This window comes from Zootoca vivipara, chromosome 2, assembly GCF_963506605.1.
Source record: "Zootoca vivipara chromosome 2, rZooViv1.1, whole genome shotgun sequence".
NCBI lineage: Eukaryota > Metazoa > Chordata > Lepidosauria > Squamata > Lacertidae > Zootoca > Zootoca vivipara.
In genome coordinates, this window is record NC_083277.1 from 62,190,423 (window position 1) to 62,262,511 (window position 72,089).

Sequence of the window (72,089 nt, forward strand, 5' to 3'; positions counted from 1 at the left end):
GTGGAGACAGAGACAAGGACAGGCAGAGCCAAGTAATTCTAGTTGTATTTCTATCCTCTTCTCTTCTGCATAACACCATAAGAATAGCCTGCTGGAGGGCCTTTGGGCACTTCCCTCACTGCGAGAAGTGAAGTTACAGGGAACCAGGCAGAGGGCCTTCTCGGTAGTGGCACCCTTCCTGTGGAATGCCTTCCCATCAGATGTCAAGGAGATAAAGAACCACAATACTTTTAGAATACATCTGAAGGCAGCCCTGCATTGGGAAGTTTTTAAAGTTTGCCGTTTTATTATGCTTTTATATTTTTCTGGAAGCCACCCAAAGAGGCTGAGGAATCAGAATTCAAGCACAAGAACGCCCACTCCTCCTGTGGTTTCCAGCAACTGGTATTCAGAAGCAAGTTCTACAATGGTAACCCTGAAGTGGAGGATGAAGAAGCTGACAGCCAATGCCAATCCCTGTACTGCTTGCAGATCAGAAGACAGACAGGTGGTGAGTGGCTGAGATAGGTGGGCAGTGTTTCATTTACCCTAGGGTACCAGATATTTGATTTGTGCAAAACAGCTGAAGCAAACTGTGAAGACAATAAGTGTAACAGAAAGAGGAGCCTGGTAATGCCTAGCAAGCTGAGTTCTCTTATAAAAATTCACCTGTGTTTTAGTGTGCATTTCTCCTGATAAACACGATTTTGTATGCTGTTCTGTCTAACGTATACATTTTAGGTAAAGCAATTCTCTCTAATGTTATTTTTCAGTAATATATACATTCATGTGCACACTTCACTCATGTGTGTGTGTATTGCACATTTCATGGCTGGAGAACTGTTTTGCAAAATTCAGGAAGTGCAAAATTCGCAGGATTTCCTTTTTTTGATTCATGTATTGTTTCAAAAAGTGCATGTCATCTACATTCCCCATTGAATATGAATGGGGAAAAAATGCATCCTCCATCCCTGTCATTTTATAGAAATGCCCACTTTCAAAATGGTCCAGCTGGTGGATTTCTTTTCCTTGCAGCCATTTTATTTTAGTTCAACCTCAGTAACAAATGGCCATTGGAAGAATGTTTAAATTAAAGATTGAGTTTAAATTAACTTATATGAGAGATCTGTTCTTGTAAGAGAGGTGACAACTGTATGTGGGTGCTCATACAATAATGTTCTTAATATCCCAGCTTTGTGAGCCTTGCCTGGATGAAAATCTAGGGAGTCAAGAAGACTGGAAGTGCTCGTTTAATGCCCTCCCCCTTGAAAAAGAAAGGTCCCACAAGACCTCTTAGGAAGGGAGAATGCAATTATTTATTGTCAGACAGGTTCCATTCTGGACCTGTCAGCCTTGACGAACGTTGCTTTCGCAAGTGTAATAAACTCTTGCCGGGTTGGACGTTGGCTGATTTGGTCCCTTGGGTTTTAGGAGGGAACGTTGTGATTGCTTCCTCCGCCTCCTCCCAATCTTAATTTCCTCCAATCACATCAAGCCCTCCCCCCCCCCGCCTTTTCCAATTTCCAACTCCCTTGGTAAGAAGGTCATCGTGTTCTGCCATAGCCGCAGGCTTGCGGGGCACACCCTAGCCTGATTGATATGGGGAGACTTGACGCAGGCAAGTGCTAAACCTTAAAAAGAACACCCGTTGGCTTTCCGATCACATCCCAAACTCACTGTCAGGCTGCAAAGGCACCAGGATTTATAGCATTAAAATGAAGCAGCAGCCACGCATCCATAAAGGAGAACAAAACGGGTGCAAGGGGGAGGGAGCCATTTCAGAACCAGTTTGGGAAATGAAAAAAAAAAGGTCTTAATGTTCAGTTTTGGATCCCTCACTTTATTTCTGGAAGGAGAAGGGCATAAAATGATAAATGTAATTTGGTCTAGCTTCCGTGGTGCTTTCTGTAAAGGTTTGGCTGGCTACATTAGCTGGAGTCGTGACGCTTGCTGAGGATCTTGGCGCAGTGAGGGTGGCAGCCTTTTATCGGCATTCTCAGCATCTCTGTGAAAAGGGATGAAGGCTTCCCCTTCAGGAGAAAAGCTCTCCAGAGAGGGGGGACATTAGGATTGCAATCATTTGAAGCACAAGTCAGGGAGTCTCTTGCAATTCAATCATTGGCAACCTTTCCGATCCTCATGCGGTTTGGGGGTGAGTTTATTGGCCACTCATTTCTGCTGCAGGAAACATTATTCCCAGCAGTACAGAATACAGAGATAAGTATCCCCCCCACCACCACCCGTTTCCATTCATTGGTGTCCTGTGATCCTTTGGAAGAAGGTGTGGGGAATAAGTCTAATGGTTATCCAGAGTGCACAGGTATTGATATGACTTATTTTAGGGTGTGACTATTTCCCACAAGTGTGCAGTTCAAACCCCTAGTGGGTAGCAGTGGGGCTGAACAGATTGGTGGAGCCACCCCCATATCCAGAGTCACACCACCAGAAGGCAGAAGGTTGTGGAGACAAAAAAAGTAAGTGCTTCACCAGCCAAGCTTGGGCCCAATGCAATGACATGTCAATTTAACTGGACCTGGTTAGGGTTCAGAGCATCCGTGGATTACCCAGCTCTGCTCTCTCTCTGCCCTGTTTAGAGGGTATGTGCTACCTAGCAGGGACGCAGGTGACACTGTGGTCTAAACCACGGAGCCTCTTGGGCTTGCTGATTGGAAGGTTGGTGGTTCGAATCCCTGTGACGGAGTGAGCTCCCATTGCTCTCTCCCAGCTCCTGCCAACCTAGCAGTTTGAAAGCACAACAGTGCAAGTAGATAAATAGGTACCACTGTGGCGGGAAGGTAAATGGCGTTTCCATGTGCTCTGGTTTCCGTCACGGTGTCCCGTTGCTCCAGAAGCAGTTTAGTCATGCTGGCCACATGAGCCGGAAAGCTGTCTGTGGACAAACGCCGGCTCCGTCAGCCTGAAAGCGAGATGAGCGCCGCAACCCCAGAGTCTCCATTGACTGGACTTAACCATCCAGGGGTCCTTTTATCTAGCACTGGTAGGAATACTGTTAATGGTCACTTCTGCCCACCTGAAGTTTAAGCAGGTGGATTTGGAAGTTCCACACCAGTGGAGCCACCCCGCCAGTGGATTCTGGCAGAACTTGGTGGGGTGACACTTCTGTCTCATCTACACTTCCTCCATTCTGACAGAAGGAGGGGCAAAGCGAAGAAAAGTTGGATTGCTCTCAGTTATGTCTGGTGTCTGGTGGGAGAGCAGAGGAAGAGCCAACTAATTCTATTTTTGTTTTTTTTCTAAATTTATTAGTCATTATTTCTTGCCCAAGGCAACTCAAAGCAACTTCCAAGCGAACAAACAAACACAACCCACATAGACACATTAAAACCAAGAAGAACACACATCACATTAACTAGTTTTAACAATGGTATTCAAGTCCCATTTGTTGCTTCTCATGACATGGTTTTACTGCATTGAGTTTTGTTTTGTTTAATCATGAAAATCCAGCATTGTGTAAAACTCTTAGCACACAATTCTTAGCACACAAGCCGATTGCCCTTCTGAAAAGTTTCCTGGAGGGCCATGTGCCTGTGGGGAGAGGGGAGGGCCGGAGGCAAAAGTGGATGGAGCAATGGGGTGTATTTCTAACCATTGGTCAGTGGTTTAGTTTCTGCATGTGCTCATTTCCCTCTCCTCATTGTCATTCTATCCACCATCCAGGCAGGCAAGCAGCACTACCAGAGTTCAAGGGCACATGCCAGCATTGAAGGAGGATGTGACTCAAGGTCAATGAAAGGCAAGTCCTGGGGAATGGGTGTTGCCTCCAATGGTTGTGAGACAACTTGGACATTAATAATTTTTCCCCCAAAGGTGGGTTAAAAAGGTAAAGGGACCCTTGACTATTAGGTCCAGTCGTGACCGACTCTGGGGTTGCGCGCTCATCTCGCATTATTGGCCGAGGGAGCCGGCGTATACCTTCCAGGTCATGTGGCCAGCATGACAAATCCGCTTCTGGCAAACCAGAGCAGCACATGGAAACGCCGTTTACCTTCCCGCTGTAGCGGTTCCTATTTATCTACTTGGATTTTGACGTGCTTTCGAACTGCTAGGTTGGCAGGAGCTGAGACCAAGCAACGGGAGCTCACCCCGCCACAGGGATTAGAACCGCTGACCTTCTGATCAGCAAGCCCTAGGCTCAGTGGTTTAACCCACAGCACCACCTGGGTTAACACCCTACAAAAAAATCTCTCAAATATATAGGCGCTTAATACTCCTTCACCTTCTGTGTTGAATCTCCTGCACCAATTAACACTTGATCCGAGAATGTGAGACTTGGCAATTGGTCAGGAAACTACATCAGGTATAAGCTTTCTTGGCACATTGGGTTTTGCTGTTGAAGCAACTCGACAGCATTGATAGACTCATAAACAGCCTGGATGTGTGGGGGATGGGGGAACTCGCATATTAGAAAGAGAGAAAAGATCATAAAAGAGATAGGAGGAGAGGAAACTTACATTCAAAGAACAAGCAACGGATTTGGCATGGTAGCTGGACAGACTGCAGGAAGGAAAATGCAGGAGCTGGGTGGCCAGCCTCCAGGAAACCATCAAAATATCATGATGGACTTGCTGAATGTCCTGATGCAAATGGCTACAAATGAGTATGCAAATACCTTTCTTAAACAAAAACTGATGAAATGAGAGCCAATTGAAGCCCCCAAGGCCTGATGAGAATAATTAGAGCAGCATTTGACATAAGCCCTGACAACAAAACAGTAACACAAAAGCCTAGTTTGTTGAACATGTGCTTGAGACATAGGAATTAATTGTCCAAGCCATTGTTGATACACTCCAATATGCTAGCGGTTCCATACGTTTGCTTAAATTGTATATGTATGTCATATTATTGTTTTTAGATGCATCCTGTCTACTGCATGACTTGGTGTGTTTTTCTGTAATATTTGGCTATACAGACTGTTCATTCTGGGCACTCCCATTCACTGTTGGCTGGTTGCATTGATTGACTATGTGCAGAAGAATCCCAAACGTATTTCTTTAAAATACAGTCTTTATTCCATTGTGCTCCCAATCTATTCATTCGAGGCCTAAAATCTTCCTCTGTAATAAGATTTGAAAGGTGGAATCTATTCAGTCATATACTTGAGAAGATGACTGGCAGTGGCCTTTGCATGTACCACACAAACTAGAGCAGGACAAACTAGGGTTTGAGATACTGCTGTTGTTGGCACCCATCTGTTTCAAGAGACAATGGAGTGCACCTTTGAGGGTGACGTCAAACCACTGCATCCGCCGCACCCAAGTGACCTCCCCAGGGCAAAAGCCTGGGCAATGTGTACAATGTGTTGCTCAGACAAGACGACACCACTCCTGGCCTTGCTAATCTGGTCCAAATGAAAGGAGAGCAATATGTTTGGCACCAGCTAGAAGTAAGGAAAGGGGAGACTGGCTGATAGACACCCCTGCCTCACAGCAAGCTCTGAATACATGACCTCGACTCTTTCTGCAAGATTCTATTCCTCTGTTCAGATTTTGAATTATTGGGAAGGAGGGTCTCCATCTTCATTGTTTTATTCATTGTCTTTGAACCCATGGCCCTCCAGAAGTTGTTGGACTACAACTCTCATCAGTCTCAGTCAGCACAGTGAAAAGTCAGGGGTTATGATAAAACAAAGTCGGGAGACCCTTCTCCCCAATTGTCATTGTGTTCCTCACAGAACCCTAGATTTCTGTGAATGAAACAACAGTTCCCAGGAATCCGAGGGAATCTGAATCTCCCTGTTGTAGTCAACGGAGGAAGCTTGTTTTCCTTGGAAGGGTATTTGTTTATAAAGGACTTCCCAAATCCCCTTCCTGGCCCAGAGCCCAACTTGTGCCATTGAGGCGGGCTGCAATAGCAATGGCAGAGGCAAGAGCTTTACAGAAGGTGATGCCAAGTAACTGTAGACAACCATGTGGTCACATTGTATACCATTCCAGCTGGAGGCAAGCACACTGGGCCCCAGGACAGTCCTGCCTCCATCTGTTCTGTCAAGAGGAAAGCTGTGCTGTGCAGTTACAGCCCAACTGTAGGCATATGAATAAAATTTCATTAAGGAATAATCAAGATGGTTAACAAGTGAATACCTTGTTTATTGTATGGCAAGTGATATTACATAGACACTAACGAACCCACAAGGAGTTGTAGTACAGCATGAAATGCAGTTTGCTTTGTACAGCCCCTGCATGGAGTGATTCAGGGTAGCTTCCTTATGTTGTGTGTCATATGTACAACAGGTCCATAACAACCCTATGTTCAAAGCTGGGTTCCAATTTCAGATTTAGATACTGTCCAAAAGCACCTCTCTTAACTGAGTGAGTAGGTCGTGGAATGTCAGATAATATTCTCGGGGTTGCATCCAGTGTTATGCAAATGTACCTGCACTTACACAGCAGGACTCATGTGGATTCCTTCCCTTGCATCCTGCAGCCTCGCATGAACCCCAAATCTTACAGTGCATAGGTTCCCCAACCCATCCAGAGAAGATTTTGAGGTTGTGCAGGGGGGCTCTAAGTGGGAGGGGAGGAATGGGAAGTCCTACTGGACTCTCCTTCCTTGGAGGTTTCTAAGCAGAGGTTGGATGGCCATGTGCCATGGATGCCTTTGCTGAGATTCCTGCATTGCAGGGGGTTGCACTAGATGACCCTTGGGGTCCCTTCCAACTCTATGATTCTAGGAGTGGACGTCTTCTCTGCTCATGCAATGGCAGAGTTGGATGCAATCCACAGTGTGTGAAAGCAGTGGTTAGGATGTTGGGTTAGAACCAGGGAGATCAGGCTTCAGATCTCTACTCAGTCACAAAAGTCACTGGGAAAAGCCGGGCCATTTACAAGTCTGCCTCACAGGGTTGTTGTACAGTCCTATGAGACAGGTTAGGCAGAGAACATGTAGTCTATCCTGAGCTCTTTGGAGAAATAGTGGGAGAAAAAATTAATTTGACCTGAGAGTTGCACTCTCCTCTCTCTCTAGGAGAAGGAGGCGTGGTCCCAGCCCCAGAGTCCCAGCACTGGTGCAGCTCACCTCCCTGCAGGGCACCTGTCATGGGGATGCCTGGTTCCACCCTTTCACACCCCCAGAATAATGCGCCTAGGGCCACTGCGCCCACAGCCCTGGTCACGCTATGCTAGTGCCTCAAATGAGATTGGATCCAGTAGGGTCAGTGGCCTCCCCCAATTATTATTAACTTTCTTCTTGAAAGTCTGTTTAGTATTCCTACATTTCTCTCCTACCCAGCTGTAATAGAGGAAGATGTTACAGACACAGATCCAGCTTGGAGGCCTCATCATTGGTGCAGGCACCCCCAAACTTTGGCTCTCCAGATGTTTTGGACTATAATTCCCATCTTCCCCAATCACTGGTCCTGTTAGCTAGGGATCATGGGAGTTGTAGGCCAAAACATCTGGAGGGCCGCAGTTTGGGGGTGCCTGGTGCAGAGGGTATCACAGAGGCACCTCAGAAGCACTCCTTAAGCATGTGGAATCAAGCTTTTGACTGAAGCTCCATCGTCTGTTGAATGATATTCCTTCTCGCTTCCATCAGCTGTGCTCATCCCAGCCCGCAGGCATGCTCTTGGCCTGTTACTAATTTGAGTTTGTGTCTTTGGTTCGCTACACTCATTTGTTGCAAGGGGGTGGGGAAGAGAGATTATAGAAAACAAAGGGCAGCAAAATTTCCTTTCTTGGCTCAGCAGAGGAAGTGGAGGTGAGGTGGAGAGAGAGTGGGATTAGGTCCTTGTTCAACACTGAATGGACAAATGGTTGCTTATGGCTTTATAATTTCTGGTTGGGTGGCTTTGCTCAAGAGAATCCTTGCCTGGTCCTTTCCCATAGACCTTACATAAAGGAATGGAAATTTGCAGGCCACCATATCAAAAGCGATGTGTGATGATCAGCTTCAGAATTGGGAGGGGTGTCAGGCACACTCAGGAGGCCCCAATAATGCAGAAGAGGTAGGATGCCCAAACATAGACTACTCTGGACTTTTTGGATTCCTCATACAAAATGAGATCATCAGTGGAGTAATGGACCTTTTACAGGACTTGAACCCCCTGGCGAATGTGTGTCCTTTGGAGAGAGCCATAGGCCTGACAGTTTTCTATTTTTTATTTTTATGATAGGGAACTGCCTTATATACCATGTCAGGCTACTAGTTCAGTATTGTCTACACTCACTGGCAGTGGTCCTTCAAGCCCCCAGTCAGGGATTTCTCCAGGAGAGGTACCTGGGGTGGGGCAGAGCTATGGAGCTGCCGTCCAGACCTTAAGTCACTTCTGCTTAGCTGGACGAAACTGGGCAAAGTTGGGACCACATGGTAGCACTAGTGGGAATGCTGGATTGGTGGTGGTGGTTCTGCCACTGCACCCACATAGCCACAACTTTACCCCAAACCCATCCATGTAAGCAGAAGTGACGTGCTGGTGTTGGAAGATGGCTCTCTCTCATCACAAACATCACTGCTGGGTCTTTCCCAGCCCTGCTGGAGATAAAAGGGATTGAATGAAAAGCATGAAAAGCAGACTCTACACCACTGAGCTACAGCTTTTACAATATCTCTTAAGAGGAAGGCACATTTGGCAAACCCTCACCAGGATCAACTCCTGCCCCGAAACCTATGTCCCCACTGTGGGAGGCCTACACAGTCACATATGGACTCACCGTTAAACCGTGTTATGGAAGACAATTCCATAAACTGTGTTTATGGAAGACAATCTTACTCTGCAATGAGAGGAGGAGGAGGAGGAGAAGAAGAAGAAGACAATCTCTCTCTCTCTCTCTCTCTCTCTCTCTCTCTCTCTCTCTCTCACACACACACACACACACACACACACACACACACACAGATACCCAGACAAGGAGCAAAGCCAGGAGATTTACCAAGATCCTAGTTTGCCCTTATGCACGGTCCTGGTGGCTGCTTTCAGCTTGGTGGGTCACTATTTGTCCAGGTCTGCCTTATATAGGCATAAGTAGGAATTGGAATGAAGAATAAGGATGGTCTGCTACTTTAGGTAACATAATAGCAACAAAGAAATGGAAGCATTGTTTGTGTGGGAACTATACCCTTTTTTTGGAGACCAGTGAGGTTCTTTCTGCATTGCTATTTTCACAGAACACATCACCAGATGGTGCTGTTACATAGTAGCATTTGCAGTCCTTTCTTATATACTTTCAGATGTCATCAACATAAGTTAGGGATACCTTTCCTAAATGCATAGCTGCCCATTTTGCTGTATCTGAAACCCCTAGCCCTTTGGTCAACATTGAGGTTTTTTGCCTTCACTGGCCCAGGATTGCTTGTTTTACGATGGAGCTACTGTTCGTGGAGTACCAAGCATGAGGAGATGCTAACCTTGGTGGTAGATTTTTTTAAAAAAATAATTGCTCAAATTTGTTTGTGTGGCACCACATCTCAGTACTGCAATCTGTTAGTGGTTTAATCAAACAAGGCCCTGAAGACAGTTATGCAGCTGTTAGCAAACATTTTCGGCAAAGTTATGCTATGTATCAGGGACCCTGAAATTGTATTCACTCCGTCATGCCATCTGGGTGGGCAGGCACTACAGTAAATTAAGTTCTTATGAAAGCTTTGTATTAGCTTCTTAAAAGAGGGAGGTGAGGAGGTTGGGTTGGATATTTAGATTTTGCCAAGTCCCAATTCTGATATGAAAATGGGAGTGTCCATGGCTTCAAAAGATCTGATCTGCAAAGGTGAGCATTATATATTTTAAAGTTTTCTTCATTCTTTTGATATTTCAGAAGGCTTTTTTTAGTTCATACATTCTTAAACTTGTTTAAACCACTATTTAAACAATTTGTATTCTAAACATATTCTCTTTTCTTCCACATCGTCTTCATTTCCACCCTGAGATGCATATTGAGGAACAAAACCTTTATTTTTTTAAAAAAAATCACATTTAAATGTTTCATTCAAATCCATCTATAGTTCCATGAGGAAAATCACAAATCTGTAAGGATGTTAATACAGTCTTAAAACTATAAAAACCCATGATGCAGGGTGAATGCGAGTGAATCACACTTCCATGAAAACATAGAAGCCTTTAGTTAAAGTGAAGAACTGATTATCTTGAATGCATCTTTGCACAACCAAAATTGCCTTTGGCACCTGTATATCTAGTATCTACAGCTCAAGATTGAAAAATGGAACTGCAAAATGGTATTTCTCCAGTAGTATGTTGTTGTTGTTTTTGAGACTATGTGAAAGTCACTGCATCAGTTGCACAACCAATACGGAGCAAATTCAGAATCTACATTAGAGCACAGATGAGAAAGTAATTCTCCCCACACCCAATTCCAAATAAAGATGTAGCCTCTGAAGCACAGGGGCAAAACCTGTATCATGGATTCAGAAGTAACTGTAGCTCTCAGTCACCAAAGCCTTGTGCAGTGAGGGATATGAACCTATTGACCTCACTGTCTCCTTTAGGTCACCATCACTAGCTTCATTGCCTTCTATGTATTGGGGTTGGAACCTCTATAGTAGCCTTCTATGCTCCTTCTGTCATTTTTGCTCCTTCTGTAATTTGGAACCCTGGAAGATCAGGATACTAAATTGCATGGGAAGCCTACATGAGTACAGCAAGCTCATACCCTCATCATTCAATAGAAGAAATGAAAAGAGGGTTAATGATTATCTCAGCTTGAATCTTAGTTGTCCCTTAAAAGGGAAACACAAACACAGTCTTTATCAACCTTCTGTCATTATGGTATCTATACCTGGAAATGGAGTGAGCTTTGAGGACTTGTTTGTCACTCCATGCATTCAGGTTTCCCGAGTGGTGGATCTTCACTACCACTTTCAGAAGACTTGGAACTCGGTTGCTAAGCTACCATGCTGGGTGTTGGAGGCAACACATGGTTTCTGGGCTTGCGGGTTCAGATTGATGAATCCCTAGGAAATACAAAGTTCCGTTGTAAGAGTCATTGGTAAATGAGTTGGGAACTGCGGAGTGACTTAAAGTATCTTCCAGCCGAGATAATGTTGGGTGGCAGAAGTGTGGAAGGACTGCTTCAGGAGGATGGGAAGATGGCAGGGAAGTGTAATGAGTCTTCACTGTGTAAGATGTTGGGCAACGGCCCGTGCCTGCACCACTAGTTTTCAGGAAAGGCATCTGTTGAGCTAAATAAAATAGAGGTGAAAAGGAAAGAAATTCTAGGGCTAACTGACAAATTTAAAATTAACAAATCAGCATGTGCACATGGCATGCACCCAAGAGCTTTTTAAAAACTCAAATATTTTCCTTCACAGTGAGCCAATTGGTAAGAGCCTTTTTGGGCACATCTAGACTTCATTTTTCACTGTGCTTTCCAGGCATAGGTCTACACTTTAAAGCTCCATGTCCAAGTGCTTGCTTGCTTGCTTTTTGGTCTCTGTGCTTTCCCCCAGAAAACCCGTGTTTTACCATCGAATTAGAGCAAATAGAAATCTGCAGAAAAACCTGATTGCTGTTTGCTCCAATTCAGTGGGAGAACTTTTTTTGTGAGATGTTTAATGCAGTCAAACCAACAATTCATGGTTTGACTGCATAGGCGTATGAAGGGAGTCAGGCTAATGGTTTCCTGTAAACTTGCTAGAGAGAGCACTGGATCCTGACTCTGTCCAGTTCAGTTCAGTTCAGTCCAGTCACATGACCTGGCAACCCAGCAGGGTGATGTAGGTCAAAGTCTCTTTTAAAGGTAAGTTTTCCCTCTGACAGTAGCCTTTCTCCTGAAAGGGGTTTACATCTGACATTTTTTCTTAAGCCTACATAAATGACATTGGCTTCCCATATTTAGTATTGCTTCCTAAGCCTGGTTCTAAAATTACCTGGCTGCACCACCGAAAAGAGCAAGTTTTGCCGAGGACGAGTCAGCCAGACTTCTGTAAAGGAGCTCCTGACTTTTACAGAAGCTGTGCTTCTGAGGTAAAATTGATCAGCATAAACTGAGGACAAGTGAATCAAAATACTTCTCTACACAATGCATAAAAAGCAGCATACAAAATTTGCACACCAAGGTGTAGAGATGGCAAATAGCTTGGGAGTGTGTGTGTGTCAAACAAACTCATAGAGAATAGGTCTGTTCATGGATATTTTCCCATGGTAGCCTAGTGGAATCCCAGCGGACCTCTGAATCCCAGTGCCTGGGTAGTGTGGGGTAGGGGCAAAAAGAGATGTTCATACCTTGCCCGTGGACTTTCCAGGAATATTTGGGTGGCTATTGTGGAAAAGAGGCTGCTGAACTGGATGGGCCATTGCTCTGTTCTGATCCAACTTGGCTCATCTAATGAAGAAGACATTAGCAGCTATGTATCATTAAAATATATCTGCACAATAATAATAAAAAACCTATTACGGACAAGCCAGCTAGTAAGCATGTGATAATAAAGCACTGAAAAATCAAGTGATATATATATGTGTGTGTCAACCAACCACCAGTGTTTCGGCAACACTTTGGAGAAATGTATTACAAGCTGGGGATGCAGAATTGGGGAGCAGCCCAGTCACAGGAGCTATTGAGAATTCCACATGAAATATATAAAGTGTCAAGTACCTGTACAACATTTTCCAGCATTGGTCCTCCCTCAAGGCATTGCTCCCACACTCTCACATTTCACCAGTCCCCAAATCGGAATTCACAAACACCTACAGATCATGAAAGTGTCTTTGCTCCTTTGATTGATTTTGTGCAGAGGTGAGGAAATAGGTTGCGCCGTGACCATACGGAACAGTTCCGGCAGGCAAATATCATGGTTGCCTGCTTTGCGCTATCTGTAAAAATACATGATGTGCTTTGTTTAACAGCACTCGGGAGAGTCTGCGGCTCCCTCGTGGCTGTGCTGCTTCCAGAACGATCTTCCCTTCTGCGCAACCCCATCGGTCGCCATCACCTCGGAACTCAATAAATAAAAATGCAAAGGAGAAGAATAAAAATAGTAATCGATATTAAAGACTGGGGTGGGTGGGGTCAAGTGCCATTGGTTGGTGGGGATGGGGGAGAGGGGGAGAGGGGAAGAAGGGAGCAAAACACACCATGCAGTCTCAGACCTCATCTTCCTCTGTCGGCGCAAATGACTGACAACTCGCAGACAGAAGCCAAGGTGCTGGAACAAGGGGTGACACTCGTCCGTCTCCCCCCCTGTCCCCAATCTTTTGTCATTGGATTTCTTTCTCCTGGAGAAGGAAAGAAAGGGAGAAGCGTGCCTCTCCAAATGCTGCGACTGAAATGGTTGATATGAAACCAAACACGCCGCAGCGTGGCACTCAATCTGCAACCGACAGCCAGCGGCTGGCCAAGCGTGACGCCATGGCTCGTTTTTCACTCTGACACTACCGCAAGCTCCACGAGCCTTCTTGACTTGCAAGGTGATTGGAATATTGAATACAATACTGCAGTGGAAAAGCCCGGTGCCTACCATGACAACAACAACCACCGCCTCCCTCTTTCACCCCCCCCTTTGATGCACAAAAATAAAGGCAACAAGAAAAGGCTTTTTTGTTTATTTGTTCACATCCAAGGGCCAAACGCCTTGAGAGAAGACCCCGCTTTCATTGTTTCCCCAGTTCTCCCAAATGCTGAGCCGCCCCCCTCCCCTCCATGTCCTTCTCAGTGTGGATGCTTTTGCTATGGAAATGTAACCCTGGTCATACATTGTGTCAATGGCAATGCTGTCAGACCACTGCAGTTCACCCTTCACCCACCCATTACAATGCTAATAAAGCTCCTGGAGAGAGCAGTAACTTATCATTTGCCCTCATGTCACAGCCTGGGAAGGGTGTGCATGTGAAAATCAAGCTCTCCAGAGGGACCCAGTTTCCCCTTTGTCAAACCCTACATTCCCTCCGGACGAGAGGCATGGATATGAGCTGAGATGACGCTGTAAAATGCGTTTTGCAAAAGCAGACGCGGACTCGGAAAGAAATCCACACAGCTTGGCACTGGATCATTAAAAATTGCTAGGATAGAATCTGAGAATGTAATTTGGTTAATAACCACTAATTACATTGCAAGCATACACCTTCCCTCGACAGATGTTAGAGTGCTTTTTGCTTGTACCAGGGAAGCTTGGCTGTGGCGTAACAGCTGCCGTACCTCACCACGGCACTCTGATGAGCACCATCTCTGAGAGTTATGTTCTCAACCTGATTCTGTGACCCTCTTCAGTACCTCTTCATCATGGCACTTTCCCATTCTTCTTTCTTCTAGACTAAGTTCTGGCCGGCATGATAATCTGCATCGCTGCCTGCATTGTACCTGCAGTGAAGTGGTGACTCATCAGAAATGCCTTCCAAAGAACCAGATCTGTCCCTATCAAAACTCTAGAAGAAGCACTGGTACAGCATGACTTGTGTCTATCACCAATTGCCACCTGAGGCACATCAAACCTTTTCCTAAATGAAACTTCTGCTATCATCAAATGCTCTGTCAGGGGGACAGAAGGGCAAGGATACATCCAAACAAATGGTCTCAAGACGGTTTACACCAGGGATGGGCAGCTGGTAGTCTGGGATCTACCAGTAGACCTCTGGTTGATTTTCGGTAAGTAGATCAGCCAAAATTTCTGACTCCCAAATGTTGATCAATAGTTGCAACAAAGCAACTACTTCCTCACCTGAATCAGGCTGCTGAAATGAAGAAGTTAGCCAGGAGTTTTGTGTGAAAACAGTGTAGGCACTGCTCAGTTCAGGTACTGAACACAATGTGTTCACTGTCACATTCTTATTTAATTCTAATTTATCTCTTTTGTACCTAGTTTTGGTTGGTAGACCTTGGAGTTTTAGTTTTCAGAAATTTTTTTTAAAAAAAATGAGGTTGATGCAACAAGCCTGAAGACTGCCTGCTCCTGGTTTAAACAACAAGCTCTCTGAGTGATTAAAGTGTTTGTGGACTGGACCATTTCAGTCTGACTGTAGGTGGAGAGGAGGTTTGCATATTTGAAACTTCCTCATGTGGGGCAAGGAGGATACCTGCTAGGCCTGTGACTCAATTAAAGAAATCGTAAGTGAGAGACTGTCTTTGTTGATGAACAGATTAAATTTCTGTCTGCATCATGCCAAGAATTATGCAAATTTTAGATTAATAACATGGAAGTAATCTAATACAGGTTAAATAATACCATTTTAAATGAGGCCCACATTCATTTGTGGCAGTCTGCTTGGTTTGTGTCTCTGTTCCCCCCCTCTCCACCAGGCTGCAGACATTTTGTGGACAACCCAACTCTCCTAAAACAGACCAAAGTTGGTGACCAAAGGAGGAGTGTGTGAGAATAGAGATAATGCATGGCAACAAACTGTGAGTCAGCATCAATGACAGACTAATTACATCTGCAGTGTACAGTGTGTGTGTGTGTGTGTGTGTGTGTGTGGAGTGAAAGAATGAATCAGTCACAGGCACTTTTGAAGGAGAAGTGTGCTTTAGAAGAAGTGCAACGGAGGTCCTTGCCTTGTCTGGGATGATCTTGCGTATGCCTGGAGATAATAGGCTCAAAGAAGGAGGAGGGAACCTTTTGGCACAAGGAAATGCCACTGCGAGCACATGTGAATCTGTGGGCACTGTGTTGAAGACCCCTGGAGCAACATACCAGCCTTTATTATCAAGAAGGACCTTGTGAGAAGTAGCCCCATAGCCCCAATTATTCATTATTATCGAAACCTAGTTCATAAAAATTGTTCAGATACCCCACTTCATGTGTCTGTAGGCAAAGCTAAGTTCTGCATTAGCCCTGGGGCTGATTTTACACCTCTGTGTCTGCTAATGGTCACTGCAAACTAGTATTGCTCAAAACAAGGGTAGTGTCAATGTGGAACCCAAGGAAGCTTTTGGTCCCTGTCCATGGTGCTGAATAAAACCTCAATTCTACGTTCTAGTTCCTTAAATCCTTTGTCAGATGATAGCAGTTCCATCTCACTCCAGCAGGGAGCAGTGACACCCATATGCATACACAGAGTCTCTCCTCAGGTTTTCCACCTGTAGAAATACACATTTTATGTGAATGTCATTTATAGACCCCTGTATTTCCAACTCTACAATTCTGCGATTCTACTACATAAGGTTTGAGTTGTGCATGGTATGCAGATGAGTGGCATTTGTTGAAAAATAGGGACAATGTTGGTGAACTGCAGTCAAAGGAAGTGATGGAATGGTGAACCAAATGGGGGTGGCCCCTGGAGCAGACCAAAATCTGTATAGTGGTATATCCAACACTAGTGAGTGCTGTTGTGCTCCTGCACCTCTTGCACACTTCCCAGAGGGATCTAGTTGATCACTGTGAGAACAGGATGCTGACCTAGATGGGGCATTGGCCTGATCCAGCAGGGCTTGCCTTATGTCCTTATCCAATACTACGTATGAGTATTTTAACCAGGAAAGATTTCAGATATGAAATGCAAATGATTTGGCATATAAAATGACATATAAATTATTTACTGGGATCCACCATTCCTATATTTCTGAAATACCAAATATATTCCTCCAATTATTTTTTTCTTCCTATTGCTGGAATGATTATAATATGTATAATTTCCGGGAGCAGTTCTCCTTAGACATGGCAATGCTCATGCATGCATTTTTTTCTTCACAGCATCCGCATGTTGTCATCCTCATTAAAACACCTCCCTCGTTTAATCCAAATGGACCATTTCCTTTTGCTAATTAATTGATTTTTCTGTGGCAATGATAAAATCCAGATGTCATGGAGAAATTACATGGGGCAGCATTTTGCCGGGTGGGGCTGCACAAAACTTACAGGCGAGTTCAGTCCTGACTTTGCCTGGGACTGACAACTGCCTGGTGTTCTTAATGCAGGATAGAAAGTGAGAAAGAGCCTTTAAGGTTGTGTGCCCATTTGAGGGCCAAACCTACAAGCTGAATTAACCACACATAACTGAAACAGCAGGAGGAGAGAGTATTCTTGCTCTGGGGCTCTTGAGGGTTTCCTTCAGGCATCTTGGTGGCCACTGTGAGAACAGGATGGTGGTCTTGTTGGACCACTGGCCTGATCCAAACGACTCATCTTATATTCTTCACTTCGCCACCTTCACTTTGAAGAAAAAGCATCCCTGCATGGCTCCAATCTAACACCAATGGCCACACTTTCAATCAGGGTCCCACAATGGTTTCTTGCCTCCTTCCAGGTGCTTTGACTTTAAATATGCCATTTATTACAAAGAGAGCAGTTGGGGGAAATAAACGTTTGTGTGTTTGCGCGCACACATGCGTGTGTGCTTGATGGGAAACCAATGCGGAGCCATGACGCAGAGTAGAAGTGTAGTGATGTTGTGCACTGGTCTTTGGTAGCCAAGCAAATAAATTGGTTTCAATGGACGAAATAAAATAATATTTTAAGGTGGCTATTAGAAAGGAAAGGTTTTACAAAATACAGCAAATACAAGAATGGGGAGGTACAGGGAAGCAATTTTGCTTCCTGCAGCAACAACCTTTATTTTATAATCTTGCAAAAACATTAGTGGAGATAGATAAACTGTCCACATATTATCTCATTTTTTTTCTGGAAAATGAATATAAAATTGGTAGAGCTTTTAAACACCTTGATAAAAGGATCTTCCATTTGGACTCATCTGGAATATCCTATAAGAACCCATTTATTATATTGACATGCTCTCCATCTCCTTTTAAAGGCACTTTTGCCAGTGATGGCCAAGTCCAAGAAGAACATTTTCATTTTTGTATTCACAAAAGTTGTTTCTTCTTTACCCAGGAGAGCTCTTTGCTACCTTTGGTACACTGAAATATGTCATCATTAGCCTCAATGTGTTATTTTGTAAAAAGAAAAATACTGTGCATTTGCAAACATTAATTGAAATTATTTCAGATTAATCTTAATTGTTTCCACACCTAACCTGTTTTCTGCAACTTCCATCCTTGCTTTTCCAGGTTTTCAAATTTTAGTTGGTCTGGTTCTGGTTAGTCTGGCATTGTTTTTATGCTACCATCACAAGAGGGAGTGATTATGGAAGACAAACCACACAAAAAGGTGGAAAACTGTAGAAGAACATTATGCAAGGCAGACATTTATTTTTTTGTTTAGCTAGCTAATCTCCAAACTCTTCATCCGAAAAGGAAGTCTTCTGATAAATTTTGACCCAGCTCTGGAGTGAACCTTTTACAAGGCTCAGACCTTTGGCAAGAGTGCTCCTGGATAATATCACATCACACTAATTCTATAGATTAAGGGATTTTGTAATACCTTTAATTCTGCTTCCCAATAACTGCAAACAAGTAATGCCTTAGCAGCACTATAGACCCCCCAGGGGAAGCAAGACCTTTCCCCAAGCACACAAAGGTTTAGAGCATTCCAGCAGCACATTCCAAACGAGCCTTTCCAAATTAATACTGGACGATTATTTAGGATAATGAATGCAAGATTCACATAACCAACCTATTTCAGGGCAGAGGGGAGAAGAAATGGGCATAATCCTTAAGTCTTCTTCCATAATGAAAATGAGGCCTGAGTACAACACCAAGCACATATCTATATCTATATCTATATCTATATCTATATCTATATCTATATCTATATCTATCTATCTATCTATATGTAAACTGGGCATGTGGGTTATTATCCACTTTTCTCTGAAACCGCATGACCGATTGAGTTCAAATTTGGACACAACGTCCCAAGCAAATGTCCGAAGGCTCTTATAAAGTTTGCTAAGACCTGTGCCACGTAAAACCCCCAAAACCCAATGTTTCAAAACACACCACTGAGACGAAAATGCATGCTGGGGAAAGCCCTCTAGCGGTGGCTACACTGGTACTGCACCTATAAAAACATCCCTCTCAACAGCACCTCGGCTGCAGTTTACATACTAGGCCGAAGCCTTTACAAACTAGGCTGAATGGAGATACTGACTTGCCTGGGTGGGGGTGGGGGGGGGGACAGGATAGGTCAGGACACAGTGGGGCCAGTCACAGGGATGACCCAGGAGGTGTGGGAAAGAGGGGGCGTGATCCGTCATGGGTCGGGACAGGGTGGGGGGAATCACAGGGATAAGCCGGGGGTGGGGGGAGGAGGGGATGGGATATGTCATGGATCAGCACGGGGTGGGGGCAGTCACAGGGATTAGCCACAGCAATGCGTGGCAGGGCCAGCTAGTCACATATAAAAATACCAAGCTGTGTGGGACTCATTCCACAGCAGTGCTCTCCCACATATTGTCTATTGTTATAGGAATTCTAAGGTCTTATATATATAAATCACCTGTTAATAAATTTACAAGGCAAACACATACATAAGTATATAAACCACGTTTCTGAAATAGTACAGGAGAGCAATCCTGAAACCATTTTGACTCTCCCAAATTGACCTCAAATATTTCTCTGCAAGGAGGAAGGAAATGGGAAATCCTCCCCATTGTCTTTTGCTTACCTAACGTAAGGACATATGTGTGTATGAATAGGGTGAGCCTGTGACCTGGGTTCAGGAATTAAAGCATTTATCATCACAAAAGAATGGCCAGGCTGCCTAGGTAGAGCAATGATTGACCATTGTCAGGTTTGCTGGAAGTCAAGATTTCTGTGGTAGACTGGCCCCCTGTGATGTATTTCTGCTACGGACCGCCTCCTTTTTGTGATGCATGTATGATGTTTTGGGGGGTGGTCTTGAGCATTGCCTACAGGGTAGGCAATTTCAAAAGTCTATATAAGAGCTTACGTAACATTGTTCTGGGTTCTTCTCCTCCCTCCCTGCGTGGGGTGAGTAGGGGATCCTGTTGCAACAGTTTAATAAAAGATCATGCTTACTAGCTGCTTTGCTTCTCAATATTCTCTGCTTGGCCTCTGTTGTTTTCTCCTGCAGATAGAGAACCCACTTAAGGACGCTATACAGGCTCTTGGGTACCCCACAAGGGAAAGGGAGCAGTTTTTCTTTTTATAACACTATTGATACAAGTTACACTTCAAGTTACAAAGAAAGGAGATTCCAACTAAACATCAGGAAAAACTTTCTGACAGTAAGAGTTGTTTGACAAAGGAGTGGTCTCCCACAGGAGGTGGTGGACTCTGCTTCCTTGGAGGTTTCTAAGCAGAGGTGGATGGCCATCTGTCATGAACGATTTAGCTGAGATTCCTGCATTGCATGGGGTCAGACTAGATGACCCTTAGGGTTCCTTCCAACTCTATAATTCTATGATTCAATGATTCTAACTGTATCCACTGACATTCATCTGTTGTTATCTTGCCTTCCCCCCCCCCCCAATATCATAGCAGCCAGGTCTCCCGTATTCCCCAGGAAACCCCCGTTTTTCCAGCTGTCCCCAGCCGGAAAAACAGATTTTTTTTATCCCCCGGTTTATTCTGGTGTGGCAGCCATTTTGGAACTGGGCGGAGCATGCTCAGAAGCGACTTTTGATGCTGCTTTGCCCAGTTCCAAAATGGCTGCATCGTGACTTCTGGTGCAGTGGCCATTTTGGAACAGGGCAGAACAGCATCAAAAGTAGCTTCTGAGCATGCTCCGCCCAGTTCCAAAATGGCGGCAGCGCTACTTCCGGCCCAGTCCCTTATTTCTCAGGCCAGAACTTGGCAGCTATGCCCCATTTGGGTTCTGACACTGTTGAAATGCAGACTGGAGGTGCCTTGGGACAGGGACACTGGTGGAGGAATAGGAGTGCGGGGGGAGTGCACTTCCCCCAGCAGCGCGATCCCAGTGGGGTGCTATCACGGCTGCCCCCCCCACCCGCGCTGGACAGGGACCCATGCTTTTGGCTTTCAGCCCCATGTATAATGATGGTGCTGTATCCCCCCCCTCCCTCATTTACATTCGATACATTCTATACTTTATTGTCTAAGACACAGAACATCATAGTTGTTTTCATTTCGGTTTTTTTACCACTGTGCTTCACAACAAAAGCCAGGGTGAGGTGACCTGACAAATGCTGGCAAGAAATTAAGGCTACTGTCATTGAGGAAAATGGGCTCAGTAGACCATTGATCTCCCATTCCGTTTTCCTGATTGCTCTTTATCTGATGCCATTCTCCACGAACGGCTCCTTCCTGGCTTAAGGGTCATGGAACATTATGTGCCAAACGCAGGCTGGCTTGACACAAGACAAGTTGCCCACTCAGCTTGCCTACCTGGAAAACTAATTAGTTCCTGGGTACTAATTAATGACTGCAAAGTAGATTCTAGATGCAATACAAATAAATCATCAGAATGAATCTCAGAGTGAGTGAAACGGGGAGGGGGGCAGAATGCATCTCTGGCTTCCTTCCATTTTTTTTTGTAAATAAGAAGAGATCACAAAATAAAGCAGACAGAAACCCCAGCTCTTCTCCACTCGCCTGGCTCACCGTCTGGAGACCAAGCTGTGCTGCCTCCTCTTGGAGCAGTCTGATTCATGAGAGCTGATCGTCTTTGGTTGCCTCATCGCTGTGACATCGTGAGGCTGCTGTGGTCCCTGTGCACATGGCTTCATTGCCTCGCCGCCTCACAGTGCCATGTAATATGACTGAGGCATGTGATTTCCAAGCACATATAGCATCAGCCTTGACCTTGAAAAGACGTAGAGGCTAAATGCTTCTGAATGCCGCTGACTGAAAGGATGAAGAGAGAATGAACAAATCAACGGGAAATTAAGCAGGCATTTAATGCAGGGTGCTCTCTTTGGCCTGCATTACATTCCCCAAAGGAGCACACACACACACACAGAGAGAGAGAGAGAGAGAGAGAGAGAGAGAGAGAGAGAGAGAGACAGACAGACAGACAGACAGACAGACAGACAGACAGACAGACACGCAGACAGACAGACACGCAGACACACACAAATAAAGCAAAACAAAATTTAAAAAATCCTTCCAGTAGCACCTTAGAAACCAACTAAGTTTGTCATAGGTATGAGCTTTCGTGTGCATGAGTTGGTCTCTAAGGTGCTACTGGAAGGATTTTTTTATTTTGTTTTGACTGCATCAGACCAACACGGCTACCTACCTGTAACAAATAAAGCAGTTAAATAAATAAATGTACAATCCTACAGATGAGGGGTGTGTGAAACTTTTTTCCATCCCAATGGCCACAATCACTTCCAGGCAACTTCCCAAGTGCCACATGCCAGAGTCAAAAATGAGACCGAACAAGACATTTATATTTTACCTTTGTACACTAGACTAGTTTCTACACACACTCACAACCCCCTCTCTACACTCCAACCAAACAAAAGGCAATATCAGGGTTCATGAAAACAGGCCAGCCAGACCAAAATCCCTGGAGAGTGAAGCAGGGTCACTGAGGAGTGTGGGCTGGAGAGAGTTCTAAGGGCCAGACAGAGAGGACTGGAGGGCCACTCTTGGCCCCAGGTCTGAGGTTTCCCACCCCTGCTATGGATGTCTAGTGTAAACATATCTACTCAGAAGCAAGTTCTGCTAAGTTCAATGGGGCTTCCTCTCAGGTAAGTGAGTATAGGGATGCAGCCTTGCATAGCCAGGTTTCCTTGCATTAAATGTTGACGTTAGGGCATAATCCTCTCCTAATTGCTGCTTCTATTTTTGATGCAGGGAAACCCAGCTATTTCCATCACATGCATGCTGTTAATTATTCACCACGCTGAACATGCATTTCTCCACTCAAATAGGCTCCTTTTCTACCTGGTTCAATCAGCAAAGTGTGACTCTGCTCTAATACTGCTGCTACTGGGTTATGGCTGTGAAATGCTTGACATTTTTGACAACGAAATCATGACAACTGATTTCTGAAATGGGATTCTAGACAGCTGTAAAAATGGGAAGCCGAATATGGAAGCCTGGATATTTTTACAGAATGTCTTAAACAACAGTTCTAAAGTCATTGGTCTTACACAGGATCTAGGCCATATCCACACTCTTATACCAGTTAAACAGCTGTGGAAATTCCTGGGAACTGTAGTTTGTTAAGGATGCTGGACCTTAAAAGCTATACTTCTCAGTATCCTTAACAAACTACAGTTCCCAGGAATCTCCACAGCTGTTTAAGTGGCATAAGAGCACTTTAAATGAATGGTGTGGATGTGACCATAGTCATTTCAGAGAGGAGCCACACAGCCTGATGACAAAAGACCAAGCACTACTCTGCAACACAATTTCATCTGTCCATTTGGGAAACACAAGACAACCATTTATCAGGTGATTCCTTACTATGCTGTGCAATCATACAACCACTTTAGAAGATGGCAGTTTCTAGCATCCACTGACAGCCTCGTTCATGTTTTAATTACTCAGAGCAGCACTGCAATAGCCTGGTGGAGGACCAGCTCAGCTTTTCCCCTTCTACCATGCAGTCTGAACTATGCCCTACCCACAATGGTGGATATTCTTCAATATGACAAGCTGTTCCTCATAGAAAACAAGATCCCAAATATCTCACATGGATGACAAATCACAGGTTTGCCACTTCGGTCAACTGAAATTGATTATAAGCCCTCCATTGATATGCAGCAGTCCTCAGCACTGTTGGCCTTGCATCCTTGCATGACTTGCATGAGAACCAGTGTGGTATAGTGGTTAGAGTGTTGGACTAAGACCTGGGAGACTAGGGTTCGAATCCCCTGTCTGCCATAAAGGTGCTGATCTTTAAAGCTCTAAACGGCCTCAGCCCAGTATACCTGAAGGAGTGTCTCTACCCGCCCCCATTGTTCTAAGGGCCAGACAGAGAGGACTAGAGGGCCACCCCTGAGGTCCAGCTCTGAGGGCCTTCTGGCAGTTCCCTCACTGCGAGAAGTGAGGTTACTGGGAACCAGGCAGAGGGCCTTCTCGGTAGTGGAATGCCTTCCCATCAGATGTCAAGGAAATAAACAACTGTCTGACTTTTAGAAGACATCTGAAGGCAGCCCTGTTTAGGGAAGATTTTAATGTGTGATGTTTTATCATGTTTTTAATATTCTATTGGGAGCTGCTCAGAGTAGTGTTATTATTTATAAATTATTTATAATAATTTAAAAACATTATTATTATTATTATTATTATTATTATTATTATGGGGTGGCATAGAACCAGTCACTGCCTCCCAACCTAACCTACCTCACTAGGTTGTTGTGAGGATAACATGGGGAAGAGGAAGCCTATGTATCACCACCTTAAGCTCCTTGGAAGAAAGGTGGGATATAAATAAAATAAAGAAATAATATATAAAAATCCTCTTGATGTGGGGAACACTAAAAGCATATTTGTGCAAAGGGAAGAAATGCCACACGTTTCTAGGAAGGGTTACTATTATTATTTTAGTGAGCTTTTGCAACTTGATATTTATTCAGAAAATTTTAAAGATGTGACTAGATCATCACAAATGAGGTACGGTTGAATAGCATACTCACTTTGACCCACTGAAATAGCATCCTACACTGTCCATAAATCGTGTTAGCCCTGCTAGGCATCTCCTTGCTCATTTCCAGAAGTTTAATCAGTTTACCAAGGCCAACTCCTGATTGGCTGGTTTGACCTCATCCAGGCTACTTGTGGCTGCTGGTCCACATTCTCTGTCACTCATGTGGACCATAAAAAAATGTCCTAGGCATATTAGCCACCCAGTTAACAGGATGCTCCATTCTGAACATTCATGGACAAGGCTGTACATTATAGACAATATTACTGCACTTGTATACCTTGGGAAAGTTCATTCTTGCTGTGAAAAGCAACTAGCACAGACTTCAGCCCTGCCAAAAATGATATATGCATCATGAAATCTCAACATGAACTCCCTGAAACCTGGACAATATATACTGAAACTTTCCAAACAGCTCCGAAACTACAGCATCTCATATTATTTCTATGGATGATTTATAGTTTGGCTTTGAGAGTAGCTAGAAAATGATGGGGGTGGAGGTTGTGTTTGTAGAGAATTCTTTGGGGCAACCAAAGGAATTAAGCGACCCTGCAGCTTTTGCTCTCATTCCATCACTCCCAAATAACCCTGCTTTGTGTTACTGCACAAAGAGAGACATGTTATGCAAATTGATGATGATGATGATGATGATGATGACTTGTATAGTAATTACCACATTTAGAATCCTGCAAAAACATTATTATGCTGGGCTGTCCTAGCCCACACATTTGCTTGCAAACCGAGCAACGTTACAAAAATTACCGGTAATAATAAAACAATAAATGGGGGTCGGGGTGGGGAAAGCAGACAGGGCCAGTCAGGCCACAAACATTTTGCTTCCTGAGATGAAGGTCAAGATGGTGCCCATATTCTATGTACAGGAGCCAACGTCACATCTAGTTTAGGCCTCATCTGCTCTATACACTTAAACCACCATGATAAACAACAGTCATGGCTTCTCCTAAAGAACCTTGAGAATTGCAGTTTTGTTAAGAGTGCTAAAGTGGTAACCGCTATTCCCTTCAAAGAGCCCTTATCTACCGCTCTCCCCCTTTTCCTCCCCAATGTCTCAACAATTGAAACTGATCTGTAAAAATGTTATGAGAGACATTGTACACATCTTTGTAAACTGAGAAAACCGTTAATAAAAATATTTTTTAAAAAAGAGCTATAATGCTAGAATGGTTTAAGAACCAGTCCCTCTCCCTAGGGAAGAAATCTGGGAATTGTATCTCTTTGAGGTTCCTAGAGGTCTCCCAAAAACTCTCATCATCCTTAGCAAACTACAGTTCCCATGATACTTTGGAGGAAATAATAATGGTTAAGGGAGCACTACAGTGCTTTAAATGTACAGTGCAGGTGTGTCCTGAAACTTATTTGAATCACCTCAAGGCAACAAGCCAACTTAGGAGGTGCAGGGCAGAAATGCTGTTTCTACCTCCCCAGCATCTGCTGCCTGAGACAGCTGCCTCACTCAGGCTGGTGGATAGTTTGGACCAGAGGCAGGGACAAGAAACCTGGCTCCCCTCTCCATCAACCAAAGAGTCAGGCATGCCTTTTGGGGACAAGCCATTTTACAGAGTTGAAATAACCAATTCAGACCAAAACTATCTGAAATCTTCAAGGCAGGTAAGGTCTCTGGCAGTGAGGAATAGGTTCACCAACCCATTCCACTCTTAATCAGTGTAATGAAGCAACTCTTCAGGAATTATGTATTTCTAAACCTGTTTTGGCTCCCACTGACTCAGTCCACAGCAACCTTCATTAAGAAGGTTTATATAGATGGGCGAAGCAGCATTTCCCGTTTCTCACGAGGGAAGAAAACAGTAACTTGTGATTTATGCCAGTGTTGTGGTGTGTCGGTTCTGTTCTTTCCCAAACTGCATAATTAAAAAACAGTGTTTTCAGTCTTGAAGAATACTTACAATAAACAGTTTTGGTGGATACTAAATGACTCAGCTCCAGAGCTTAATCAACTGCAGAAGATGTGTATTGCTGCATATGCTTGAATGCTGCGAACATTATCTTTTATACGCTCACTTTTAACTGAGAAGAAATAAAATCAAAACAAGAACAAGTTAATGTCCTTCTTGGCTCGGCTAGAAGAAATTAAGGCAAGAGAGGGGAGATTGGTTTTAATGCAACAGCAACAGTTGCAGGGCTTGCATCTATTCTAGATTTTGGAAAGTTGCCTTTTCACTATGCACTCAATATGGTGGATTGAACCTTCCCAAACTGCATTGACTTTGTTAACCAAATACTGCATGATGGTTCCTAAGATCAAGGAGCAAGTTTATATCTGTGTTTGGCTATAATTGGATGCTATTTTGAGTCAAGGTGGCAGACTGAACCTTTCAAAACTGCACTAGTTTTAAGCTGGCATCAATGGTTAATATTGATTCAGCCGACTACCTCAATTCAGAATTTTGAAAACTGCACTGATTTTCTCTCTCTTTGGATTCCTGAGCAATGCCAAGTATGAGGCTAGTAGTATCAAATAAAACATTATTTAATGCTAGTGAGTTTCCCATCAACTGTGTGTGGCAACGTGGCCATATATATCTTCTCCTTTGGTTGTATCAACCTAAGTAGACTCATTGAGATTGAGGGAAACAATTAATTCCAGATAGGTCTACCTTGAGTGGAACCTAGTTGCATAACAGCCCTTCAACCCCCCAGCTTCTCCCTGGGATCCTCTGCCCTTACTTCTCCAAATGCTGCAGTCTCACGCAGTCATATTTCCAGGGGACTTACCACCTGCTGTTCACTGCTTTCTTTCTCCTTAACCCTTGGTTGCTAGGCATGCAAATAAGTCTGAGATGAAAACCAGAATTGGTGTAGCAGCCGCAGCTATCATCTCTAAGGGTTCACGAAAACAGAAGAAAGCCATTATAATTCTCCTGTGCAGGTTACAATGGGAAACATCAAAATGCAACATAGGAGACAGGCAATAGGGCAGTGGTGCAAACATGGACCACATCTGCACTATTATATACCTAACAACTTTCAGGACCTTTAACAAACTGAAGCTCCCATGGTTCTTTGGGGGAAGTTATGACTGCTTAAAGTGGTATGATACGGCTTTAAACCTATGGCATGGTTGTACTGTACAAGGTCTTTGATACTAGAGTGGGATGCGGCAGAACAGTCTCAACCCCCAGAGTTCAACTTGTTACATGTAATGCCATCTAGTGCTAAGTTTCCTGGAATGAATGAAGCGAGATTCATCTCCAGCTACTTCCAAACAAAAACGAAATAGAATCTAGTGTTCTTTGTCATTGAATAGAAATTTATCTTCTGAAAGAAGCTTCTGCACAAGCATGAATGAATGAAGAAGTGTAACAGTTTTATGACCTCATCTAACAGATGCACAAGAAATGATTGAAAATGAATGTGGTGTATTTGGGAAGTTCATTAGCATCGCTATGGAAAATTTACAACCAGAAAATCAGAGTGCAAATGTAGCTTAATCAAACCCAGGTACTCTGAAAAGTTCAATCTAATGAAATGGTCACAATAGTAAAATGTTTTATTATTTTTTTACTATGTTTCTATGTAAGCAAGAGAAGAGTTTCAACCACTCTAAAAACTCTAAACATTTCAGTTCCTGGGGAAAACTCTATTCTCTTGTAACTTATCTGTATGTATGAGCAGGGCCAGCTCTAGGTAAGGTCCCGGTGGCGCGGTGCGCCAGGGCGCTGGGCCGGGAGGCGGGGCGCTGTGCAGCGAAGCTGTGTGGAAGCTGCGCGGGGCGCTGCGAGGGCAGGTGCGCCGGAGCGATCTCCGCGCCTCAGTGCCAGGGTGCCCAACCTGCTCCAGACTGCCCTGTGTATGAGTGCATAATAATAATAATAATAATAATAATAATAATAATAATAATAATAATACATTTATGCCCCACCCATCTGGCTGGGCGGCTCCCAATATTAATTTAAAAAGTGATAAATCATCAAACATTAAATTGTAATTGGAAATCCCTCTAAATAGGTTTAAAAAGAGGCAAAGTGCTACCTGCTCCTTTCCTATTTGTTCTCAGGTCAATGGTCCCAAACCAGAGAAAGTTTGTCACTTAGGCTTCATGGTATGATCTGAGGGCATAGAAGGCAGCTATTTAGTTGAAGATGAGCAGGTCTGGCTCTGGTCAGTGTCTGGTGGGAGACCACCATGTCAACCACCTTGAGTTCCATGATGGAAAAAGCTGTGAGATATGTAATGAATAAATTCATTGATGAGTAACTATGCCATGACAAATGTGTGCAGGCTGCTTGTGTACAACTAAACCCACCTGTGTCCCTCATTCTAGTAAATCATCTCTAAATGAGGATAAGTTTGCATTCCTCTTTAAAATTTCACACCACCATTTCCCTCCTGATAAGTTTTTCACATCCTTATCTACAACTTCACTTTCCAATTCTTTATGTCTCTTCCCCTTGCATGGAATAAAAGATGTAAATCCTTCACTTTGGAACTTATCTCGCCTTTTTGAAATATTGCACGCCCAAAGTAAACACTGGGTAATAAATTCCGATTGGAACCAGAGAATGAAATGTATGATAATAATACAGGAAACCAATTTCATCAAGATTTCTCCAGGGAAATGGGGAACTAACAATGTCTATAGATCAGTATAGAATATCAGAAGGGGACGACAGAGGACGAGATGGTTGGACAGTGTTCTTGAAGCTATGAACATGAGTTTGACCAAGCTGCGGGAGGCAGTGGAAGACAGGAGTGCCTGGCGTGTTATGGTCCATGGGGTCACGAAGAGTCGGACCTGACTAAATGACCAAACAACAACATAGATCAGTATAGCCAATATACTGGCCTCCAAGCAAAAACTTTTAGCCTTGCTTCTGTCCTCCTCCTCCTCCTCCTCCTCCTCCTCCTCCTCCTCCTCCTCCTCCTCCTCCTCCTCCTCCATCTTCATCTTCTTCTCCTTTCACATTACCTTCCCTTGCTATTCATAAAGTCCATAGCCTTCACTTGCCATTGATTGCCTTGCCTGCCTCTAACACCTCAACCTTCCTGCATGCTGTCAGACTCAGTGGCCATTTGTGTACATGTGACTACCAACAGAAATGCTCAGAGCAGCGGCGGAGCAATCCCATTAGGTGCCTGGGGCAGCGCGCAATCCCTGCACCCAGGGACAGGGCCAACCGGGGCAGGACACTCTAGGGCCTCCAAGGAATCTGCTTGTTTCCTCCCACTCAGCCACCCTACAGCTGAGGGGGAGGCGGAGGGCGGACCATTTGGGGCAGCGCAGAGCCAGCAGGCGCCCAAGCCACCGCATCACTCCCAGGAGAGACACGTGGCTCGGGCACACTGCTGGCCCCGCAGTGAGTGCTGCCCGGCATTTTGTCACCCCCCACAGTGGTGACACCCAAGATGGCCTGCCCCACTGGCACCCCTCTTCCTCCGCCCCTGGCTCAGAGCTCCAATGCAGCCAAGGGCACCCACATTTCCACAAAGGAAATTACCAGAAGCTGTTTGATACTTGTTCCTGCATCCTTCACTGAGTTGAACTGAGACTCCCAAGACCACAGCTACCCACACATATACTGTACCTCAAGGTTTCTTTTTTGCATATAGAATACAAAAGACCTGAATATTCCTTGACCACTCAACAATGTTCTTGGATTTATCTATATCTACTAGAGTTGGATCATTAGACAAATTATTGAGGGTTGGACTAATTCATGTATTATGTGCCCATTAATGGCTACCTCTAGGATCAGAAGTAGTGTATTTCTGATTACCAGAAATCACCACCTTCTTCAAATTACATCTGTGTCTACTGAAGTCAATGAAATATACATACATATATTCATAGAAAGACTCAGGTAGGTAGCCCTGTTGGTCTGATGCAGTGTGTGTGTGTGTGTATATATATATATATATATATATATATATATATATATATATATATATATATATATATAATAAATTGTCCAGTAGCACCTTAGAGACCAACTAAGTTTGCTCTTGGTATAAGCTTTTGTGTGTATCTGAAGAAGTGTGCATGCACACGAAAGCTTATACCAAGAACAAATTTAGTTGGTCTCTAAGGTGCTACTGGACAATTTCTTAATTTATTTATATATTTCATAGAAAGACTGTGAGCTATCTGGAGCTCTGAAAATTTCTGTGAATTCTTGAATACTTGCTGGATATTTGATAAGCATATTTAACATGGTGACAATTTATTTCAATATTTCATTTCTGATGCCATTTCTTGGTTGACCTGCAATGGTACGTTATATCTAATAATTGTCATTTTATAGTATTAGTACAGTGGATGCTCGGGTTTTAAACGTGATCCATGTGGGAGGCACATTCACAACCCGCAGTGTTTGCAACCTGCATCTGCACGTCTGCGCACACACGGATCGCAATTCGGTGCTTCTGCGCATGGCATGCGCAAAGCGCAATTTAGCACTTCTGTGCATGCTCACGTGCCAAAACCCGGAAGTAACCCGTTCCAATACTTCTGGGTTTGGCGTGGAGTACAACCCAAAAAGACGCAATCTGAAGCGGCTGTATACCGAGGTATGACTGTATTTGATACTTGCTAATAACTGTTATGGGATGCGGGTGGCGCTGTGGGTTAAACCACTGAGACTAGGGCTTGCCGATCAGAAGGGCAGTGGTTCAAATCCCTGCGACGGGGTGAGCTCCCGTTGCTCGGTCCCAGCTCCTGCCAACCTAGCAGTTCGAAAGCACCTCAAAGTGCAAGTAGATAAATAGGTACCGCTCCAAGCGGGAAGGTAAACGGCGTTTCCATGTGCTGCTCTGGTTCGCCAGAAGCGGCTTTGTCATGCTGGCCACATGACCTGGAAGCTGTACGCCGGCTCCCTCGGCCAATAATGCAAGATGAGTACCGCAACCCCAGAGTCGGTCACGACTGGACCTAATGGTCAGGGGTCCCTTTACCTTTAATAACTGTTATGCAGTGGTGTATGTTACAGGACAACAGCTAAAAGTTCGAATACAAATGAGGCTTAATGTAAGCCTGGATTTGATAGATAATTTTCAATGGATCTAACATTTGACAAGGTTATACTTATGAGGTTTCATCTGTCTGTCAGGCTAGAAGCAAAAACAACTGAGATGTGCCAACATATCAAACACACTTGAAATTAGAGGTAAGCCTTTTCACATTCAAATTTTCACTTGTAGAACCAGAAATATTAGCAAATATTTGCAGATGTTCCTTTCATCTCTAGAGCTGCTGCTATTAGGCCAGCATACAGAATATTAAACCTAACTAGCCTTTTCTCAGTGAACTTATGAAAAATACATTGCTGGGAGTTGCGGGAGGTGGAGGATAGTAAAGCAGTGCAGTAATTTGAGAATAAATAGTTTTGAAAAGAAACACACCAAAACAATTCTCAAACTGTCTCCCTGCTATGTTTACTCAGCACAGGCGCTGAATACTAGACAAGATTTCCCAAGGCATTGAAAGAGAAGAAAAGAGCAGGCTCCTTGTGGATTTGGGTGGTGGATATTCACCAAAAGAAGTCAATAAGTTGAAAATGCTGGGTGGGGGCATATTGTAAAAGAAGAGCGCTTTGTGATCCTAATGGTTAAAATCTGTAATCATCACACCAAGCTCTTGTTGAGATTTTTGAAAAGTGTTTCCATACAAACCAGAGAAATCAAAGGAAACTTGAAAGGGAACAATAAAAGCTGTCTTAACAGAGACAAGAACTAGCAAGCCCTTCCTGGTTGCAAATAGACCCATGCAAGTTTCTAGCAAAATTCTCCCTGTATACATGGGACTGACTGGCTGCAGTTGCAAAGGATGTTAATTTTCATCTAGAAGAAGGTATTAAGCCAGCAGATTCTTCATTTGCTATACACCAATGGTTATAAGTAGAGAAGCCTTCTCTTTCCTTCAAAGGCACTTTGACGCTGCAGGCAGTTCAGTAGGATAAAGAGAGGAAGGCTCTCTGCTGCAGTAACTCCCTTCCAACATCAGTTTGATGCTGACTGTTGGCCCCAATACATTTTTTTTTCTGGGCTAGATTTCTTGGGGATTCTGATTCAAGTCCCAGGACCTTCCTTCTTGGTCTCTCTCTTATGCGATGGAGAAACTTCTTTGTTCTCATGTGGGTACTATACTCTAAGACTCACCTTTGGAAAGTGGATCATCCTTATTATTTTTATTTTTATTCATCCAAATTTTTATAGGTGCTTTAATAGTCTCCAGGATAACAGGATATTTCATAAAATTAGAGCAAAGTTTAGTCCACCCTACAAGAGGTTCAAAGAAACTATATTCGAGAGTAGCCCAATTGGGATTCCTGCTAGCTCTCCAATACTTCGTCTTACTCAGCAGGTAAGCCTGGTGATACGATTCCAGTTTATGGAATATCCTGATATTCTGCCAAAGGTTTTTATTTTCTCCATAATTTTTGGAATTGTATCTTCTGGTTTTGTAATAAATAAAAGGATATTGTCCGCAAATAATACAATTTTGCAATTGTGCTTTACACAAACACTTCTCTAGCCAGGAAGCAAGAAGCATTCCAGCCAGGTAGAAGAACTGGAGAAGAGGTGTGGATTTTGGAAAAAAATATATATGATAAGAATAAATATTGGAGAAAACTGGGTATTGAAACCTGCTTAATCTAAATCATATATCCCAGTTTCCAGCAGCCCTTTAAAGTACGTTTCACGCAGAGTATATGCAGTCAGAAGTTGACCTGGCTAAGAAAACACCACCAAGAGCATAGGGAATTGTCTCCCTTATATGAAACCCCTTACTAGCTGTACACTTGTAAAAGCATACAGAAGAAAATACAAACTGTTGGGTTTCTTTAACTGAAAAACAAACTGACTCTAAAGAGACTTTAAACTAAAGATAAATGCTTTCTCTTTTAGCAACTTTATCTACCCACATTCCATCCTTCAAACCATTCCAAACCTCCCACAAACTCCCACATAAGTCCCATTAAACTACCCAAGAATTAACAGCAAACTAGCATTATAACTAAGCAACTCTCATACTAAAATTCAACTAAGGAATCTCTTAAACTGAGAGTCTCTCTTACTAAGATTCAACTTGGAATCTCTTAAACTGAGAACAACTGAGAGAGAGTGATCTACTAAGAGATGAATCAAACTGAAATATCTAACTAAGAGATACAGAAGGCTTTCTGGCAGAACCTTATATACAAGGAGCAGAGCCCACGCCTGTGAGCAATTAACAGAAATCACCGACACCTGTTTCTCTTAAACAGACAGTATTTACATTAGACCGGCTCTAAAGTAACTTGACTATTCAAAAAATCCAACAGTGGAGCAGGGCCAGTATGGGGTGTGGCTTGGGACCCAGATAGAGAAACTCCTGGACCTGAGGTTCCCTACCCCTGCTTTCAATGACAAACAGATATTTTTGGTTACAGCTATCTGAAGAAGTGTGCATGCACACGAAAGCTCATACCAAAATAAAAACTTAGTTGGTCTTTAAGGTGCTACTGAAGATATTTTGGTGTTATGTGAGAATTTAAGGCACCACTGAATTCCTAGGGAGCAAATAGAAAGGCAATTAGAGTTGGTGACTAGCATTTTTTTAAAAAAATTACTTTTACACAGTGAAATTGCAACGTGGAAGGCAATGTGGGTTTTTGAAGTTTTTGTGATTTTAACTCTTAAGGGGTAAAAGCCTGAAGGTCTAGGTCATGCTAGTGAAGAAACTGTGTTGGACCCCACACAGCAAAAAATAAATAAAATAAATAAAATTCTAACAAAGCTGCCATTTCAAGATGCTATGTAGTTTGAAATCAGAATAGCTGAATGATAGAAACTGGCTTTGCATTAAAGTCAAGGGTGAATGTGTGACCCTCAATGTGAAGAAGACGCAGCCACCCTGTGAGACGCTTGGATGGTCTTCCATTTTTCAATATACTTCAGGAGCCTCTCGCAGCTTTTTGCAGTAGAGAAATGTAAGCAAATGAATTGTGACAAGGTTCTGGAAGTCAAAAATATGTAATAAATAATGCACACACTTTTCAAATGACTGCCTTATTAACTCTTTCATTTTCTGTTTGTTCCCGTTAAAGGGCTCAAACAATCTCCCTTTTGCTGATTTCCCCGTTAAATACTGAGTCTGCTCAACATGTGTGTGCAGGGCAGTCTCGAGCAGGTCGGGCGCCCTGGCGCTGAGGCGCGAAGATCACTCCGGCGCCCCCGCCCTCGGGACTCTACCTAGAGCCAGCCCTGTGTGCGTGTTAAACAGTTGAACTGTTCCTAGGCACTAATATGGATAGAGAGAGTCCATGACCATTAGGATATTGTCTGCCAGAGGCAAAGATCACCCTGTCTCTTTGCATGCTGGACACCACAGAGATCATAGTTACCATGTCAATAGAGCAGTGTTGGCCAAATTTGGGTCTCCAGCTTTTTTTGGACTACATCTCCCATCATCCCTAGCTAACAGGACCAGTGGTCAGGGATGATGGGAATTGTTGTCCCAAAACAGATGGAGACCCAAGTTTGGCCAACACTGCAATAGAGAGACCAACAGATCTCACTCACCCTCCTGAGAACCCCCCCCCCTCTCTCTCTCTCTCTCTCTGTGTGTGTGTGTGTGTGTGTGTGTGTGTGTGTGTGTGTGTGTTCCACCTACCTACCACCTGCTGTATATTTTGTGTGAACATACTTTAGTCCACATACTTGGAGATCATACTGATAAAGAACCAGGGCAGTACTAAGGAAGAAAAGCAGTAGGCAAAAGCCATGCTGATATGGAATAATGGAGGTAATCTGTGTTTGTTTTGATTTGGAAACTGCTATTTTTGAAAGTCAAATCAATTAGAGTAGCACACACTGTAGTCTTTAAAAAGAAAAAATCCCACACCCCTGTGCAACCAAGTTCATGAAATATTTTTCTACTTTGTGCATGGCAGCATTAGTGCCTAGGCACAGTTTGCCTGTTTAGCACACAACTATCTTATGAAACATTTTATGACGTATATCAGCATATTTTGATCTATTTCCACCCTTCTCCCCCCCCCCCAATACACTTGTTTTGGTACGGTATTGTAATGGTGACACAGACCATCTCCCTGCAGGAGGCATCTAGCTTCTGCTGTATAGAGTGGTGAATGTAGCTTGTAATTTGCATTTTAGCCTTAACGACTTGCTGTAGTGCTGAACATGTACAGCAGATTGACTATGATGTGGACTGCAAGGCTATGCTTACTGAATATGTATATGATTATTAAGGCTGCGTTCCGACAGCAACACTCCAACAGCTTACAGCAGAGCGTGCCTTAAAACTGCCTGAGATTTCCAGTTCTTCCAAAATGTAACTTGCACATCAGTATAAGCATTCTCCTCCTTTTTGACAGGGTGCCCTTGTAAATGGTAATTTCCCCGAGTGGAGGATGGGAAAGGCACTCACAGCTCATCTTGGGCAGAATGCCCTATGGGAAGCGATTTTCATGGAATATCAATGTATCCCTATAGCTACAGACACAGGGCTAGCTCTGGCCGTGTAAGCTGGGAGTAACACCGCTGAGATCAATGCTTTTCATGTTGGCGGAAGGGTGATCAGAATCAGGAGGGACTCGAGCCGACAGATGTAAATAGAAAGTGTTTGCACTAAGCAACAAGGTGACAGAGACAGGGAAGGCACTGTTGTATAACCAGTGTCACCATCTTTTCCCAGAATGCATGCTATGTTTTAAGGCCAGGATAAATAACTGAAGCAACACAAATCAAATCAAGCACAAGGGTTCCTTAGAAGGTGCATAGCCATAACAATATCTTGCGGATCTGTTGCATCATCTATCTGCAGCGCATGAACAGATGACAGCTCGCTTTCATCTCTGTTCTGAAAGTACAGGGTGCATCACCAGAAATGGGAGATAACTTTTCTTTTGTGGCACTCTCTCCCACACCCCTACAGGCCAACACCACACATCGTTCTGTGAATATTATGTCACCTCTCAGTTATACTCCATCTGGGTAAGCAAAAGATCAGTGTGGGCACCTATGGATGCTCTGCAGAGAAGCATCTGATTTCTGACATATTGATCTGGCTAGAGCAGACATCCCCAAACTGCGGCCCTCCAGATGTTTTGGCCTACAACTCCCATGATCCCTAGCTAACAGGACCAGTGGTCAGGGAAGATGGGAAATGTAGTCCAAAACATCTGGAGGGCTGAAGTTTGGGGATGCCTGGGCTAGAGATATGGAAGTTCACGTAAATGAATTCAAATTAAACCCATACTGATGTAATCAAATAGAAGATTTCTATGAGTTCACATAGGGAGTTACAGGTAGGTAGCCGTGTTGGTCTGAGTCAAAGCAAAATAAAAAAATTCCTTCAGTAGCACCTTAAAGACCAACTAAGTTTATATTTTGGTATGAGCTTTCGTGTGCATGCATCTGAGCTTTCATCTGAGCTTTCAGATGAAGAAGTGTGCATGCACACGAAAGCTCATACCAAAATATAAACTTAGTTGGTCTTTAAGGTGCTACTGAAGGAATTTTTTTATTTCACATAGGGAGATACACATATCCAATTTTCTACTGGAGTTACATCAGTACTGTTCTTGATATCTCTCAGCACATGTACCGCATTTCATGAAGCTGTTTCAGATCAACTTTACATGCTGTAGATTAGAACCACAAGGAGTACACACTGAGCACCCATTTACATGTTTCCTAAAGGGCAACACTGCCGCTTTCATTCAATGCTTGCTCTCAGGCTAGTCCAAATAATGCTTCCATCTTCTGCCTATGTATGTTTCAGGTGGAGAATCAAGTGATTATATAACACACTGGCGATGCCCACCCTAACAGAGAGTATGCTACAATTTTCCATAGTATGTAACATGTGATTCATTTATGTGGGAGAAGGTTGTGAATGTTACATTGATGGGATCAACCATGGAGGAAGTGATAAGGAAACCTTTTAATGACTAATAATTTTAATATTAAATAAAAAGCACCTCTTGCTGATATGTAGACAGAAATGAAAAGGGTTCTTTGTTTTCCACTACTGAGCTAAAGATCAGGATTAGGTCTTGAACCAGATTCAAAAGCTGGCTGAATCTTATATTAATTTACATACCTTATTTCATGTATCCATATTGTCTATGCAAGCTAAATATGTGAAGTGACTAGAAAGGGCACTAAGTGGGTATTCATAATGAGTGTGTGTTAAATGTGTACCTGCTAATAATATAATGTTTGAAGTGGCTTTCAGTGGTTTTAAATTGCACTGTTCATGCTTTACTTTGCTTGAAGTCTGACGTCCTTGTTAGCTTGTTAAGCCGCCTTATATATTAAAAGGCAGGCTGGAAATAAAAGCGAAATATATGTAGAAGAAAAGGGCATGGCAATTTGCTTTTGCAAGATAGAAGCTTGTACCCAATGTAGTGCTAAGTCAACATCCCATCAGTGCAAGTGTTTCTGCTTGTGCAACATGGCTTGTCCCTCACTCCAAAGAGAAAATGAGGACCCTCTGATGGCTGCTCCTTTCATTGGACTCCACAACTTCCTTGCTGCCACCACAGCCATGATCTCGACTGAGATGTTCGTCAGCCAGATGCTCCTACTATAGCTAGTGCGGTGGAGGTCAGTGCCCATTGGGACTGGTAACACAGTAGCTGGAGCCAGAGCCAATGGCAGGTGGAGCCAGAACCAGAAATAGGCAGAGCCAACTAATTCTGGTTTGGCCCCACCCTCCTTCCTGTCTCCTGAGTAAGGAGGCAGGCATGTGGAGGATGGATGAGCGCAGACTGTGCTTGGTGGGGGCAGGGTCCCATTTGCCTAATGGAGCAATCTCTACAAAGCTGGGAGTGGACATAGTATAGCAATGTAGACAAGAAGCAGCAGCTAAGGGTGCAGGAGCAGAAGATAGAAGGCTGCTTAAGGAAAAGGAAGGAGAAAGGGAGACCAGTTTTTTTCTGGATTGAAGCTGTAAAAAGAAAGGAAGGGAAACTTTTCACTGCATTACTCTGGCAGGCCAGATGCTTCCAATGAACAGGAAGAAAAGTAAGAGAGGCGGAACTGAACGCAAGGCAGGGAAGGAAAAAGGTGTGGACATAGCACTCAACCCACGAAATGTCACTGCACAGATCAAAATCACACCTCTCAAAAATTATAGTGCTAAAAGCTATCCTCGCCTCTGGAGATGGCTTTTCTCTTCTCTTCTTTTTTTAAAAAAATGCTGGGTTTTCTATTGTCTTGAGCAGGTGGGGGGGGAGGGTGAGATCTAAAAGAGCAATGATATGATGATTGTGTCATGAAGATGCTCCATGGTGGAGAATGCATGTTCCAAATGTGGTTATTCCAAACTGAACATCTAGGCTACATTCAGACAACAGTTTATTCCATTTTATCAATATTTCCTTAAATGATAATTTCCATGTTTTATGTGATCTTCTGCATAATGTAAAAGCCACTTATGGAAAACCAGTGGAAATTTAGCACACTCATTTCTGTTTTATTTGCTTCCAGGGGGGAAAAAACTGCTTGCATTCCAGAAAATCACAGGAGTTTGGGGTCGAAATTTTCCATCAGGAAATTTGGGGTGATATTCTGGCCTAACAGTTATTTCCACCCTTTAAAACTTAGTATGTCATGGCAGTAGATCCATCAAAAAGCCAAAGACCCATGATGCAACAGTGTAAATAGAGTGTAAAAGGAGTAATAGTACCTTGGCCAAAAGTGCTTGCATTACAATTAGGAAAACTAATGCAATAATCCCCACCTCTGAAAGCATCCTTAGTCAGTGTGGAAGCACCCCTCTTGAAAGGTAAGGTAAGGCTTGCATCTAGGTAAAGGTAAAGGACCCCTGGATGGTTAAGTCCAGTCAAAGGTGACTATGGGGTTGCAGTGCTCATCTCTCTTTTAGGCTGAGGGAGCCAGTGTTTGTCCACAGACAGTTTTCCGGGTCATGTGGCCAGCATGACTAAACCGCTTCTGGCACAACAGGATACCGTGACGAGTGCCAGAGCACATGAAAATGCTGTTTACCTTCCAGCTGCAGTGGTACCTATTTATCTATTCACACTGGTCTGCTTTCAAACTGCTAAGTTTGGACAAGTGAAACCGACCACCTGTCTCCTTGATCCTTGCCCATCCTGGCTAATAAAGAGTGGCTGGGGAGACTCAGCCAGATGGGCGGGGTACAAATAATAAATTGTTGTTGTTGTTGTTGTTGTTGTTGTTGTTGTTTGGCAGAAGCTGGGACAGAGCAATAGGAGCTCACCCTATCACATGGATTCGAACCGCTAACCTTCCAATCAGCAAGCCCGAGAGGTTCAGTGGTTAAGACCACAACACCACCTGCTCCCCTTAAGGCTTGCATCTAACTCCCTCACAACTTTGTTCTGCTAGCCCAACTAATCAATGCAAGGTAGTTCAGTGCTGAATCACTTCCATATCACCCAAGTGCTATTCGGGCATCCTCGTCCTCATGTGATGAGGGGGACAGCGAGGTTGGCTATGCTTGCTGGCCCAAGTCACCTTTAGGAATCCTGCTGCACACATGGAGGCTCTCTGTGCAGTTCTAGAACCCTGCAAGTTAATACCCGTGATTTAGGGTTCTAAATCATGTGAGAAGCCTGTAGCTCCCCACTGCAGACCTTCTGCTTCTAATGTATGGAAGACAGCAGGGAACACATCTTTGTTCTCCCACACACAAGCTTCTAATTGTGTGAGGCTTTCAATACCTGCATAGGGCCCCAGTGTCCTATTTGTTTGTGCTGCTTCCTGATTTGTATGCCTCTCCTCACTGTCTGCTCTTGCCAGTATTGTTGCTTAGAGGGAACATGAAGTGAAAGGAGGTGAACACAAAATGCTATATGGGACAATCTTCTGCAGGAGGGGTAGATATGCACGTCAAGAACAGTCAGTCCTGTTCTGGGTCAAATCAGAGGATTTATGATGGAAAGTATCTGAACATGTTTTTTTGTAGAGTCAAGGTATGGGAGAGAGACATAGAGATCAAGGGAGTACATATCTTTTTTGAATCCACAACAAAGATGAACAGGGAAAACCTTCAGAGGCAAATGAAAAAATGAAGGTTAATCATGTTAATATATCTACTTGGAGATGTTATATTTCTATAATTGGAGTGAAAGATGGTCATGCAACTATAGTGCAGAAAATGAGGCAATGGCCAGTCTTGTTTTTGAATGTTGGTCCACAGGGAAGACACCCTCCATGTAGAAAACTAACATGCTAGCAAGAAAGCCCCATTCCTTATCTCCTTATTTATTATGTGCAGGGAGCTCTGTATGTGGGAAAGCATTCAAAAATATGGCATCTCCAACCTGTATCTGAAGTGGTACAGTCCAGAATATCCCATGCTATGGAGGAAAGGGCATAGCTCAGTGGTATGGACAATATTGAGCTAGAGAGGCCAATCAGTAGAAGGCCGCTTTCTATGTCCCTACTTCTCTCATTCTACAGTGTGCATAGAACAGGTACTGATGAAAGCAATGTTACCACCCCCACCACAACCCTCCATGTTTGGTTTTTTAAAATATAGTAAGGATTTAATTTTTTTAAAAAACTGTATAATAATTATTGTCATGATTTCACAATCATGGCATGTAAAGCTGGGCTGAAATCTGAAAGTTTCCAAGCAGTTTTCCAAGCAGATCAGCTTGGAAAAGGGCAGATGAGAGTTTTATATCTATCGAACATCTAAATTGTGCAAAAACTGTTTTTTTCCCCCAATGATGAAGTTATATGAAGAGCAATTTTCATACTCCCCAAAAAGCAAGTGGAGAAGAGGCAGCGCTCACTCTTTTTTGCCAGATGGAACTGGGGTTAATGTATTTGTTCTCTGGAAAGGAAGGTCGTCCTGCACTGGTTATTCATATTTCCATACAGCTTGCATCACTCCAGGTTATATCTCTGTTAGTATAATTGAAGCTCGCAGGAGAAGCACTGACTGATTATCCCACTGCTCTTGAAAAACCCCACTTATGCTTAAGACAGCCATGACCTGCCACTTAGAGCTTTCCACTTCATTTGTTTCTGTTGAGTCACCTTGTTTTCCAGAGCTTTCTGAATCGCGTTCCCAAGGAGCGGCTGTTCCACATTTACCTCTGGCAAGTGGAAGGGTCAAGGCAAGTTGTAAGGGCTGGTCCCTGAGGAGGCAAACGAGAAACAGAGAAAGGGGAGAATTCGTGAAATGTTATGCCATTTAAAGCACATTTAAAGCATGTGGGTTTCCTCAAAGAATTAGGGGTTCTGGGAATTGTAGCTCTGGGAAAGCAGTTCCCGTGTGCTTGAAATGGTGTCGGTGTGTTCAGAGCTGTTCCCATGCATCACGCTTCTGATGGGCAATTAATCCCATTACGTCCATTATGTCCTATTACATCCATCTGCATGTCTGACAGTTGTTTCATGCAGATAAATGGAAATTCCACCGCCAGAGTAGCCCAAGGGGGCCCTCTGAATGTTGTGGACCCCCACTGGTGGAGAAAGGGGGTGCAGGGTGTGTGGTCTGCCCTGGGTGTCATCCCTGAGGGGGGTGACATCACTGCCCCACCCCCAGGATGCTTCCCATGGGCGGCGCCCCCTGGGATGCTCGACGCTCACCCCACCCCCTGTTGGACCCCAACTCCCACCCACCCCAGCCAGCATGGCCATTGAGTAAGGATGGTGGGAGTTGCGATCCATAACATCTGAAGTGCAGCAATTTGATTTGCATAGGTGGCTTTAGGGGAGTGCAACCAGTTTGCCCGCACTGGGGGCCGAGCCAAGAGGGTGCTGCAGGGGAGACTGAAACAAAGATGAGCAACAGAAGCCAAGAGATGGGATTGCCCTGGCATCGCACAGGACAATGCTGAAGTTTTAAAGTCCAGTGTCCACCACTGCCCCATTCCATTGTCCTAGTCCAGGCATCCCCAAACTTCGGCCCTCCAGATGTTTTGTACTACAATTCCCATCATCCCTGACCACTGGTCCTCTTAGCTAGGGATCATGGGAGTTGTAGGCCAAAACATCTGGAGGGCTGCTGTTTGGGGATGCCTGTCCTAGTCAGATGTTCTGTTACTTTAATACTGTACAGTACAGGGGCAGTGTTGGTATGCTGGCAAGCCCTATCCCTTCCTTCATTTCATTTCGGGTTTTTTCATTTCACTTTTAATTTTCCAATCCAATCCAAATCTTTATTACAGCCATAGACCAGCATAAGGTAAAAACACCTCCATGCAGAAACAAAACATTTTAGATAGGCAATAAGGCAACTGAGGAAGCAGAGTGTACACAGACTCATTCACTCAATAACAGTAAACCAGCATAAGAGAAAAACATGTAAATCAAACCTTCAATTTTAGACCTCCGACATATGTCAATCATAGCAGCACAGTATCTCGCAACTGAATATGTTATATCGGGATTTATATCTTGGAGCAATAAGGAGATATAGAATTGCCCTGTGTGTCCTGAAAATTTTATTTTATTTTATTGGCAGGATAAACCCAGCATGTATATTTGTGTAATACTGGCAAGGGAGAAAAACATGTTCAATTGCAGGGGCATTTTTAATTTGTATGCCACCTTTCTATATTACTACACACAGGGTGTTTTACAAGCAAAAATTGCAAAACAGAGAGCAAAGATTACAAACCTAATAATATTACAATGGGAAAAAATTATAAATGGGGAAAAATTATAATTTACTTAGGAGACCACTGTAAGCAGATAAAAACATTAGCAGGATTTTAATTTCACTTGTAATGTAACAAATACTATGGACAATATGACTAGATATAAAATATAGACTATGAAATAATGTGCAGTTGAAAACATTGAAAATAGGAGCCATGGGGGGAGCGGTGGGATGTTTCGAGATTCAGAGAAATCTCTCTATATGGATATGTATTTCGTTTTGCTATAAATTTATATTTGCAAAATCAAAGAAAAACAAATTTGAAAAATACACAATATGAACTATTACCCCAAAAAAGTCAAAACAAAAACATAGCTTTAAAATAAAGCTATATCAAATAAAGCAGTATTTAATAATCCGTTAGAATATAATAGTAAACAATAGAATTAGAAGAGCAAATAATTAAACAGTTTAAACTTAACCATTGCAATAAAGAATCACTAAACTATAATCAATAAAAATAATGGCCAGTCACAATGCATAAAATACCACCAAACATGCAAAAACCATGTAAAAGGGTCAGATTGAGGAACACGGACACACAACTTATAAAATGGTGGTGTTTTCATATATATATATATATATATATATATATATATATATATATAGATATAGATATAGATATAGATATATAGATATAGATATATATATATATATCCCTTCCCCTTCTTTACAGTCCTCCATGAGTTGAAGGGTGAACCTCTGAAGTTCTGAAGACTCCAGAAGTACAGGAAGTTCTTGGCTTCAGTTCTCCCTCAACCTTATGGAAGACTTGCAAAACATGCACCAAAGGCAAAGGGATTGCCAGCATGCCTTCATTTTCCTCAGGCAGTTTTCATCCCATGGAGATCCACAGCAGCTATGCGGGGCTCATGAAGCCTGATGTTGAGAATTTTGCGAGGGTTCCCCCCCCCCCCCACCGCCCACCGCCTACGTGAAATACTAAAGTTGTGAATTCTCTCTATGAAGTAGAGGAAGGCAGACATTTTTGGTTTAGGAAATAAACGTATTTATTATTATTATTATCAGGAGAATCGTTACCTGAAATCCCTTCTCTTTTGGTATGGCAAAGTAAACTTGCAGATGTGCTCCCCCATGGTAAGAATACAAGCTGATGAAATTTATTAGTAAATACAAAGATAACATTTCAGCTCGGTTGTGTCTTTATGTGCGTTGCTCTCTCAAACAAGGGGTCCAAAACAGTAGAGAAAAAGGAGGATAAATTGTTGCTCATATCCATCGCTGAGCTGGTTCCTTTTCTAGGACAAGATGCTCCTGCAATCTAACTAGGACTTCTAACTAGAACTAGTGGTTTTTAAAGGGGGGGGGAATTCTATGTGACACATGTCTCAAGATCTGCCATGCCCTATGTTTCATACCCCTGGTTGATATTGTGTTCCCACCTGCACCTTCCCTGCCTCATTATCAGATATTGCACAGGCACTGCAGTATCTGAGCACACTATATCACGTCAGTTGTATAGACATCTTGCACATAAACAGCATCCATTTCATCCCACATAGGGAAATGAGGGCTGCTGCCAGACACACTCACTCTATCATCTATCTATCTATCCATCTATCCATCCATCCACACACACACACAGATAGAGAGAGCACACTACTTCACCCTTTTCTGTTCTATAATGACTTTGTTACAGATAAATTAGGCATGCTAGAAAAGGGTAAATCAATCCATAGTGAAAGGTGGGGTGGAAGAGGGAGAGGTGCTCTCTGCCACAGCTCCAGTTTGCACTGGCAAAGCAGATTGCTGTAAGCAAAGGTGAGTAAAACACAGGGTTTTACATTGGTATGCAAGTACTGCTGCTTTGGTTTTCTTATACAGTATTGGAAGAGTCTGGTGCTCCTGGGGACTGATTTAGACTCCAGCTATTCAAAATATACACCAGCCAACACGACTCACCGTACCACTGTATCCCTAGTCACAGGCCACTTCATAAATCTGCCAAGTACCCGCAATGCGCCCACACTCAGATCTGCAAACGTCCTTCTTAAAGCAATAACAGAATCTCACAGATCTCTGCCAATGCACCTTCGGTAGTCCTGGCGTGCACACCCATCCTCATTCCTGAATAGAACATGGCTCTTCTCTCTCTTCCCCCCCTTCTTCTTCTTCTTCTTCTTCTTCTTCTTCTTCTTCTTCTTCTTCTTCTTCTTCTTCTTCTCCTCCTCCTCCTCCTCCTCCTCCTCCTCCTCCTCCTCCTCCTCCTCCTCTAATAGCACCTTCATTATTCAAGGTAGCCTGGAAAGCTTTATGAAGCAAAGAAGGGAGTTTGATATTGGCAAGGCAGCTTCTGTGCATGCGGACAAAACCACCATTACAGGCTCAGCAGCAATACAAACAGCCTCTGTCATGCCACCCTTTTGTTAAATGAAGACAGGGGGATGCTGATCTAAACTGCAGGCTTATGAGCGCTCTGGTTTCTGGCATGGTGTCCCATTGAGCCAGAAGCGGCTAAGTCATGCTGGCCATAAGATATAAAATGCTAGCCCTTTGGGGGGGGCGGGGTGTGTGTGTTTCTGTTGGGTTGCTGTTTTTGTTTTGATTTTATGTATTTTATATGTATTTTATATTTTATGTGAACCACCCTGAGACCTTTGGGTATAGGGTGGTATAGAAATGAAATAATGAAATGACATGAAATGAAATGATGATGATGATGATGATGATGCCTCTCCTTTGCATTAAGTTCAACAAGAATAAAACTTTCCCCTACATGATGAGCATGTAGGTCTCATCCCCAGCATCTCTAGATAGGACTGCAAAAATCCCAAACCCTGAACAGCCACCACTAGCCAGTGTAGAGCAGCTGTAAGGAACTTTTAGCCCTTTTCGCCCTTCAGATGTTGCATGGCTAGTAGCCAGGGATGATGGGAGTTGTAGTCCAGCAATATGTGGAGTTCCCCACACTTGCTTTAGAGAATACAGAGCTTTAATGTGTGTGCCCCATACACAGGAGCCAACTCCATGGGCTGAGGTCCCTTTGAGCCCCCCAATAAAATAGTTGACATAGGTGCAATAGGGTGGAGCTTACCTGCCCTCCCCCCAATATTTTTGTTCAAGTTGGCACCCCTGGCCCTATGCAATTGTGTGTGCATGCACTCACCCAAGAGTGTGTGGGGTGAATTGGGGGCTTTGCATAGCCCTAATCAACCCTAATTGAATATGTGGTTAGTGGCATTCATCCTGATTTGATTAGACTATAGATCATTTGTTCACATCTGTTTATAGGGTGGTAATGTGACAGTGAGAATTCATCCTGATGCATTTAAAGGATGCTCACAGGTCTCCCTGCTAATCATCTGTTTATCCCACACTTTTCATTGCATTCCCTGTCACTTTCCTATCTGCAAAAAGTCTGGTTTTTGTTTTGTTTGGGGTTTTTGTTTTTCGAGGATTTCTTGCAATAGAGTGAGAGATTGCTTCAAGGCACTTTCATTGGACACACCTAAATTTCCAGTATAAACTTGACTTACCCTAAGAAAATAGCAACAGAATAGAGCTAGACTGTTTTCAGCACTAGAGAAAACAGAAATATGGAGGAAGCCATTTCCAACTTCCCTCAGCAGCAAAATTTGTCAAATTTGCACTTCCCAAAATAATATGAGAACTGAAGCACGGTCATCCTTCAAAATTTCCACATATCTGAATTTTGTGATGCAGTTCTTCAATCAATGTTTATAAATGTTTATAAAAATGAATTATATTCAGAGAAATATCGCTTGCAAAAATGTGTGCATTAGTCAGGAAAAATGTAATAATTAGAAATTGACACAAAAATGTTCAGAATTCTTTTTTTAAAAAAAGAAAAAAAGAATGCAATTTGCTGCAGAAATGTGGAGAACGGGATGGAAAAACGAGAAATAAAATTGGCAGATCATTCTAACTCTTGTTGAGGGTGAGACGCAAGGAGAGCATTCTACCCTAGGCTGTGTTTGAATCTCTCTGCCTGTCAACAGCAGCACCATTGCTTTTGTAGCAGGGAGATGAGCATATGCATCACAGCCAGCTCATAAACAATTAACTTGCCCAGCCATAACTCAGCATATCTAAGAATACCATTTGGAACACCATCTCAACAACCCAGGTCACATCATTCACGAAAAGCTTCAGATACTAAGTTGGGGGTGGTAGCGAGCCTATCTCTTATGCCTGGCATTGTGCTCAGTAGATTGAGGGAAAGTGTGTTTGCATCCTACCCAGAGTTAGCTCCAGGCTTCACAGGGCCCTTGGTCAAGGGTTCTCTGGTGGGACTATGGCTATGTTGGCGAGTTTAGCTGGCAGTGGCTGTAAGAAGCAGTAGTTGGCCATTTAAGTACCCCACGGTGCCCTGGAATGATGCATCACCAGAGGTATTGCAGGAAATTGATATGGTGGCTTGCAGACCCAGAAAGGAGGGCCAGTATAAGTGCCAGAAGACCTTGCCCTGGATCTGGGAGCTGTCCAAGGATGTCTGGTGCTGATGGAAGGTGTTTGCATCCTACCCCACTCCCTCAATGCAAACGAATGCTTTGTTCTTCACACACCAGTAGCTCCTATTCAGTTTTGTAGGATGCAATCCAGAAAACTGGCGGGGGGAGCAAAACCTCTCTCCTTAACCCCTAGTGTAGGCAACTGTTGGCTTGTGCTGAAGGGGGCCACAACACAATTCACTTGACCTTCTTCCACCTTCCCTGCCGTCATCATGACAGGCATTTCACTACTGATTCTATAAAGGCTTTGATAGATGACAGAACTGTCGTTAATGCAAATTTAGCTCTTAGGAAGTATGAGTTATGCTTTCCTCTGTACCTGATCGGCAAAGGTTATATTAATCTGTTACACAGGCTGGCTCCCAAGTCAAGGCTGCAAGTTGCCTTCAGTCCTAGAATGCTGGTTGCTGCTTCTTTATTTATTAAATTTATGTCCTGTCCAAGGTCATTAGTAACAGGGTCGGCCCTACAATGAGGCAAAGAGAGGCAGCTGCCTTAGCAGATGCTAAGGTGCAGGGAGTAGCCAGTGCTGTGGTGCCCTGCAGATGTCTGCCCCCCATCCCCATCCCCACCCCCTTCCCACTACAGCACTCCCTCTTGCAGCAAGCAACATTCTTCACTTCAAAGGAAGATGAGGCATGATCTCTCATCAACCATACAGATCCATGGTGCTGGGCTGGAGCATAAAAAGAGCTCTGGAATAAATGGCTAGTTTAATTGGATTGATGGAGAAAGCTCCCCTGTTCCAAAGGAAGCAGCACAGGAAATCATTTACAGTACAGATAATGAAAAGGCATGCCTTATGACGTGGTTTGCATCAAGGTGGTCGAGTTTATTGATTTGCGTATGCTTTTGGAACTTTTGTACTTCTGTTACTGCTATTTATAAACACCCACACACTCGCACGCACACACACACGCACACACACACACACACACACGTGTGTTCTTTTTCTACAGTAATATCATTTCCTATTGGCAAGATATTTCTTCATTTATGAAATTTATGCATTGCTTTTCTGCTAAAAACCACTCAAGGCAATGGGCAATCAATAATATTTCAAATACAGTAAGAAGGCCTCCACACAAATTATAAACCCATTAGTCACAGGTCCTGAGAAAGTGAAGAAAGATACATGCTTACCATTTTGCATTCAAAGTGTATATTACACTTTGGGGGGTTAGCGATCTTGGGAGCCAAGATGTCAGTGAGCATTTTGTGCATTACTTTTGTTGAGATTTATTTGCTTTGGTCTGTCCTGGCACTAATGACATCGGTAGCAGTGGAATGATGCCAGTTGCAGTGTGGTCTAGACAGAGCGCAGGAAATTGGTCATCGGTGGGTATTGGTAACAAAAGGAATCAGCAGCAGCAGGATATTAACTGCTCTGGACCTGTAGGAGCCCCTCGTCAGGACACAGGATGTCCAGGGCCCAGCTCAACTTCAAACCATGCTGGAGAGGAAACAGCTAAAGCAATCTACATTCTCACCTCTAGAACCACAAAGTTCAATTTCCTTTGTAACTGTGAAGCGGCCTCAAGATTCAAAGGGCAGACCAAACCACAGACCATTCTTAGAGGGTGCCGCTGAAGAGCAATAACTCAAATTTGTTTGCGGATCAATCACAATCTTACATTAAGTGAATATTATCCCACTCTCTCCCATGCATTTCATCATCACTTTTCTCACTGTAGAATGTCTGATTTCCTTGAGTAGCCTGATTGTTCTGCAAGGGCACCAAACCAACTTCAACTGCTCAACCTGAGTTTTCTGGCATGCTGCTGAATCCCATCTACAAAGTTCTGACAGTCTGTAAGAGCCCTTCAGCTTCAGAAGGACTTTCGTTCAACAATGATCTTGATCTCCCACACCACCACACCCTCATCTCCCCTGCCATCTTCTCAAGCCTTTTTACATGGGCATATGAATGTCCTTTGTGTCCCACTTTAAGCATTAACTTGGACAGAATTCCTGGCCCATCAACATTTTTTGAAATGATTTTGTTTGCAATACTTATAGCTCTGGTTATATATCAAGGAGATCGGCTTTCTTCAGTCTTGGGGGACAGAGAAAGTAGCAAGCCCTGTGAAATCACCAGATTGCATATGGTGGACTATTAAAGCCATTAATTTTGCAACCTAAATACAATAAGCTATCCCTACCCTGCTATTGGGTAATGAGGTGATATGGTTTACCAAGGTAGTTGAGATTCATTTACTGATCTCAGACAAATCCATAGAATCATAGAATTGAAAGGTAGCATGAAGGTCATCTAACCCCAAGCTCAACGTAGGGTGTGCAATGTGGGGTGCAGCTACAGTATCCCCGTCTAGTCTCTGCTTAAACATACCAAGTGAAGAAGAGCCCACCACTTCCCAAGGCAGCCTGTCCTTTATGAAGCTTATTCTATTTCCCTGTAAATTAGTTCTAGAGTCCAGCTTTGGAACAAATCTGCTCCATCAGCCATTCAGATATCATGTCTCCGTTTCTTCTCTTCTCTGTATTTAACTCATTTAAATGTTCCACTTAGAAATTGTCTTTCAGATGACACACTCCAGTTTGTCCATGTCCATCTTTGAAAGACCAGCTCACAGAACAGAGCAGAATGATTCGTTCTCAAGATCTGGACACTAAGCTCCTGTCAATTCAGCCTGAGATTTCATTCCCTTTTTTTCAGAAGCTGTGTCACGCCACTGGCTCATGTTCAGCTTCCGATAATCTAAGACACCCAGATCCCTTATACATGTACTGCTGCCAAGCCAGATCTTCTCCCTCCTATATTTGTGCCTTTGATTCTTGGACTTCACATGCATCTCTGATGAATTTCATCTTGTAGGTTTCAGCGCAGCATTCTTTGTTTTTTTTATAAAAAAATCTTTTTATTAAATTTTCCAATTAAAACACAATTCAATTATTTCAATTATATCCAATTATACACATACATATCAATTAAGCCAAATATTATGCAAAATCATAAAAAAAAAATCAGGCTTCCCATGCTCCAAAGTCTGGGGATTCTAGATAACTGTTCACACTGCCATCCTAATCCTGTTATCAAAATCTTGCTGTAATCTACAATAGTCCAGATCTTTTCCAACAGTCCCTCTAGATGTTTTCCTCTCTCTTTTGTCTTATGTCGCAGCTTCTGAGATAAGCATCAAACAAGATTTAACACAAACCATTCTTCCTGTGTGGGTTTTTTTATCCATTCCAACCTCCCCATAAATGGTTTCAGCGCAGCATTCAAACCTGTCATTTGGGATGTGGGCCTTTTTTTTCATGGTGTCAGTTAACCCTCCCAGATGCATGTCATCTTCAAATCTGACAAGCATCCCCTCTGCTCTTCAGAATCACCCATCCCTCATGAATGCTTTTCTCCCTCAGAATATCTAGCCATGGCATCCTATCCAACTTTTCTCTGAGCTCTCTGAAGCCCATTGTCCAGAGGTTCAGAGTATATGCCTGACTATGCTGAGTTGTCGCATCGCCTGCTGTCACCATTTCCAAGAGGACACTGCCACCTTCCCTCAAGGTTCCTGCCACTTCTACTTCTTCAGCCTGTTCTTCTTTGTAGGTCAGGATTAAGTCAAGGACAGCAGATCCCCGTGTTCCCTTGTCCACCTTCTCAGAGATGAAGTTGTCAGAAATTTATTGGACAGTCCATATGGTGCCTTATTTTCTCGCCAGGCTGTGAAGCAGGGAATTGAGAGGACTAGAGTCATTTCTGTGTGTGCGCTTGTTGTTTTCAACTTCATCATGAAATGAGCTGTCATTTTGAAAGGGTAAAAAGAACAGAAGGAGGAGGAGAAGGAGGAGTAAGAGGAGGACTGGACATGGTTATGGAATACAGTTCTAGAACTTCCAACAGCATACAGGTGGGACTGGGAAGCCTCAGACAAAGAGGCTAAATATTCACATTTATTCCCCTGGACACTTATTTCTCTGGCCCCATCCACCCCTGTCATATGACCCTCAGAAAGGAATGTTTCCAAATAATCAGGGCCTACCAAGTGACAATTGCAGGGATAACCAGTGTGGTGTCCTCCAGATGTTTTAAACCACACTTCCCTACAGCCCCTTTCAGCATGGCCAGTGGTAGAGGATGATGGGAGTTGCAGTCCAAGACATATGGAGGGCCCCATGTTGTCTATCCCTGGGCCACTGAATACCTAGCAAAAAAAATCCAGTAGACCTGAGGTTTCAGGGGCAGAAACAATACCTACCTTTCTGTATTTTTTGCTACTACATAGAATGAGAGCTCTTATATCTCTAGAACCATCTCAACAAAATGTTTAGAATGTAAACGAACTGTATATTCACTACAGACATATATTGGTGTGTTTAATGACTATTGCTCTGAAATTCTATAGGCTCCGGGGCAAAATAGGAAATAACTTCCCGTGAAAACAGATGGAGCTCTATACGAATCCACTGCAAAGTACTTGAGTGTGTCTGACAATTTGCAATAATATATTTTAGCACAATGGAAGCACAAGTGACTGTACATTAACTTGCTTGACCAAGGTCACATAAGAAATCCTCATAAATAGAAGGGCAATAATACAGCTGCTAAATCAGGCCTCCCTATTAAAACGGAAGGATCTCTGTGAAGTATTGTTTTTATATTTCCTCTAGCGTGTTAGCTGTTAAATCTTCTTTATGAATTCCACAATTTTTAATCTCAGTTCGTAGTCGCAATTAAATATTCAAACCCTTTAAATATTCAAAGCACTTTGCAACCCTTATGTGAGCTTCTCAGGCCACATTTCCATTTTAGGAAAGAGAAGAGAGCTGAGGATGGGGCTCAGAGACAATGACTTTAGCCATGACTACTCAGTGAGCCTGTGGGTAAGGTAGAATTTGAACTCAAGTTTCCTAAATATGCAGCCTATCAGACCATGCTGACTTTTGCTGTTATTTATCTGTGTGAATAACACAGGGAACCAACCTATGCTGTATCAGGCCATTGACTGGCAGTGGCTCTGTAGGCAGGAATCTCTTCCAGATTGGGGGGGTCGAACCTGTGACCTTCTGCATGCAAAGCAGATGCTCTGCCACTGAGCTATGACCACTTCCCCAAGTAGCTAGCTTGTGGGAACCCTTGTGTTATGCATGCATGGAATGCAAAATAAATTTTCTCTGCTACATAAGAAGCAGAAGAGATGAGAATTTTTTTTAAAAAAAAATCACAAACGATGAATTTAAACATTGTCGTGTTTTATAACTAGGGGAAAAAAGAAATCACTAATTATGAATGCACAACCCGTCTGGCCTTCTCCCTGCCAGTTTAAATGCAAACAGGCATATCCCCAAGAAGCAGTAAGGCCAGGCCAGTGCTCAGCAGGCCAATAAAGGGGCCATGCTGATGTCAGAATTACTGCCAATAGGACATGGATTGCCAACATTTCGTTTTAAAAATACAGGCCCCCTAAGCAAAGCTGAAGACACAGCTTTTTGAGTCAGGAGCAGAATCACAGGAAGGACAAGAGCAGGCATCCCCAAACTGCGGCCCTCCAGATGTTTTGGCCTACAACTCCCATGATCCCTAGCTAAGAGGACCAGTGGTCAGGGATGATGGGAATTGTAGTCCAAAACATCTGGAGGGCCGAAGTTTGGGGATGCGTGGACAAGAGGAACAGCAAAACCTATTTGCCAGGTTAGCTTTGAGCTTTACAGACTTTTCTGGTCATCTTCCATAATGCTTCTGTACATCCGATGAAATCCGTCCTCCTCTCCCAAGCAGGTCTCTGCAGAAGATATTTCTGAACATGGGTGGATGAGTGGGGAAAGTGACCTTTTCTCCAATGCAAGAGAAACTTATTCTCTGCTTCAGCGTTATCATTTATTTCCAATATTTGTCTACCGTTTTTCACCATCGTGTGGTCACAAAACAGTTTCCGATAACACTCCATAAAACAAACCATCAACCACATAATATGGTGTTGAAAACCGCAAAGTGCAAGTAAAAAATATATAGATTCCCCAAACACTCCTGTGATCCAGAGCAGGCTTAACCAAGTCCACCATACATACGCCTCAGCAAGCAATTATGTTTGAAATGGTAAAGGAAGCTCATCAAGGATGTAACCATCTGCACCTCCTAGGGAAGGAAATTCCATATCCAGGGTGCAATGACCAAGAAGGCCCTGCCCCACATCCCCAGACACTGAGACACTCTTACCAGGAAACAAGGAGAAGGACCATTCCTGAAGCCTGGGCAAACTGTTATAGGTATAAGTGCTCCACCAGGAACCCAAACTCTTTGAGGCTTAATAGTTCAACATCAACACTTTAAATGGGGCCGGGTAGTGTGTGGGCAGCCAGTGAAGATCCCAAAGGCCAAGTATTAGAGGGCAATGCACTAAAGAGTCAGTCTGCACTTTAGCAACAGCAATCTGCGCTAGTTGCAGCTTCTAGGCTGCTTTCAAGAGTTGTTGTTGTTGTTGTTGTTTAGTCGTTTAGTCGTGTCCGACTCTTCGTGACCCCATGGACCATAGCACGCCAGGCACTCCTGTCTTCCACTGCCTCCCGCAGTTTGGTCAAACTCATGTTGGTAGCTTCGAGAACACTGTCCAACCATCTTGTCCTCTGACGTCCCCTTCTCCTAGTGCCCTCAATCTTTCCCAAAGCTTTCAAGAGTAGCCCTATAATAAAGCACATTACAGTAATAGAGGTGGGAGATTACAGAACATGTAAAACAGTGGTCAGGCTGTCCTGGTCCAGGAAAAGCCAAAGCTGGGTGAATCAGCTGGAGTAAAAGGGTTCCTTGCCACTGAAGCCACTTTAGACACAATCCTCTAAATTGCTATCATGGTTTCCAATCGGTGGTCCACAGACCCCGGAGGGTCTGTGTAACCCACCCAGGGGTCTGTGGAACTATTCACATAACAAAAACTACTACCGTCATACCTCGGTTTAAGTACGCTTCGGTTTGAGTACTTTCAGCTTAAGTACTCCGCGGACCCATCTGGAACGGATTAATCCACTTTCCATTACTTTCAAAGGGAAAGTTCGTGTCAGGTTAAGTAAGCTTAGGTTAAGTACGGACTTCCAGAACCAATTGCACTCATACTTCGGGTTAAGTACGCTTCAGGCTGAGTACTCTGCGGAACGTCTGGAAAGGATTAATCAACTTTCCGTTACTTTCAATGGGAAAGTTCGATTTAGGTTAAGTACGCTTAAGGTTAAGTATAGACTTCCAGAACCAATTGTGTACTTAAACTGAGGTACCACTGTATAGAGATACCAACATTTTAAAAAGGCTTAGCTTTGAAAAACAATACTTAGCTAATTGGGAACCATTACTCCAACAAACATTCTTCTCTTTGGTTGTTGAAACAGAAAAATAAGATAAAGAAATCACCTGCTTTAGTTTGCACCTGCTTAATTGCTATCATAGTGCACAATCACCTTCACAATTTCTTTCCCTTGTTATTTTTTCCCCTTATCCTGTCTAATGAGAAATTATTCCACTTCCCTGTGCCCATAAAATTCACCCCACCTGGGCAACAGAGAAGGTATTTTATTAGCCCTGCTTCTTATTCCCTATTATTAAACGAGAAGCCTCCTAATTAAGCACACCACAGTAGACAGAAATCTTAGACAGCCCCTGCCAAGCCATTGCTGCAATCCAAGAAGCTCAGCTTGCCAGCTCCCACTCATGAGGATTGTCTTTGCTTCCTAAGCAAGCAATCAAATTCAATGGGCTTGCTTGTGGAAATCAAGCACTATAGGAGAGTCAATAGATCATAGGCTGCTTGCTGTTTGCATTACAATAACGAGCAATTGCTGCACGGTAGAGTACGGGCCCCTTCATGGATCAATGCCTTGTCGTGGCGAAGGGGCTTGAATAACTCAGAGAAGCTATGAGCTATGCCATGCAGGGCCACCCAAGATGGACAGGTCATAGTGGAGAGTTTTGACTAAACGTGATCCACCTGGAGAAGGAACTGGCAAGCCACTCCAGTATCCCTGCCAAGAAAACTCCATGGACAAAGACAACAGGCATATAAAAGTTATGACGCTGGAAGATGAGCCCCTCAGGTCGGAAGGCGTCCAACATGCTACTGAGGAAGAGCGGAGGACAAGTACAAGTAGATTCAGAGCTGATGAAGCGGCTGGGCCAAAGCCGAAAGGACGCTCAGTTGCGGATATGCCTGGAAGCGAAAGGAAAGTCCGATGCTGTAAAGAAAAATATTGCATAGGAACCTGGAATGTAAGAACCATGAGTGGAGGTAAGCTGGATGTGGTCAAAAATGAGATGACAAGAATAAATATCGACATCCTGGGCATCAGTGAACTAAAATGGAAGGGAATGGGCGAATTCAGTTCGGGTGACTATCATATCTACTACTGTGGGCAAGAATCCTGTAGCAGAAATGGAGTGGCCCTCATAGTCAACAAAAGAGTGGAAAAAGCTGTAATGGGATGCAATCTCAAAAATGACAGAATGATCTCGATACGAATCCAAGGCAGACCTTTTAACATCACAGTAATCCAAGTTTATGCACCAACTACCAGTGCTGAAGAAAGTGAAATTGACCAATTCTATGAAGACCTACAACAACTTCTAGAAATGACACCAAAGAAGGATGTTCTTCTCATTACAGGGGATTGGAATGCTAAAGTAGGGAATCAAGAGATAAAAGGAACAACTGGCAAGTTTGGCCTTGGAGTTCAAAATGAAGCAGGGCAAAGGCTAATAGAGTTCTGTCAAGAGAACAAGCTGGTCATCACAAACACTCTCTTCCAACAACACAAGAGACGACTCTACACATGGATATCACCAAATGGGCAGCATCGAAATCAGATTGATTATATTCTCTGCAGCCAAAGATGGAGAAGCTCTATACAGTCAGCAAAAACAAGACCTGGAGCTGACTGTAACTCAGATCATCAGCTTCTTATAGCAAAATTCCAGCTTAAACTGAAGAAAGTAGGAAAAAGCACTGGGCCAGTAAGATACAATCTGAATCAAATCCCTTATGAATACACAGTGGAAGTGAGGAACAGGTTTAAGGATTTAGATTTGGTGGACAGAGTGCCTGAAGAACTATGGATGGAGGCTCGTAACATTATACAGGAGGCAGCAACGAAAACCATCCCAAGGAAAAGGAAATGCAAGAAAGCAAAATGGCTATCCAACGAGGCCTTACAAATAGCGGAGGAGAGGAGGCAAGCAAAATGCAAGGGAGATAGGGAAAGATACAGGAAACTGAATGCAGATTTCCAAAAAACAGCAAGGAGAGACAAGAGGGTCTTCTTAAATGAGCAATGCAAAGAAATAGAGGAAAACAATAGAATGGGGAAAACCAGAGATCTGTTCAAGAAAATTGGAGATATGAAAGGAACATTTCGTACAAAGATTACCATAATCAAGGACAAAAGTGGTAAGGACCTAACAGAAGCAGAAGACATCAAGAAGAGGTGGCAAGAATACACAGAGGAATTATACCAGAAAGATATGGAGGTCTCATACACCCCAGGTAGTGTGGTTGCTGACCTTGAGCCAGACATCTTGGAGAGTGAAGTCAAATGGGCCTTAGAAAGCATTGCTAATAACAAGGCCAGTGGAAGTGATGATATTCCAGCTGAACTATTTAAAATTTTAAAAGATGATGCTGTTAAGGTGCTACACCCAATATGCCAGCAAGTTTGGAAAACTCAGCAATGGCCAGAGGATTGGAGAAGATCAGTCTACATCCCAATTCCAAAGAAGGGCAGTGCCAAAGAATGCTCCAACTACCGCACAATTGCGCTCATTTCACACGCTAGCAAGGTTATGCTTAAAATTCTACAAGGCAGGCTTAGGCAGTATGTGGACCGAGAACTCCCAGAAGTGCAAGCTGGATTTCGAAAGGGCAGAGGAACCAGAGACCAAATAGCAAACATACGCTGGATTATGGAGAAAGCTAGAGAGTTCCAGAAAAACGTCTACTTCTGCTTCATTGACTATGCAAAAGCCTTTGACTGTGTCGACCACAGCAAACTATGGCAAGTTCTTAAAGAAATGGGAGTGCCTGATCACCTCATCTGTCTCCTGAGAAATCTCTATGTGGGACAAGAAGCTACAGTTAGAACTGGATATGGAACAACTGATTGGTTCAAAATTGGGAAAGGAGTACGACAAGGTTGTATATTGTCTCCCTGCTTATTTAACTTATATGCAGAATTCATCATGCGAAAGGCTGGACTAGATGAATCCCAAGCCGGAATTAAGATTGCCGGAAGAAATATCAACAACCTCAGATATGCAGATGACACAACCTTGATGGCAGAAAGCGAGGAGGAATTAAAGAACCTTTTAATGAGGGTGAAAGAGGAGAGCGCAAAATATGGTCTGAAGCTCAACATCAAAAAAACCAAGATCATGGCCACTGGTCCCATCACCTCCTGGCAAATAGAAGGGGAAGAAATGGAGGCAGTGAGAGATTTTACTTTCTTGGGCTCCTTGATCACTGCAGATGGTGACAGCAGTCACGAAATTAAAAGACGCCTGCTTCTTGGGAGAAAAGCAATGACAAACCTAGACAGCATCTTAAAAAGCAGAGACATCACTTTGCCGACAAAGGTCCGTATAGTTAAAGCTATGGTTTTCCCAGTAGTGATGTATGGAAGTGAGAGCTGGACCATAAAGAAGGCTGATCGTCGAAGAATTGATGCTTTTGAATTATGGTGCTGGAGGAGACTCTTGAGAGTCCCATGGACTGCTAGAAGATCAAACCTATCTATTCTTAAGGAAATCAGCCCTGAGTGCTCACTGGAAGGACAGATCGTGAAGCTGAGGCTCCAATACTTTGGCCACCTCATGAGAAGAGAAGAATCCTTGGAAAAGACCCTGATGTTGGGAAAGATTGAGGGCACTAGGAGAAGGGGACGACAGAGGACGAGATGGTTGGACAGTGTTCTCGAAGCTACGAACATGAGTTTGACCAAACTGCGGGAGGCAGTGCAAGACAGGAGTGCCTGGCGTGCTATGGTCCATGGGGTCACGAAGAGTCGGACACGACTAAACGACTAAACAACAAAGAGTACAGGTAGCCTGGGAGAAGAAGAGGCTGTGAAGAATTTGGCCCCATCCAGGGTAGGTCCAGCTCTCTTCAGAAACATAGCCTATAGTGGGAAATATAAAATCCTCTTTCAACTGCACTGTCAGCATATTGCTTACAGGTTATGACACAAAACACTCAGGTATGAGCAATATTGGCTGCTGTTTTCAACTCCAAGAACAAGAAAGGGGCAGAAGTGAGGCTTTCTGGTAGTCATCATGTCTGCATTGTAATTATGTCATACTTAGCTTGTTTCTGGAAATGACAATTCTTTGACTGTCAACGGGCTAATGTGGAGAACATTGTGGGAAAGGGTGTGGCCACCTCTAGCCCAAATCAAAGAAACCTTGAATATTCCATGAGACATGGAGCTGCAGCCTGGACAGACTGGGGAAAGCTCTGTTGGTGCAGAAAAGATATAGAAAGAATACCTGGGTGCCAAGATCTACAGTAAGTTTGGGGCAAGTACCCTTGGCTGAGAAAAGCCCTGGATAGATTTAAAATCACAAAATATGCCAGAAAGTAAAGCACTGAAATATTGACTGAAAAACCTTAAAAGAGCCCTTTAAAATCCATTCCAAAGTTTCCCACTTACTTCCCCTAGTGTAGAATACCATTTGGTAAGTTAAAAATGGTTTACTTACAAGTCTCCAAAGGTCAAATTCATGTGCTTTTCCATACAGCTTTCAGTTGCAGAGGCAGTAAAACATATCATAGTTACAAAATGGTAACAGTTTCTAGATTACTGGGTACAGAAACACAAGAGTGGCTGGAGAGAACCACATGGTCAAGCTGAAGAAATCATATGAAACCTCTTCACATGTTTGGGGTGGGAACAATAGCCTTGATTCCCTATTAAGAGCACTGTCTCTTGTCCTCACCAACTACACTTCTATTGGTGAAGGAACAACAAGGAAGTCCAATATTTATTCTTGAAATACCATAGTCCCAGGCTGTTTACAGCTTTGAAGGCCAAAGGCAGCATATTTAATTGAGGCCAGAAACTAGAGAAATGTGTATTTAGCAGAAATACAGGTTTAAAATGTTGTTGCATTTTTGCGATAACCTTTTTTAAGAAAAGCAAAATGATGCAGTAATGTGATGAATCACAGCTGGAAAAATGAGAAATGGAGAGAAACTGAAACTGCTGGATTTGGCCATCCCTTTCTGGAAACGACTAAGGCACTTGCCATCTCATGTTTCTAAATGCTGCTCCAGATTCTACTTGCAGTTTCACACAAAAAAAATACATGTATTGTGATTGACATGTTATTAAGTGCATCAATTGCTCATTAATCTGTAATACACTGTTTAGAATTGAGGAATATTGCTCGCTACCTAATGATGACACTTATGGATTTGGAAAGCAATGGGATATTTAGGCTAAATAATTGACACCTGTCCCTTTAAGGGACTGGATAGCGCATAGGTTTACCATGCCCGTGACACTGGAGCTTCTGAAATCTCGCTTATTCCCCAGCCACTTGTTTCCTTCCTGTAAGTGGCTAAAATCATTAATTTAAGGTTTCTAAAACCCAAGTCACTGTAGTGTGCCTGAAATAATAAATGTTTCAGAATTTCAATTAAAGTAAACGTTAAAGTGCTGGATCCCTTTCTCCCCCCAGTATCTAATGAGTCACGCTGAACCATTACCCAACTATCCATTAATTATAACGAGGTCAGCATATTTGCTGACATCTTCTCATGCCTGCATAATGTACCAGCAGAGTACCTTAGCGAGGATCACAGGTACAGCACAAAGCACACAGACACATTAACCGCTAAGGAAGTCATTGGCTGCTTGGGAACTTGGGTTGGAATACAGACAGAATAGGCTGGTGCAGGGCAAGAGAGCAAGGAAGGGACACACAAACAAGTGTGAAACAACAAGAAGAGCTTGGAGCGGGGGGATGACAAAGGGGAACAAGAGTTTGCCCCAAAGCTTCCTAATCTTTCATAATTGAGATTCCATAATTTATATTCAGGAACTTCAGACTGGGGGGCTCTCCCGGGCTTCTCAGGACCCTCCCCAGACCACAACCCCTGACACTAGAACACACTCCTCAACGCCCCAATTCGTACCCTTCTTCGCCTGGTTGAAATGTGCCCTTGAATTCTGACAGTGCTTCTCACTTACCTGCATGGAGGAGAAAGAGATGTGTGTGAAGAAGCAAGCCCAATTTGTGCTAGCTGCTTTGCCCCCAGAAGGCTGCTCAGATGGGTGGATCAAGCCCTAGGTCAAAATTTGTGCTAGCTGCTTTGCCCCCAGAAGGCTGCTCAGATGGGTGGATCAAGCCCTAGGTCAAAATCCCCCCCCCCCGCCAAAAAAAATGCAAGGAGACAGAGATTTTACAAGGAGAGTGCCTTTCTCCAACCAGCCAGTGTCATCTGGGATCATAAAGAAGCATTTCCAGGGAAAGGTTTGAGAATTAATGGGTTTAAGCACCCATTATACCTCTTTAAAAGCTATGGTCCCCCCCCAAAGAATCTTGGGAGTTGTAGCTTGTTAAATCTGCAGGGAGGCATTAAGAGGCCTTTCATAGATCTATAGTTCCCAGCACCTTTAACAAGCAGCAGTTCCCAGGATTATTTGGGAGGGAGGCCATGAATATTGAAGTGGTATAAGCAGTGTTTTTTTTCTATAAAAAATGTTTAGGGGTACTCTCATTTTGACTCAAGAAAATCACTATTTTATAGCTCAAGTCAGGAAAAATAAATACAGTGAATGGACAAAAGTACAAAAGTACAAAGATTTACAAAATGTTCAGGGGTATGCTTATCCCTGCGTACACCACACCCCAAAGAAAAAAAGCACTGGGTATAAGGTTACTTTAAATGTATGGTGTGGATGTGGCCCAGCTCATGCAATTTAGAAATCAAGCTCTGTGCATGTGCTACCCTTACAATGTTTTCTCAACGTATACCTTATGATGGAAGAGCACATTTGCATCTTTTTTTTTTTTAAAAAAAAAGTGAAATCATCTGCTGCATAGTGCTTACCCCACCCATCCTGCAAGGAACTCTCAGAGTGACGTACATGGGTGTGTGGTTTTGTTTTGGATGTTATCCTCGCCACAACCCAAGGCAGATTAGGCTTAGAGGGATATGACTGGCCCAGTAATGACGAGCGCAATTTTTATCCCAGGCTGAGAGGAAACGGGGAGCTTCCAGATGGGAGTGCAATATTGCAATGGGGTCACAGAAGAAGAAGAAGAAGAAGAAGAAGAAGAAGAAGAAGAAGAAGAAGAAGAAGAAGAAGAAGAAGAAGAAGAAGAAGAAGAAGAAGAAGAAGAGGAGTTTGGATTTGATATCCCGCTTTATCACTACCCGAAGGAGTCTCAAAGCGGCTAACATTCTCCTTTCCCTTCCTCCCCCACAACAAACCCTCTGTGAGGTGGGTGGGGCTGAGAGACTTCAAAGAAGTGTGACTAGCCCAAGGTCACCCAGCAGCTGCATGTGGAGGAGTGGAGACCCGAACCCGGCTCACCAGATTACGAGACTACCGCTCTTAACCACTACACCACACTGATTGAGACAGAACAAGTGGGTAATTGAAAGCAGGGTGGTTGTGGTAGTGGTTGTGTGTGTGTTTGTGTGTGTGTGTGTGTGTAGAAACGCAATTTACTGGGTTGTCTTGAAAAGGGTAGATCTGGATTAAATGAGGGGAAAATGCAGGTTGGCACTTTGATGGCGACAACATTGCATGGACTCTGCAAAAGAAAAAGAGAAAACTTGCATGCATGGACAGCAACTATCTCACTATAATAGACCTCACCTCTGGAAGCTGTCTGTCTAATCCTGAGTCCACTCCTTCACACTGGTCTTCTGCAGCTGGCAACAGGAGCCAGAAATGATAACTCCATCCCAGTTCTTCCCACTGCACTTTTCGAATACTCCATCCCTTACATATATTTTGATTTGTTTGCTCAGCCTCTGGTTTTCTTCCACCGTGTGGGACACTTCCGTAGTAAGCGCTTGTCCCTTTTCTCCCTCTGCTGCTGGCTCCTGCTCATCTTCTTTCATTGGCTTCCCACATCAAGGGATGCAGAAAGAGAGAATATTTCACTTGATGGGGCTTTAGACTGATGCATTACCAGCTAATTGCCTGGGTGAAGGAGGAGATGAAGGTCGTGTCACATGCCGCTTCATTTACAATGCATAGACTCTCTCGCTTTCGCTATCTGCAAGGGTATTATACCCATTCTGCTTGAAAAACACCTACGATTAAGCTCCAGCATGCCACCATGAAGAACGCCACCTTTCAATAAATTCACGATTATGTTTGCCTTTAAAAAATTCATGCCTATCAGAACCACCTGTCGAAGAACCAAAAACAACCATCTTCTTTATCTCCCTTCAACAAAGAACAAAAATATATCAAGCTTCTCTGCTGAAATTCTCCTGTCCCTATTTGTGAGTAAGTGGAGGGGAATTTATTGTTTGCCTGTTTAAATTTATTTTCTCATGAAGCTTAGCTGAATGGGTAAGTTCCTCGTTATGCTGAAGAGCAAGGGGGGCTGGTTTGTAACAAAAAGTCAGAGTGCAACTGCCACAGGTCCCTACCCTGCCAAGCCAACTTAATCCCATCTTCCCATCAGCCTGTCTGTTCCACTTGCATTAGCTCCTCCTACCAGCCAAGATAAATAGATCCTCAATATGCTTCCCCCCCCCTAAATTAGGCAATTTCCCCTGATATACACATTGTTACAAGGAATGTTCCCTAAACGCAAGGCCTTTTTGTATTCAGTTTGCAGTTATATGCTTCTTTGTGAATGCTTTCCCGATACACACATCTTGGTAAATATTTTTGTGCTGTAGAACTGCACTGCGAAATTTGGAGACGTGAAAATTTCAAGGGATAGATGCATTTCAATTTGCACATGCAGGGGCAGATTTAGGGCAACACACTCGGTTCCACCACACTGGGTGCAGAACAGAAGGTGAGAGCTGGTGGGGCAGCCACCAAATTTTGGCCTCGCAAAGGGCACTGCTGAAATTTGAAGAACCAAAGTGAGCCCCTGGCATGTGTTTCCAGGAAGTAAAAAATTAGGAAATGAAAATGCAACCCGAACCCATTTCCCCCCTCACTCTCACCTAGGCATAAGTAGAATTTAGGATCAGATAGCAACAATTTTGTGGGGTGTGTGTTGCAGATTGATTCCTTTTAACTTTGCTATTAACATACAACGCATAATAAAAATCCTATGCATGTGATGTTGGGTTTGGAGAGAGTTCTCCTGGCAAGACTTGGTGTGTGCTTTGCTTTCATGCAAAAGCATGAACAGACAGATACATGCAGGCCTGTCTCTTTCCTTGTAATAGAGGTGGTTAAGCCAATTGCTTGTAAATGATTTTTTTTAAGGCAACCATTCCACTAATCTCCATTTAAATTGCATGGTGGGATTTTAAGGTTTATATCCTAAGTAAGCTTTCACTGGTGGGGGAATTCCACTATGCCAACTCCATATTTCAGAGGGCCCCTTGAACAAGAGGGCCCTCCATAGTCTCCCCCCCCCCACCATTGTCACCAGCTACTGCTCTTCTTCCTGCTCTTCAAATCAGAACCAGTGAAGGCGGTGAAGGTCCTGTGTGAGTGCCTGGAGGCAGTTGGAGGATGGATGGTGGCTAACAGATTGAGGTTGAATCCTGACAAGACAGAAGTATTGTTTGTGGGGGACAGGAGGTGGGCAGGTGTGGAGGACTCCCTGGTCCTGAATGGGGTAACTGTGCCCCTGAAGGACCAGGTGCGCAGCCTGGGAGTCATTTTGGACTCACAGCTGTCCATGGAGGCACAGGTCAATTTTGTGTCCAGGGCAGCTGTCTATCAGCTCCACCTGGTATGCAGGCTGAGACACTACCTGCCTGCGGACTGTCTCACCAGAGTGGTGCATGCTCTAGTTATCTCTCGCTTGGACTACTGCAATGCGCTCTACCTTTGAAGGTGACCCGGAAGGTGACCCGGAAACTACAACTAATCCAGAATGCGGCAGCTAGACTGGAGACCACATAACACTGGTCTTGAAAGATCTACATTGTCTCCCAGTACGTTTCCGAGCACAATTCAAAGTGTTGGTGCTGACCTTTAAAGTGCTAAATGGCCTTGGTCCAGTATACCTGAAGGAGCATCTCCACCTCCATTGTTCTGCCCGGACACTGAGGTCCAGCACCAAGGGCCTTCTGGCGGTTCCCTCATTGCGAGAAGCCAAGTTGCAGGGAACTAGGCAGGGGCCTTCTTGGTAGTGGTGCCCGCCCTGTGGAACGCCCTCCCATCGTATGTCAAGGAGAAGAACAACTGCCGGACTTTAGGAGGACATCTGAAGGCAGTCCTGTTTAGGGAGGCTTTTAATGTTTAATAGATTACTGTGTTTTATTTTTCTGCTGGAAGCCACCCAGAGTGGCTGGGGAAACCCAGCCAGATGGGCGGGGTATAAATAAATATAAATTATTATTATTATTATTATTATTATTATTATTATTATTATTATTATTATTCCTCATCACTGCTGCTGCCTGCCTACTACCCCGGCAGAGACCCAATGAGCAAGCAATCCATGGCATCCATTGCTCCTCTTTCTCACCATCACCATTGCCTGGGCCAGAGCAAGAAGCAGGTGAACAAGCAATCAGGTCACAATGGTGGATTGAAGCACCAGGTGCACAGGTGCCCCCAATGGAATTTGTGCCCTTGGCAACCTACCAACTATCCTGATCATCATCGCCAGTTCTGGTGTCCAGAGAGTGGAAATTCACTCCTGGGACACTGCTGAGAAGCAAAGGGCGCTGACTGTCACTGATGTGTTCCTAAGGCTTGGTGGATCTTCCAGAGCAGAGTTGGGGGGGGGGGATCAGCAAGAAATACCATCCTGCCTATCCCCCAGCAAGGGCTTCCCAATTCACATTTGCAGAGGGCTAGTTAGGACGCTGGTCTAAATATTTTCTCTCTCTTCACATTATTTCCCCACTACCACCCTCCTCCTTTTTTTCTTCTTCAAACTCTTCAGATGTAGACAAGGGTCTCTCCACTCCACCCCTGCTCACTCCTTTTGATTCAGTGAGACTTTTTCTTTCTGCAGCGTTCTATTTGTTCCATTTCTACCTCTGAAAGTGAAGTGTCAGCTAATAACAGGTAGGACAGACCCCTGCAGGCAAGCTCGGTAAATATATATTATCCCTAATAAAGATGGAGAAATGATAAATGTGTCTCCGGAGAGGCTCAAGTGCCTGTTTCGCTAGATAAAATACAAGAAGGGATGGAGAGAAATGCAAGCCAACAAGAGGGACTTGTGTAGCTCTTTTGTTCCTTCAGAAACCTGCCTAATGCTGGAACTGGGCTTACTTAGAAGCCAATTCCATTGTGATCAATGAAATTTATCTCCCCTGGAATATGTTTAGAACTGAGCTGTAACTCGGGAGAGTGGGGGAGAAATAGTGATGAAACACAGCAAGTCGCAATGAAAGTAAGGGACTGCTGATATTTACCGACTTATGTTTCCTGTATCTTTGTAGTCTGAAAACTTACTAGTGGTGTTGCTAGCTTTCAACACTGGGAGTGGTTCCCAAATACCCACCACCACCTCAAATACACATGCATTTTACCAAAGCTTTTTTTTTATTACAACTAAGTCAAAACTATTTGAATGTCCTCAAGGCCCATAATTAAATGTAAGTGGCTTTGTGTACTTTAGGGTGGCCAGATGAGGAAAGTGCTCACCTTCAACAGGTATGCAAAACAGGGAATTTCTGCAGGTGTACCCGGAGTGCAAAAATCTCTTAAACTGTAGTTTGCTAGAGCTTCCAAGCCCTAACACAGGCTTCCCCAAACTGGGCCCTCCAGCTGTTTTGGGACTACAACTCCCATCATCCCTAGCTAACAGGACCAGTGGTCAGGGATGATGGGAATTGTAGTCCCAAAACAGCTGGAGGGCCCAGTTTGGGGATGCCTGCCCTAACACTTAAATGTTTTGGCATACTACAATTGCCAGAGATCTCTCCATGGGGAGCTTGTTGTTGATAAGGTTTGTGGCTTAATGAAAGCTCCAGGAGCAGCCTTCTCCTTTGCTAACATACACACCCCAATGCTGCTGAACCATATTCCTGGAGAAAAGAAAGCAGAGAATTGTAAAGGTGGAAAGAGGGAAGCTGGTTGCAGGGAAGTTTTGGGACAGAGGAAGACTGAAAAAGTTCAGAGAAAAGCATGAACCCATTCAAAATAGAGCTGGGGGAGAAGAAGAAAATAAAATGAGCCTGCTGGATCAGGCCAATGGTCTGTCTAGTCCAGCACATAGCTGTCAAGTTTTCCCTTTTCTCGCGAGGAAGCCTATTCAGCATAAGGGAATTTCCCTTTTAAAAAGGGAGAACTTGAAAGCTATGATCCAGCATCCTGTCCTCACCGTGGCTGACCACATGCCTGCGGAAGCCTGCAACGTGAATGTGAATGCAACAGTACTATGCCCAGAAACTGTTATTCAAAGGCATAAGGTATATTTGCTCATCTTGGAATACAGCAGAGCAGAGGCGGGGAACCGGGGACCCTCGAGATGTTGCTGCACCACAGCTCCCATCATCCTTGGCCATTGGCCATGTGGCTGGGGCTGGTGAGAGTCATAGAATCATAGAGTTGGAAGAGACCACAAGGGCCATCCAGTCCAACCCCCTGCCAAGCAGGAAGCACCATCAAAGCATTCTTGACATATGCCTGTCAAGCCTCTGCTTAAAGACCTCCAAAGGAGGAGACTCCACCACACTCCTTGGTAGCAAATTCCACTCTGTTATTCAGAGTCGAATAACATCTAAAGGATGATAGGCTCCCACCACTGCAGTAGATGTGTGATTTTTATTTTACGATATAAGACATAAAGAAATAAGCCCGGGGATGTATGCATGAGAGCAGCCATTCTTCAAACCTTAGTTGTCCCCAAGTTAAAAAATTTCCTGAACTTGCAACATGTCTCATGTAGTGGCATCTTAATGTAACCGTGCATAAATAGCAGTCACGTCAGTTGAAGCTTCACACTGTCTGAAGATGCTGGGTGTCTGCCAGACTGTTTGGATGAATGCAACAGCATTCTAGTCAATGTTGCCATTAAATGTGCTTTTAGTGCACAGTTTGAAAGGGAGAAACAACAAGAAGCAGAAAAACAAAAATGCTGGAGCGTTTGTTTGTTTGTTTTTAGAGAAGCACCAGTAAAGAAAAAGAGGAGAGATTAGGTCAACAGCCTTGGGGTTATCTGCTCAATAAATGCAATACCTAGAGTTCTGCTGTTCAGCTGCATAAGAAATTAAAATGTCTACACGCCTGTGGTCTTCATATCCTCCCTGGTGGACATTTTGGATGGCATTTGCAGAATGGTTAAAGGATTTCTGCTCTAACAATGCAGCTGAATACAGAGGATTAGTTTCGCTGCATGAGGCTCTCACAATCAGCCCTGGGGACATTGTCAGGGGGTTTCAGTGGGAGAGGATAACCACATCTCTGCAATTTAGCAGCTAAACTGTTCCTTCACAAAATGTACAGCTTGGCACTGTGGGGAGTCACAGGATATAACAAAAGCTTACATTAAGGAAGAGTCTAAATCCTATTTTCTAGGAAATTCTGGGGGATTTCCCTGTGCAATCCTTTTCCGGGTAATCCTCCACCAGAATTACAAGGCAAAAAATAATAAAAGAAGAAATCCGAAGCCACAAAGCCAAATTCCAGTGCAAGCAGAATTATGAAACGTGAAAACGTGGAGCTGAAGAAAGTCTGATTTAAAACAAGGTTTGTTCTTCATGAGTTTTACATTTTCTCTATCTCAGCTGTAACATTTTGCAAGAGCACAAAGGGGCTGGGGAATGGGATTTATGAGGCAGTGATAGATAGTAAGCTGAGAGTTGTGCAATCAAAGCAGGAGACAGGTGGCTACAAAGATTGGAAACACACTGCAGGCTCACCCTAAGTGCAGAGTCTTCAGCAGCAGCTGCCTTCACATTTTTAAAAGGTCTGTCTCACTGTGCCAAATTGTGATCTTGCTTGTGGTAAATGCCTTGAGTAAGTGGCAGAGACCACACAAAGTGTGTGAGCACATGGACTGTTGGAAAACACCTTGCTCTGCAACCGTAATTTTTGGAGGAGAAAATGAGAGCTCAGCCCTTTCAGGAAGGGATCTGTGGCTCTTCCCATTGGCTGAAGTGCTGCACTGTGCTTGCTTTCCTCAGCCAATACTAATCCTGATTAGCACTGCATGTTGCCTAGCACTGCTGGGGATGCCCACACACACACACACCATGGCTGGTACATTTTGAGGGACTGAATGAGTCTGATGGCAGTTTGAGTCCAACAACATCTGAAGGCCACAGGTTGCCACCTGGTGAAGAACATACTGAAACAGATGGGCCAGTAGTCTGCTTTGGTGTAACGCAGGTACTGATGTTTCTGTGACCTCCCTGCCTCCCTCTATATTTTCTTGCCAAATTAGGAGGCCATTGCTATGGAGCATGGAAGCCATTTTATCCTAGTCCCCCTTCATCTGGGCTTCCAGAGCAATGCATGTGAGAGACCCGCTTTTCTTACACATATTTCAGAGCCCTCTCCTAGGACAGCTCCTTCATATGCACAACATTGAACAAGCTCTAAGAAAAGACAGTAACTGAAAACTCTACCTTTAGTGAATGGATTTACTAACTGCCATAGCTGCCAAGTCCCCAGGAAACCCCCGTTTTTCCAGCCGTTTCCCGCTGGCAGCCCGGATTTTTAAAAACCCTGTAAATCCCCCAGATTCTTACTGGCCCGGGGAGGCTCCTTCTGCGCATGTCTGGAGTCTCTGGACATGCGCAGAAGCAATTTCTGGAGCTGCGGCCATTTTGGAAATGGGCAGAGCATGCGTAGATGCGACTTCCGGTGTCGCTCTGCCCAGACCCAAAATGGCCACAGCGCGACTTCCGGTTCCGCGCAGCTGCCGATCCCGGATTTTTCAATCTGGAAGTTGGCACCTATGGCTAACTGCTTGCCATGGTTAATGCTACCCGCTCTGCGTAGCATCTGCAGGAGATGTGTGAAGAATCACTGGAGCTACACACTAGAAGGACAAGGGCCACAGCTCAGTGGTAGAGCATCTGCATGCACCGGTTCAATCCACTCTTAACCTTGGAGAGCCATTGCCATTCAGTGTGGACAACACTGAGCTAGATGGATAAATAGGATGACCTGGTAAATGGCAGCTTAATACGTTCCTAACAGTTCATCTAGAGAGAGTCTATTAAGCAAACTGGAGTACAACCTTTCACCCATAAAGAGATGTTGAAAATGGTCCAATGACAGTAACAAAGCGGGGGTGTGTGTGTGTGATAAACATGTCCTGAAAGCAAACAGTAATAATGTTGTTCAGAGAGATGTTGAGGGAAAGAATTAATTTGGCTTTCAACAGAGCCATTGCCCCTCACCTAGTCTATCATTTTGTTATTTGCTTAATGCAACAATCCTTTTTCAGGGCCTCCAACACCAAACATAAATGATTCAAGAGAGCGACTTCTGCAATCAGTAAAAGTAACAATCATGAGAACAGTGAGAGTAATGAGAAGCTTATTGCTGGCCAATGAACACTTCTCTCTCTTTCTTTTTTTTAACCAACGTCTGCAGAGTTGGTGGATGGAAGGAAAATTATTAGAACAAATCAAATAATCCCTTCCCAGTGAGAAATACTTTTGCCGAGACAGATCTGTTTGCAGTTATTAATTTCGTCTCCTTCAAAACACCTCAGTAGGGAAAGGGGATAGACTTGAAATTGATTTTCCTCTAGTACTTTAGTTTCAGACTCTCACTGAAGTAAGGACATTAACGGGATATTAAATATATTAGCAAATGCAATAATTAAAGGAAAATCAGACAAGGCACTGTTGGCATTTCTGAGGGTTGGTAAGATGGGACGTGCTGTTTACTCTAGTGAAGTTTACTCTACTTTTTTTTTTAAAAAAGTGTGAGCTGTCTAGACAGAGGCATGAAAGACCACAGATTCTTTCTATGGAAAGGTGGAAGGAAGACAAGATACCAACAATAGAAGAATGGCAACTGAAAATGATGGACTATGCAGAAATGGCAAAACTTACGGAAAAGCTCAGAGACAGTGGCATTGAGAAATTTAAAAAAGAATGGGAAGCATTTATTGTATATGTACAAAAATATTGTAAACAAGTAGAAACTCTAGCAGGATTTGACCACACATTTGCAAGTAGTTAAATTGAGATAAAATTTATGGAAGGAAATTTGAATTGAAATAGCAAAATTTGACGGCATGCAATTGGAATAAGACAATAAGGATAAGAAAAAGAGGTTTAAGTAAATTATGCAGAAAAGGTATATATTCAATGAACCAGGAAAGGAAATGGAGGGAAGTCAGGAGGTTAAAGAAAAGAAAATTCTTTTCTTTTCTGTTTTTCCCTCTCTTCATTCTCTTACTTTGCTTCTCTTTACTTTTATTTCACTTTTTATTTTTTTATGTTGGAGATTTTGTATCTTTAATTTTACTTGATGGAAAATAATTGTTGAAGTTGAAATTGTAAAACCAATAAAATTTATTTACCAAAAAAAGACCATAGATTCTTTCAACTTTGGGTTTATTTCATCTGTTAATCATGACCACACACAGAAGCCTCCACATGTGCAGAGGGATACCATCTTTATTTCTATGGGTATTCATCTGTCAATGCAGTTGGCATCAAACACCCACAAGGCTTGATGAAGAACAAGTCAGTCAACACACATATGTTCTGCTCAGCCATAGATTCAGCATTAGAAGGGCCTGGCGTCCCTGATATCACAATCCGTAGAAGGAAGAATCAGTCCAGATGCAGATTTAAAGGTCACCTTCCATGGGGTGGGGTGGGGGAAAGAACTGTTCGCTCAAGTAGGTCATGGTGGGCTTGCAAAAACATCTGGCAGACACAGAGAAAGGTTTCAGGAGCAAGAGTCAAGAGATCTTGGTTACAAGCTTGCACTAAAATCCCTCGTATATATATGCAGAGAGGTCACTTGACTGAGCAATGTACAAATCTGGTGGGACTGAAGAGGCAAGAGATGACAAAGCTACTTAATGTTGTGTCACATCATGATCTGGGGGGGCATGAACTAAAATCTCTGGAAAGGTTACGTCTTGAAAGAGCCGGGCTGGAGTCAAGTGGAGGCAATGTCGGAAAACTGCCTCTCTGAAGGAGCCTCGGAAGGCATACAAGAATGCAGGTAGGAGGATAGATCCAATGAATAAAGACTTCAAACAAATCAACAGAAGGAAGCAAAGAATTGCATTCTGCTCTTCTTAATATCTTTGTGAATGCTGCCACGATGTTGATGTGAAAGCCCATAGGTATCCTCCTGTCATTTTCACTCAAGGCCTTACACTCCCACATTGTCCCAAAATGCCTCATTGTCACCCTAATATCACTAAGGAGGCCACAAGGGCTTCGAGTCAACTCACTATCATCAACCCAAATATCAACTGAAGCAAAACAAACAAACAAACCAAGGCAGAATGAGTGGTTGGGATGAGCACTATCCTGAGTGACTGAGCAGGAAAAAGTGGTGGTGGAGGATTTGACTGCCTTTGGGAAACTTCTGAGCCCCAGTTCTTGGGGCCA